The following is a 72,089-nucleotide window of genomic DNA, read 5'->3' on the forward strand; positions in this document are numbered from 1 at the left end:
AGCCCCATAATATGCAGCTTCAGAAGGAATGGCCACTGTGCCATAAACCTTCCCTTGCCCTCACTAGCCCACCTCGTTTGATGGTCCAGTACATCCATCTGTGAATCTTTGTTGCGACCACGGGAGATTTTTTTTTTTTTTTTTTAAAAAATACATTTGATCAGCACACTCTATCAGATATAGTTTAGACTAATTTAACTTTCTGTTCTCTTCACATTTTCATGACAGGGAACAATTCAGCAGGTCATGGAGTTGAACCTGAGCACAATGAAGGAGCTGTTGCTTCTTCTCTTGTGCTCGCCCTCTGCCCTTTCCACGCCTCCCTCATTTACCAGCTGCTTTCATTACCATCTGAGAGAAAAAGGGCTAGTCCATCATTTTTCCTCCTTCCCGCCTCTGTCCAGCTTCACTCCTACAGCTCTAGAGGTAGTGAACATAACAGGCTTTACTGAGAACAGGACTTTCCATGTCCCATGAAAGAGAATGTGCCCATGGACACTGCATGGCCCAATGGGAGGAATGGAAGATCTGTGGTTTCCAAACTGTGGCTTGGAAGAGTGGTGGTTAGAGTCCTGGACTAGGACCAGGGGTCAGATCCCCACTCAGACTTGAAGCTCACTGGGTGACCTTGGGCAAGTCACAGGAAAGAAGTATGTATATACCCCTTTGAACGCCTTGCAGGAAAGGTGGGATATAACTGTAATAAGTAAATAAATAATAATAATAATAATAATTTTTATTTATACCCTGCCCTCCCCGGCCAGAGCCGGGCTCAGCGTGGCTAACACCAGTAAAATTACAGTAAAAACATAATAGGTGGGGAAAAAACACAATTTAAAATACAGGTTAAAATGCAATTTAAAATATAGCCTCATTTTAAAAGTAGCTCATAGATCAAAACCGTAAGGAGAGGGAAACATAAGGGTCAGACTGAGTCCAAACCAAAGACCAGGCGGAACAGCTCTGTCTTGCAGGCCCTGCAGAAAGATGTCAAATCCCGCAGGGCCCTAGTCTCTTGTGACAGAGCGTTCCACCAAGTCGGGGCCAGTACTGAAAAGGCCCTGGCCCTAGCTGAGACCAATCTAACCACCTTGCGATTTGGGACCTCCAAAATGTTGTCATTTGTGGACCTTAAGGTTGTCTGCGGGGCATATCAGGAGAGGTGGCCCCGTAGGTACATGGGTCCTAGGCCACATAGGGCTTTAAAGATAAATTAATCAGTGTGTGGTTGTGGGCCTATGCTTTATTTGTTGAGGGAAATGTTGTTCTGACAGGGAGGTGCTTGCTTTGTCAGCTGCTGCCAGTGCTCCAAGACTTGGAAATGTTGTGCTATACCGACTGACCCCTGTCATATAAGAATGCTCAGTTTGATAGTCTTCAGAAATATAGTTAGCATGAGGGAGCCAGCGTTATTAATCACTGCCTTCATTTTGGTGGGGTTTCCTTGAATATACCTAGTTAATAATTAATGTCACTCACTTGATATTTCCAAAGAGACACGATGAAAAGGTTTTAATGACTTTCCTTTTAAATGGCCCGCTGAGGTCTCCGGAGCTATTATAATAATTAATGCCTCGCTGGGAAGCCAAACATGTTTCAGCTTACCTTCTTATAACATGCCCTTCAGATAAATAATGTTTACAATAGCGGCGATTAATCAAAATGATAACTGCACATCTCTGTTTGTGAGGCAGAGGCTCACAGAACGGGGACTTTTTGCTTTGTCTCGCCGCAGATAAGAGAAACCTGCGGATAAGGCAAGGAGTGAGAATCACTAGCTGTAGAAACTCACTTCTCCGAAGCCAGCAACACCATTGCAAGCAGAGTGATGTATTTCTGCCTCTGGGGCGAATGTTCTGCCATTATAGTGATATAGGATCCACTCTGGCGCGATGCTCATAGAAATGGAGGGAGGTACTTTAGCTTTCCAAATAGGGCCTGCTTTTCTCCCCCCCCCCCTCTGGCAAGATTTAACGGCGCCTCACATCATTTTGCTGATACAATTGTCCCACGCGAAGCGTACCCTACCCTAGCATTAATTAGGTATGTGTCACACAGAGAAGTGACTCTCTTGACCCATTTGTCACAGCCGAATGGTAGAAAGTCTTCCTTCTTTAGCATTGGCAATATAATCCCTGAACTGTTCTGGAACAGCAGCTTTCCCCTCAACTGATTTACGCAGTGGTAGAGGCACATTTGAGCGCCCCACCATTCCTTGGCATAAGCATTTTAGGGGCAGGAAGAGGGAATTTGTTTGAACATCAAGTGAGAAACCAAGCTGTGCTCTCCAAAGACGCAGGTTAACCAGATAACCAGACTGACCCTAAGAAAAGGTTCCAGATCAATTGTAATGTTATCTTATGAATAGAAAGTGTCACATGTAATTTCTAACATCACAGTTCTCTGGATGACATTTGAGCTGAATTCTGTGAATACAATGGGTTTCCTTTTTTTTGGGGGGGGGGGTTGACTGAAATAGTTGTCAGTAAAGGTTTGGGGTTTTTTTAATGAAATGTTTTGCTGAACTATCCTCTTCCCCAGTCACCTTATTTGTTTTCTGTTCATTTCTTTTTCAAAACCTTGCCCAGTATTTTGCTGCAATCGATGGGCCACAGTGCAAAGGCAAAGGCATTCCATGCTTATTGGGCATGGAACTAAGTCTAATCATCTTTATATCTGCTCTGTTGTTGTTTTTTCTTGCTACCTGAAAATCAAATAACAATGATAATTTTAAAATTATTTTTCATCTCAATGCATTTCCAGGGCTTTTTTTTTTTAGGCAGAACTCAGCTCTGGCACATTTCACATGGGTGTCATCACCATTATAAGAGAACAAGGAAGGCGTTCGTGATGGGTTCTGGCACCTCTTTTTCTAGAAAAATAGCACTGTGCCTTTCTAAATGTATTTTGTATTGAAATGTGCATGTTCAAAGGCAGGTTGTTAAGGGTGAGTTGTGGATTTCTGTATGGGAGAACTGTATTGGAAAATTTGGAGAAGCTGAGTTCCAAGGAAAATTATATTCTGATCTGCATATTAGTTCAGGAGGTTTGGGACCCAGTCAAGTCACCTCAGAGTCACGTTCCCTAAGCATCCCCATATAATGCAAGTTTAACTCTACAATGAAAGTACAGGGGGATAGAAGCAGACTCTTCTTCATTTTCCAGATGTCACCTTAGCCTCCAAGAGTAAATTTTAATCTATGCTCTTTGCTTTCAACAACATAGATGGCCTTCAGGGCAGAGCTGTTATATTTGCATCCATATACCTCTTGCCTCCAATGAAGGTTAATTCCTTTAGGATTCAACACCTATCATTTTAGACATACATAGAAGCTGACTGCAAGGCATGACCTGACACTTTTAACAGAATTCCTTGCATCACCAGGTACCAATTTTTCTTCAAGAACAAAATGCAGGTAGTTTTCTCACTACCTCAGCAATGTCCAAAGAGATTCTTAATCATGGATTGATATTCTTCAGTGTCATTCTTCCTGGGAATTATTAAAGCTCATTATATTCAGAATAAGAGACCACCTGTTAAAAGATGTTCTCTGAATTTGAAATATCATCTGCTCTGTTTCTGGTCTCTTTCTCCCTGCCCCCCCTTTCATTTTTTAAATACCAAGCATCAGAAAAGATAAAGTGTTTTCATTCTGGTTCTTTTTCAGGCAGAAATCAGGACTACTGAGAAAGGAGGGAAGTATAATAAGAAGTCACTTGTGCAGTTAAATTATTTTCCAGGATTGCTTTGCATGATTTGTTGAGGAACCTCTGAACAAAGCAGAACTGCAATTGGATCGACAGAGGGAGTCCCCCCAACCCCAAGCGACCCTCGAGTGGAATAATGACTCGAGACAACATGATATGGGATTAAAATTTGCCACAACTTTATTAAGTTTCAGATGTAGGGAGACCTTGGCTCAGGCATTGGGCATTTATCCTTCCCATTCCCCAGCCGGGGATCTGGGAGACATCAGGGTTATCCAGAATGTGTGGGGATTGGGCTGGCTCTGGAGAACATATGTTCAAGCAGAGAGCTCGCCCCCCATTTTGCCGCCATTGCAGGGGAGAGCAATGACAACCTCTCGGCGTATGGCCAATGCCTCCCCTCAAGACCCCTTTAAAGGGGAACCCTGGGATCACCGCCGTAAGGGGGGCATGGGTCACCGCCTCACGCCCCCCCCATTTAGGAAGATAGACTAAATATTCCGCCCAAGGCCTGAAACACCAGGAGCCGCACTGGGATCCGGGGGGCTGCGCGCAACCACACAAAAGGCGCCCCCCATTTGATGTGAGGAGTGGTCATTCTGTGCCAATTTATTTGGAAATAAGGCCCGCTGTGGTCAATGGAACTTATATCTGGGGAAATGTGTCCCTCAAAGGACTCATTCAGCATAGTGCACAATGAGAAAGACCTGTAAATATTACAGCAGTGTTGTGGGGATAAACTCCTGCAATACTGTATGAATGCTATCACTTTATGAGTTGTCTTTATGTACCTCAGACTTTACACATCACTTAAAAACCCCAGGGTTTCCTGTGGATGATGCTGATCTTTATTTACCCCCGAAAAGGGGGGGGGGAGGGACAGCTTATTTGTAGAATAAATCTAATTTAAAATATGTTCGCTCTTCAGAGTGTTCATCCTGCCCACATGGTATTAAATCTTTATAGTCAGTTGGAATCTTTCTAGATCTTTTAAGAGAGAAACTGTGATAGCGTGGCAGCTAAGCAAATGAGCTACAGATCAGAAATACCCTGGTTTAAATAAATTTCACCCCACCTTGATTTCACTAGGTAGCCTTAGGTCAGCCACTCTCCCTCAGTGTTGCTTCTGCAATATGGGGGTAATACAACTGGCTTACATTACAGAGCTGCTGTTAAGGATTACAGCAGGCATGTATAAAGTTGTCTAGTGGCTTCCTGAAAAGACCCAGACTTGCTCACTTTCTGCAGGGCTACTGTGTTGGGCATCTTTGATAGTTCTCAGCAAAATCCTGTGTATGCCTAAGGAACTGTACACCACCTAGTTGGTAATGTTGATGGTGAAGGGGCCTCATTTTCCTTCATTTGCCACCAAAGGGCCATAGGACCATTTTGCACAGAAGCGTGAAGAGGAAGAATACAAAATAGCTTGGGCAGCTTCCATCACCAGTCTACAGATGGTCTAGTGTAAATTCACTACCAGTGTATTATTATTGCATTGACATGCAACACTGGATCTGGAGGGAACACTAGTTTTCTAATTTTGTTGTATAGTTTTTTGATACTTTTAAAAAGATTTTTTTTTTGGGGGGGTAAACTTTCTGTGAGGTTCAGTAGAAAGGAGTATAAAAATCTTAAATAATATTGCAGGCTGCATTCCTAACCCTATTTAACTGAGAAAAAGCCCCTCCGAATTCAATGTGACTTACTCCTGAGTAGAAATGTTTAGCATTGCACTGTAATTGGCTTCCTAGCTAGTGCTCAGAAATATTACACACAGGAAAATGGTTCAACAATTTACAGCTGTACTTTTACACCAGGAGTGACCTGTTGTTTCGACAGATTTTTTATGGCATGCAGAGTTTTCAGTAAGAAAAATATTTAAAGGAATTAACTAAGTAAAGCGGGTTGAACTATGCAAATACTGTAGGGAGAAGAAATGATTGTGTGTTCATCAGAAACACCAATATTTGGTATCTATTTGCTACATAATGATTATATACAAAGCCTTTTTTTAAAACAGGAAATGAGATTCAACTTCTCGATCAAGCTTCTCCTTTGACCGGGTCACTGAATTTCACAGCTCGAAAAGTGACTGTGTTTAAAAGGCATCATAAATTAATGAGCCATAATGAGTATTTCTTCAGTGCAATCTTTTAAAAGGCATTGCACTCACCACATTGCCTTTGAACTACCGGAGACCCATGATAGGATGATATGCAGTTCAAACAGCTAAAATTGCGCTGACTGCTTTGTAACTCAATTCCAGATTTCTCAAGGACAAAGATAACCAGGATCACACAAAGCAAAGTTTGCAGGTTGAGGAAAGACTTTTCTAATTAATAATCCTGGTAGTATAAAATCAGCTGAACTTCTTGCATTAGTAAATCTTGGGCAGAGTGTGCATGGCTATGGCTTACCAACCAATTGCCCTGAGTATTGAAAAGCATTTTTGGGGGTGAGTGGGGTGAGAAGTGGGGTGTCTTCCAATAGGAACCAAATCCAGAACTTGAACACACAAAAAGTTATTATTTTATGGTATATGAAAACAAAACTGAGGGGTGGTTTAACGGTGGCTTACAGGTAGAGACAGAATCTGCCAAAAGTAAAAGCATCCAGGACTTGTAAATTGGTAAATTGCCTGCCATGGATGGAGCCACGCTCTCCTTGGTGCAGGTGTTCGGTTAAGGTTGCTCCTGAATCCAGCTCTGTCACTGGACGTGCAGGTATCCTCAGTAGCTAGGAATGTCTTTTACCAGCTGGTGACACAGCTATATTCATTCCTGAATAGGGATAGTTTGACCCAGTGCTTTTTATCTGGGGGGACGCAGGGGTACGCATGCCCCCTAAACATTTTGCGAATCTAAGTTTGGCTTCATTGAGGGGCAGTATTTCAATATGAGTAGAAAAAAGAGAGTACCTCTGAACTATTTTTTTTAAGAAAAAAGCACTGGTTTGACCACAATTGTCCATGCACTGTTAACCTCACAGTTGGATTACTGCAATGTGCTCTATGCAGGCTACCCTTGGGGTTGGTCTGGAGGCCGCAGCTGGTGCATAATATGGTGACTAGGGTGCTTGTGGGGACAAACTACCACTAGCACATGACACCCTGTTTGTGGGACTTGCGCAGGCTGCCAATCCACAACTGGGCAAAGTTCAAGGAGTTGGTACTAACATATATGGTCTTATATAGCTTGGGGCAGGTTACTTGAGAGACTTCCTTATCCCTTATACGCCCAGTATGTCACTGCACTCTTTGGGAGAGTTTCCTCCAAAGATATCAGAAAACCACCCCAGAATAACTTAGAGCAACGGGGCTGCCCCTGTTAGGTGGGATAGCAGTCCTGTTGAAATCTGATAGGCGCCCTCTATCTGCACTTTCTGGAAACCATTGTTTCAGCCAAGTGATGCCCATCTTGCTCACCTCCCCTGTAATGTCAGGCAGGGACAGTTAAAGATGGGGCTTGGTGAAAAGGGGGTTGGCAGAGTCTGCTGATCAGCTGGTCATTGGGGCTTGCAAACCCTGGCACATGAGCCACGGTGCGTCTTGCAAAGCCCTAAACCTTTGCCCGCATGGTTTGTTTTCAACCCACGAGGCCAAAAAACAGATCACCAGATGCTATTGTGACACCAGGTGATGAACAAACCCGGTCCATAGTGTTGGGGAGACAAGGATCTGACCTGCCAGCCAGATCCAGTTCCCTTCCCCTGGTTTATTGAATGCTCTTCTTAAGCATGTTTGGCAGAAACCAACACTTGTATCGTTTGCTTTATCATTTAGGTAAAGGCTAAGGCAGGGATGGGGAATCTGTGGCCCTCCAGGTATTGCTAGATTACAACACCCATCTTCTTTTATTCTTGGTCATGCTGCCGGGGCTCATAAGAATTGTAGTCCAATACCATTTGGTTCCCCATCTCTGTGCTAAGACCTTTTTATTCTTCCAGTGTGATTTGATGGCTGTTACTTTTATGGGTCAGTTTTCATTTTTTTTTATTTTGGACTACTTTTTATCTTGGTACTATTGCTTTACATTGGTTCTGATTTGTATGATTTTATACACATTTTTTAATTGTAACCCACTTTGCATTTCCTAAATAAACAAGCAGTGCACAACACACTGTTTAAATTATTTCCAAAGAAATAAATTTATTAACATACATACAGTGGTACTTTAGTTTGCGAACGTCTTGGTTTGCATACGTTTTGGATTACAGTCATACCTCTGGTTGTGAACATGATCCGTGCAGGAGGCATGTTCACAATCCACAGCATTCGTAGCCTGGAGCGCTGCATCTGCACACGCAAGTGACACAATTCAGCACTTCTGTGCATCACATCATTTTGTGCTTTTGGGCATGTGCGAGCGCCGAAACCCAGAAGTAAACCCGTTCTGGTACTTCCAGGTTCGGCACGGTCTGCAACCTGAAAACGCGCAACCCGCAGCATTCGTAACCCAAGGTATGACCGTACAAACACGTCAAACCCGGAAGTGCATGTCCCGGTTTGCAACCTTTTTTTGGATTACAACACCTTTTTTTTATTACAAACAATTTTTTTTGGAGGCCCCATTGGCGAAAGCGTGCCTTGGGTTACAACCTGTCTTGGTTTACAAATGGACCTCCAGAACAGATTATGGTTGTAAACCAAGGTACCACTGTACTTTTCAAGATTCGTGAAGATTCCTTACCAGCCCTGAAAATTTTTACTCTCTCTGTGTTGTTTAAATCATGCTGTTGTTTTTTTCCAAGTGAACCTGTTGACAGCAGTAATTTTCACTTGACTCTTGCTTTGAAAATGCCTGAATAGCACAAAGGCATTGTGACACACAACATAACTCAATTCTATGAGACCCTGACGGTATCAACAGTATTCACAGAAATACAACATTACTTAGGCTGAAAGAGAGGGGGGTGGAAGAGAGAGAGAGATGGTGAGACAGAGAGAGAGAAAGAAAGAGAGGGAGGGGGGAATATGAAACTGCTTCTTTCTCCAGTGGGAATATTAGATTTTAAAAATCAGTTCAAATAATGCTGGTTTTGTGTTCTATCCCCCCCCCCAATTGACAATGCAATCATTCTAGTTCCCTGAGATAATGCTGGTGTAGAAAAAAAAATAGCGGGGAGAACTAGTCCCAAATGTCATTTCCTAGATAATGAAATCTGTCCTTTCCCCATTTTGTAACACAATTGATTTGCCAAAAACACACACCAAGTATATGGTCTTGTGAAATATACCACCCTCTGCAGTGATGTAATGAAGCCAGAATGAGGGCCTGATCACAGTTAGAAGGCCAGCCAAAACTAAGACCTCGAGTTATCAAGACTGATTGACTATTTATACATTTGTTTGTCTGTTTAATAAAAAATAATTATAGGCTGCTAGCTCCTCAAATATATCAAGGCAGTGTACCGTAAAATCATTAAAACATGATGCAGATTTAAAAATCTTAGGACTGCAGAATAATGAAATACTGAACAAATGACTCTAAGTGAATCAAATCCAACACTGATGTATCTTCAGCTTCTTCTGAACCAAGCACCATGGCTAAGTTCTGCATCCATACTTAAAAGCAAGATGCTTCTGGATGCTAGGAGTCACAAGTGGGGAGAGTGCTATTGCATTCAGGTTCTGTTTGCAGGCTTCCCATGGGCCTCTGGCTGGCCAATGTGAAAGCTAGATGCTAGGCTAGTCACTAGATGGGTTATTTATTGGCCTGACCCAGCAGCCTCTTATATTCCTATGTTACGCACATATGGACTTTCTTTTCTCTGGGGGTAAGTCCAGGTGTCCTCATCTTTCCTCTCAGGTAATTCATTGATGATACAGTATTTGTCTGGCAATAGCCACCATGTTAGCATTCCTGAATTATCCTCCATGAATTTGTTTAATCCTCAACCAACCAAGTTGGCGGCCATCACGATCCCCTGTGGAGCTGAAATCTATAATTGTCTTCCTAGAGATTTGAGCTGGGAGCCATGGATTTTGGCTCTCTGTTGCAATAGTTAAGCTGTGCCTCCTGTATATTTGTCAATATATACAGTATATAAACATTTCAGAATGCCAATGAATCTCCAGTGACCTCCTTTCAAAGGAAAGGAAGCCTGGCAAAACACTGAACTGCTAGATCTTCTCACCACTCAGAGAAACTGGGGGTGAGCATAACAATACTTTCAGCCATAATCTCCTATCTTGCCCCGTTCTCATCCTACCCTTATGTTAACTTCATTTGTTTTTAAATTACTTTGCTGCTGTTATCTTTCAAATATTAGAGCACATCTACTGCCTCCAGACGACTGATATTTGTTTAATTTAAAACAGCTGGATTCAGTACATCAAGTGATTCTGGAGACTATATTGGCTTGATAATATTTTACCTTTTCTTTTTTATCAGCCAGCAATTTTGACCATTGCATTATCGCACTAGCACAGGAAGGCTCGTTATTATTCCCGATTGAATTATAGCAAAGTTTTCGTCTCTCTCTCTCTCTCTCTCTTGAATGAGCCTCCACATAGTAATGTAACCACATCTCAGGAAATGTTAATTTTCCTTTGCTTTTCAGGATGTGCTTTAATATTTTTCAATGTATGGGTGTGCATTCATAGAAGATAGTGCCACCACAGGAAAATAATGGGGAAAGCTTCAGAGTTTCTTTGTCATCGGCACATTGTACTCATCAGTGTGGGCAATCATATCAAGTTATATACCTGCAGGTTACCCTGACTGAAAGAACTTCTTGCTCAAGTTTGGTATGAGGGGGCTTGTTGTGGATTGGTGTGACTAACCCACAGACCAGGAGCCAGATAAGGTCTCCCTAAGCAGTTTTCTTCTGGGCCACCCATACCCCATTCATTTCGGTAAATAATAGTAATAATAAGAATATTTAAAAGTAGATTTAGTGGGCTAACCAGTTTAATACACTGATGAAGATAGTGTAATTGGGTGAAGCTGGGCCAAATCAACCTGCCTCATTGTAGGCCCAACACACAAGTGAATTGAAGGAAATCTCTTCCTGCAGCTCAGTGGAAAAAACAGGCTCAGATCTCATTACTTAGAAAGTAAAATGAAATATTGGAGCAGGTAGAAGGGTCTTGACTCTTTGCTTTGTTCAAAGGCTAAATTTCACAGCCAAACTGGCCAAGGAAGATTTCAATGTTAATTAGGAAGAACCTACTGAACTTGGGTACAAAAAACATGAATCATTATGTTACATTGAAGAAAAATCTTATTTAACTTCAGTTTTGTTTCCTGGGGTGGGGGAGTAGTCCTTCCCTCCCCACTCATATTTTCTAAGCCCTTTATTTGTAAAGCTTGGTAACTTGATATCATATATAAAAAAGAAAAACCCTGTATATATTTTTAAATATCAATCACACGTAGGCCCTCAGACTGCAGAAAACATCAATCATTAATTTTACCAACATACAGAGCTGAATTGCCTTTGGAGGCCATGTAAATTTCAAGTGGGTGGAATTCATGCTGCAGTATCAGACAGATTCTCAAAGTAGAAAACCCTGTCAGAAGTCAAGAATTTTGTTAAACTAGTTAGATGGATTTAAAAAAAAAATCAACCAAACATACATACATAAATACATAAAATTTAGAAAAGTCATAATAAGAAATGTAAGGATGTACATCAGATCTGTGGAATAATGAGATGAATTGAGGTGATTTGGGGTAGTCTTTAGTGATTTGCGGGGCGTGTGCTGTTTATATTTACATTTATATTTATATAACCTGCCTTTCTCCTAGAACCAGGACTCAAGGCTGCCTACACAAATTGGACTCAGTTAATAAGCCTATAAGAATAGATATCAGTTTGTTCCTAATTGATAAACATACAGTTACAAGGCCAATATTGTGGCTGCTGCACATCCCTGATAATAAGCAGTTGTATATATCTTTTCAGAGTGTTTGGTGTTTTGCCTAGATTATCTTGCTGTGAGGTTATAAGGTAGGCAGTACTACTGACCCCATCTTTCAGGTAGAGGTTTGGAGAATTGAAGATGTATGGTTTTCCAGAAACCATCTATTGAGTTCATAGCAGCAAGATTAAATTAGGCACACCTGGTCTGTAGTTTAGGGCAAAACATGGACGAGCTCTTCCAATGCCCTCTTGGATTAGCTCAGAAATCAACTCCATTCCTCCAAAAACCACAAAAATGGTTCCATAATTCCTATGGAGGTATGAACAAGACCTCTGCTGGAACAAAAAAACAAAAAATAATAATGGAGGGAGCAGACAGGCAAATTCATGTAGCATGCTAATCAATGAAAGTTCATGTGATTAACTGATAAAAATTATTTGATCATATTACCGCCCTAATTTTTAGCTCTTATAATTTAGCACATTTCAAGTATTCCAAGTGTTTCACATACAGTGGCACCTTGGTTCTCAAATTTAATTCATTCCGGGAGTCCATTCGACTCCCGAAACCACTTGAAAACCAAGCAGAAGCCATGTCGGACGTTTGGCTTCCGAAAAGCCAGAACACTTTGCAAACCAGAACACTTCCGGGTTTACAGTGTTTGGGAGCAGATTTGTTTGACAACTAAGCCATTCGAGGACCAAGGTACCACTATACATAGTTTCAGTAACTATATAAGCCTTCCATGGTAGGCCAGTTTTATTATTTCTCCATCACAAAAAGCAGACTGGGTGTAAGAATACAGAGGTTAGCTGAAGTGAGATTTGAAGGACTTCTTTCATCACACTTTTAGCCCTCATACGATGACTCTTACATGAGTGATTTGCCTTCCCAGTAATGGGAACAGCATTGCATACATAGCTATAAAGATGGTTTGGTATCAGATTGTAACAGTGGCGTAGCGTGGGGGGTGCAGGGGGGGCCGGCCGCACCGGGCGCAACATCTGGGGGTTAGGGTTAGGGGGCGCAAATCCACGGGTTAGGGGGCACAAATTACTTGCCTTGCCCCGGGTGCTGACAACCCACGCTACGCCACTGGATTGTAACCTTGGCTTTCCTTCCTTCAGTTTCTGTTTCTCTCAGCTTCTCATGACAAGCACTGTGGTATTATTTCTTGCCTTAGGGCAAGACATGCTGGTTGTTAAGCATGCAAATAGCTCTGAGGTGAAGGCAGAGATTGGGGATAATGTCTGATGTTACTAAGGCACCAATTCTGTTCATGTTAATCACTTAAATAAGATAAACATGGTGTCCAGCTGTGGGCGTCCTGCATACTTAAAGTCACACCTCCACTGTCACTGTGTGAATCATAACTTCTGCAGCAATTAGTTTCCTCTCATTATGCCGAGTGGCCCCATGTGATGAGAGCAAAGCTGCCAAATTCTACAGATAAATCAGTTTAAAATGGGTTTATCCTGCATCCCTATCTGAAAATGGACAGAAATTTGGTTCAGTCTGCAATCAAAGGAGAATTTACCTTTGTTTCATTTTCTTAAACAATTCCAGGACGGAAACGCAGCCATCCTTCAAAACTGGTACTCATCTGAATTTGGCAATGCTGTTCTTCAGTCAAGTAGTGTGTAAAAATGTGCATATACTTGGGCAAAGTATGCACCTAAATTGATAAATTAGTGAAAATAACATACAAAGATCCAAAAATTGCTTTTGTCGAAAATGTGTATATTAGGTAAAATTTCATACTAAAACATACTTTCAGGAGGACTTTTTTTAAATTAAAAAAATCAAACTGATGAGGAAATCTGGAGAACTAACTTTAAGACTGGAAAAATTAGAAACTGGGAGAAACAAAAACTCACAGATTCACCCACTCCTACTTATGACGTAAGGAAACCATAGCTGTGAAATATGCCGTAGTCACTGAAGAAACGAGCAATTCCTTTCTGAGAAACACTTAACTGGCAGCTCACGCTGCACAGATAAGGGATGTGAGAGGAGGACAAGGCAAAAAGTTAAACAACACAAGCAATAAAATGGAAATATCCATAAATGTAGAAAATTTCCATTTAAATGTTATAGGGAACAGCGAGGCAAGGGGAAGAATAGCTGCAGTCTTGACATACTTTGGGGACGTACGTGAATTTCTAGAGAATTATAACAAAATCTGTGTTTGGCTCCCCTCAAAAACATTTTTTTTTCTAAATAATTCCTTCTATTGTCAAGGATGTCAAAGAGATACAGATGAGTTTTTGCCTGAGATGGGCTTTGAGATTAGAAATTATCTAGATTCAACCGTATGTGAAGTTTCAGCTCCTTTCCACCTAGATGAGTCTCCTAAAAGCAACCTGGATCTTGAATTAAGTCCCCATGGTAAGATGTGTACTTCCTTTGAGAAGCACAAGTGGTTTTGTGACATCCACAGCACCAATTACTTATCATTTAAGGACCTTCGGGACTTAACTGTGGGGGGGGGGTGCTGTGGAACCCAGCAACTATTATTTCTTGGCAGTCCAGAATATATTACTTGTAGAGTTATTTTATTTTATTTTATTTTGGAGAGGAAACTTTACATGCAGTTGGATCTATGCCTGATTAATTGCCCTGGTTTCTGCAGTTCAACATCACACAGATGGGCAATGAAATTAGCTGGAGAAATATGTAGCAATTCCCCCTGGATGTCTTGCAGTAGTTAAGCCAGTAAGGATAAGCATTTAATATATTATACTATAAAGCACAGTGGTGTTTGTTACTACCGTGTTTTCTTTCTTTCAAATTCAAAAATTGGAAAAGATACTTCCTTAGAGATCAAGAAGGAAGAGTCAGTATTTTAATTGGGGATTTGACCCCTTGGTAACTTTTCAAAACTAACTGATATTTTGATAGGAAAACGTCCTCTCAGATTTTCTTTTTTTCTTTAGAAATCATATGCTTATACATTAGAAGAAACCCAATTATCCATTTCTCTGCTTGCTGATGATTTTGCAATAACTAAGTTTCTCTTTCTAACAAATTAACATCAGCTTCCCTAGCCTATTCGCTCCCTGTCTACTGCACCCAATTATCTGGGCTCTTGATTATCCAAGCATATTTGGTTTTACTCACACAGATCTGTTAATTGGAATTTCCCTGTATTTCTGTAGTGTTTGAGTTCTTTCTTTTTCGAACCTTTTGTATGCTGACCACATGCATAAAAAGGTATGTTCAATAGGTTCAAGTGGTAAAGCTTTCATGCATATTCTGCCATTTCAGGTTGTATGTGAGGACACTGTAGGTGATATCACCAAGTGATAGCCCCTTCTTTCATCTTCTTTCTGCACTGTGCCTCGGCATGCCTTCTAAATTTGCTTTGGAAAGTTGAGGGAATCTCCAGAACAGATTTTGGGAGGCATCAGAAGCTTCCAGGGTTGGAGAGGATGAGGGAAACCCCATTACACCTGCTCTATCATGGTTGAATATCACCTTATTTTAGGGTATTCAACATGGTGCCATTCAAAGGCTGCTGGGCTACAACTTCCATCAGCTCTGACCATTGACCATGTTGTCTGGGGAAGATGAGAGCTGTTGTCCAGCAACATCTGCAGAGCACCACATTGGCTATCTCTGCCCTATATATTTGGAATATTCTACATAGAATGCAGGAAGCCGCCCCCCCTCCACTCCCCAATACATCTTGATTATTAGAGCTACACCAAATTTTCATGTGGTTTCTAGGTTTGTTTTGCAGTGAAAGGTGACCTTTTGCCAAGGGAGGAGGGGAGGCATTGTGATTTTGCAGGAAAAGGCAGTGTTTTCTAGGGCACTGCTACTCTTGCAGAGAAAAATGTACTCCCAGAAATGTCATCTTTCATCGAGAAAAATGTACCTCCCAAAAAATCGGGGCAGCCCTAATCAGCAGAAGCAAGTCGTGTGTTGTAAGAAGTCTATGCATGTAAAAGACTAGCGAAGTAATAAGGCTGTGCTGGAAGACTCCTTTGCTAGTATTCCACAGACAGGCTTTTAAATGAACATTTTCTACATTACTACCCTTCTTCAGAAACTAGATTGTATATTGTCAGAGGGATGTATGAAGGGACCTCCCCTCCACACACATCATCATCCCTCCTGGTTCATACCTGGAACCTTGGGTGTTTGGGTGGGAGGTCGGAAGGATGAATCTGCCCAGGTTAGTCCACATGATTGGAATCACAATGTGTGAAGGTATAGAGCTTGCAAGTGAGTACCATGGAAGTGTTATGGATGGGGTTGGTTGGGTCGTGAGGAGAAATGGGAGGAGCTCAGGGGGTTGGAGATTGATGACTCTGGGGAGCATCCTAGTAGGCTTGGGGAGGTGAAATGCGGATCCCAAGAGGTGTCTGAGCCTGGGGAGGAAACTACTAGCTTGTGGAACAGATCTTGTGGATCTAAAGGTCAAGATCAAGGTCAAGGACAGTTAAATCCAGGCAAAGGCAACTATGAGGTTGTGGTGCTCATCTCGCTTTCAGACCGGGGAAGCCAGCGTTTGTCCACAGACATGCTGGCCACATGACCAAACCGCTTCTGGTGCAATGGAACACCATGATGGTGAGTGCATGGAACAGAGTGCATGGAAACACTGTTTACCTTCGCACCACAGCAGTACCTATTTATCTACTTGCACTGGTGTGCTTTCGAACTGCTAGGTTGGCAGGAGCTGGGACAGAGCAACGGGAGCTCACCCTGTTGTGGGGATTTGAACTGCCAACCTTCCAATCAGCAAGCCTTAGAGGCTCAGTGGTTTAGACCACAGTGCCACCCGCGTCCTTGCTTGTGGATTTAGGAGTGGGTTGGCAAAGGAATGTTCTGACCCTGTGACATTGGGCACCCCTAGTCAGATACCTCCTGTTGTGGAGCTGCCCCTGGCATCTCCTCCTGTCAGTGAAGAGCCTCTTCCTTTGGGGGAGGTGACTGAGAGTAAATCAGATTCCAGCACTAGCACCGCTTCCATCTCCAAGGACACAGAGACACCAGCGCTGGTGCAAAGAAACTTCACAGACCCAACCTACTCAAAGGAGTTCCTGCTTGTTTGCCCAGTTCTGAGACTTTGGCCACTTACTGTGCTAAGAGCTGTGCTCACCCCACTCTTTGAAAGAAGGGTTCAGGGGGCATGTTGCTTGTTGGATCAATGTCTTAACGTGTCATTCATCCATCTATCTGCATCTTGTAACCTTTGCCTTGCCTATGCATTGATCTGATTTATGCAATGAAGCCTTTGGAAGAAATTGAGCTGGGAGTTTGACTTCTTTGTCTGGCAGTGAGGCTCAGGACATTGGTGGCACCTCCCTTCAACACATGCTTTGAATGAGTATAAAGCTAATTTAGGCATGTGATTTTGAACTGTAGGCTGCATCATAGGCCACTTATGAAGTGGAGATGGATTCTTAAACATCTTCAGCTGCAAGATTGACTTGTGCGGATGGTCTCAGGTCTTAAAGCTTTAACGTGTGAAGCACCACTGAGAAGATCTTTCAGATCCACATGTTATGAACTGGGCTGCATCATTATTTTCCAAGTAGATCTGTGGCTTCATTTAAGGCATATTTAATCAATTCCCACTTGGCCTACTGCAGTCAATAAGTATGTGAGATTTGACAGTCAAGATCATTAGGACGATGGTTTGTTTATCATGTTGACTAGGTGCTTAGATTATCAAAGTGATAAGCATCTCTGAACCACTCTAGGCAGCAGAGACAGTAATCGGATAATGAGGTTTAATCAAAAACAGGTGGCAGCTGGATAATATTGGTGATGGCAAAACTTTATAAAGTTAAAGTCTAACTCACCAAGCTGTGTTGAGCTACCTTAAAAATAATAACGGTAGGATTCCAGTAATAACAATTCTATATCCATGACTCCAGAGACAAAGAACAGGATGAAATAAAGGATAAGATTCTGTTGGTTTGAGGGGATGCATTCAGTTTTTCTCTCCATGCAACCAAGACCTCAGAATAGATAAATACCTCATGGGCAAAGACATGGGGACTAACAGCCGGGAGAAAATATCAGACTATGTTAGATCATATGAGCCCAAGCAGAGACCTAGATAGCATCGTCTGTACTTAGAAATCTGTCACAAACAATTGGTGTCTTGGCTCCCCTGAGGCTGTGTTCCAGGAAAACACAAACTTCTGAAACTTCTGGAAAGGTATTGCAACATAAAGCTGGTGTAAGGGGTGTGTGTGTGTGTGTGTGTGTGTGTGTGAGAGAGAGAGAGAGAGAGAGAGAGAGAGAGAGAGGTGGATATTGAAGAGAAATATATATTTGAGAACAAGAAAGTAACTGAGGTTGCTTCACACATTATTTTCTTATCAACTGAAGCTCCATGGCAGCCTTTTTTATTAGGACCACATTCACACCATACATCTAAAGCACTTTGAACAGTCATGGCTTAGCCCAAAGAATTCTGAAAGCTGCAGTTTGTTAGGGGTGCTGAGAGGAGGCGTAGATCCCCTTCCCAGAGCTGCAGTTCCCAGAGTTCCCTGTGAATAGAAAAATTACTCTAGAAAATTGCTGACTTGAACACCTACACATGACATACACCCTAATGCCAGCTGAACTAGATAGCCTGAACTAGAGGGGCTTCTATCTCCACCACTAGCCAAGCCTCTGTCTCGACTGCCTCATGCTGTACAAGGTAGCTCAGCCTCAAGAATCTGTGGGCTGGAATATAGCTGCTGCCATGATGGAGTAAGTAACCCCAGAGTGGGGTATGAATTTGCTCAAGATTCCCCAGGCAGTGGACTACTGTGAGGCTCCTGCTCTAAGTTCTGTTGGTGCAGACAAGAGCAAGTAGGTTTCCCTCTGTGAAAGGCCTTTGCCATGAGTCTCTGGGATCTGGGGCTGGAGCCCGTCACCATTGTGCTGCTCTTCTTGGAGCACTTCCCATCGCCGAGCTTGAGCACTTGCTCAGCACCCAGCCTTAGCACCTAAGCACCTATTGTTCCCTTAGCCAGACCTCAATCACCATAGCTAAGCACTAGGAAGAGCTTGGGTCACCACAGCAGCAAGAGGAGGAAGAAGAGGAGAGTGAGCTGTTGCCATGGCTCAGACTAGCCATTCTTGATGTTGCATATCACTTGCTCTCTGACAGCCTTTGCATCTGAGTGATCCACCTGGGAAGGAAGAGTGTCTGAGGAGCACCACCTTGATATTTAATGGTATGGCAGCATAATACTATTTCTATAAATAAAATAAACAAACTACCTTTTTGGGGGTTGAATCCCTAAGCATACCGAAGAAGAAGAAGAAGAAGAAGAAGAAGAAGAAGAAGAAGGGGAGGAGGAGTTGGAGTTTGGATTTGATATCCCGCCTTTCACTCCCTTTAAGGAGTCTCAAAGCGGCTAACAATCTCCTTTCCCTTCCTCCCCCACAACAAACACTCTGTGAGGTGAGTGACACTAAAAGACTTCAGAGAACTGTGACTAGCCCAAGGTCACTCAGCAGCTGCATGTGGAGGAGCGGGGAAGTGAACCCGGTTCACCAGATTACGAGTCCATCGCTCTTAATCACTACACCATTAATCTTGGTAAGATGCTTTTGAGTAAAAATCATGAAAGGGAAGGGGCTTTTATGAAACTTGTTGAAGGTAGGTTTGTTTGGGAATCTGTCTTAATTCTTTTCTCATCTTTCAAGACCCATTCTTTCTCACACACCTTTTGGGGTAGAGAGGAGAGGGGAGGGTCAAGACAGATCATTTCAATTTTTTAGTTGCAGACCTGTGGAAAAATCAAAAGCTTCTGGAACACAGTGTACGACGAGCTTAAAAAAATGTTTAACTTTATGAAAAATACAGAAGCTCTTCTACTAGGGATAACGGACACAGAGAAGATCAGAAAATATTCCTCTATGCCACAGGAGCGGCAAGGATCTTAATTGCTAAAAACTGGAAAAAAGAAACTGTGCCAACAAAAATAAAAAAGGAATAGCAAGATAAACTGTTAGAGTATATTGAACTGGCTAGATTAACAGAGGCAATTAGAGATCACATTAGACAAGTGTTTCAAAAAGCATGGGGGAAATGCAGAGAATACTTCACAAAACAGTGCCCTAAAATACATACCTGGATTTGTTTCGATTAACGTCTGCAGGAGACTTTGTGGATATTTAAGTTATAATTAGGAAAAGAAACTTAATAATTATTCATAAAGGAAACAGATTATAAGAAGTAAATAAGGAAGCCAGATACAGGATAAAGGAAGTCTTTTATTTGGTTGTTTGTATTGTTATATGTTATGTTCACTGTATGTTATGTTCACGTTTAATGAGGGTGGATTTGTGTATTGGGGGGTTTGTGTTATGTTGTAAATAAAATTCCAATTTTTTTAAATAAAAAAAATAGTGGCATTTGAGTAAACCTGGTTAGATGTTATAACAATTCATTTTACACCATCAAGGGATTAAATGTCAACAGTGAAGATTTCCGGAGAGAGATTGGCTCACTAAGCACCCTTTGAAAGGGGCTTCTGTGCCATCGATTTCATCACAGTCCTCTCAAAATCATCGCTGCATCTAGCAACCAGTCCACAGCTTAGTTTCTGCCTGAGAGTGAAATGGCAGAAGAAGCAACAGTAACATCCACTGTTTTAGCAGTCTGTCAAATCACTCCTGTCAAAGAGCTTATTTCCCTCAACCTGAAAATACCATGACTCCCCCAGCTTCTTTTAGTTAAAGGGCAGACTTCCAGTGAATTTCGTTGCACAAAGGTGACACTTCCTTTCACTTAACAGATAAGACAGGTATTTTTTTTTAACCTAGTTATTTTCATCTTGATTTTATTTTAAGTGCAATGAATAACTGTGAGATTTCTACCTCATCCGGAGCATTGTTAGTTGACAGGTCTTAAGCACTCTATGTTTCTATGGCGTCCTCTGCAACTTTAAAACCTGACACAATAACTAACATATGACACATTCCTTATTATAGGTGTCAGACTGCTGCAGAGTAGAGCTTGTGCTGCCTACTTTGAAAATGCCACCCAGTCTGAAATTCTAGTCTAGAAGCAAATTGCACTTGGCTCATTATTAACCATGTAAATGTACACTTTCGCTAGCTGAACACCATGTCTTCTGCGTCACCTTGTGCACATAGAAAGGTGCGTTGGAAAGTGTTGCATTATTTGTGCTTGTCATGGCGTTCCTTCTCACTTTGTCATGGGTACTTCATTCTCTGCATCTCTGAATGGTCACCTGGGTGGGAACCAGAGGAACACAAGAATTAACCAGTTGATCAGGCCAAAGGTCTATCTAGTCCAACATCCTGTTTGCAGGTTAGACCTCAGCTATGGTCTTAGCTATGGTGGCAGGAGTGTGTGTGAAACTATTCTAAATTTCACACGATGCCCACACAGGTAAGATGCATAAATGCTCCAGGAACTGCCCATACATCATAACAAGCAAACCCTTCCTGGGGAATTATACAGAGAAAAAAGATAGATTACTCCCCTCGCCACCACACACGTAAGTTCAAGGGACCAGCTATTTTCCCTCATACAATTCCCTAGGAAAGGATTGCACAAAATGGCCAATTCTTGGAGCATTTTAATATATATCTATTTTTCTCATATGGTGCATTTAGAACAGCTTGTTCCCCCCATCCCCCAAGAAATACATAAACAGGCAGTTCTTGGATCACCTCACAATCACTCTCAGTTGTTGGATTGTGTGCAGAAAGATTTAGTATTGTGGGATGTCAGATCATTGACCTATCTATAAAAAAAAAAGGTAAGGTAAACGACCCCGGATGGTTAAGTCCAGTCAAAGGCGATTTTGGGGTTGTGGCGCTTATCTCGCTTTTAGGCCAAGGGAGCCAGTGTTTGTCCACAGACACCTTTCGGGGTCATGTGGCCAGCATGACTAAACCGCTTCTGGCACAACAGAACACTGTGACAGAAACCAGAGTGCATGGAAACACTATTTACCTTCGCACCACAGTGGTACCTATTTATCTACTTGCACTGGCGTGCTTTCAAACTGCTAGGTTGGCAGGAGCTGGGACAGAGCAATGGGAGCTCACCCCGTTGCAGGGATTCGAACCGCTGACCTTCCGATCAGCAAGCCCAAGTGGTTCAGTGGTTTAGACCACAGTGCCACTCGCATCCCTGTCTAGTTCAGTATTGTCTACTCTATACTGGCTAACAGCAGCTCTCCAGGATTCTCTCCCAGTCCTGCCTGGAGTTGCTGGGAATTGAACATGGGAGCTACTGCAGGCAAAACAATTGAGCGATGCCCCTCCCCAAAGTTCATAGCTATGAGGGCCATTCCACACATCTGTATTCTGATCTGTGCACTCACATCCAGGTGAGGCAAATAAGGCGAGTCTGTTCACAAATGCAAAGTGAATGAAAGCCTCTCCCATTCCTAACTTCAATAAGTAAATTCATAAATAGAGATCTGTGACTAATCTTGGGTAGTAATGTGCCTTGTGCCCACAACTGTTTCTTCCCCTTAAAAATATTTTATGAAGAGCTTTGTAAAAGGCTTTTTTGAAAATTCACCGTGAATTATGTATGCATTCACTTCCCATTATTCTCTGTTGTCGGCTTAACTTTCCTATTCCTTGTAGAAAATGGTTTATCTCCTGCCCAGAATCTTTGGGCAAAACTGATTTGATCTTATCAAAATTCATAATGGTTATAATTAAGGTGCACATTATAGGAATAGACATTAAAACCGTGTGTGGTCGATACTTGACTTAATCTCCTCTACAGGAGTCAAAGAAAACACTAGTAAACAAATGCAGAAGTGTCACATCAGGTAAGATTATATGCTTTGTTTTTGCTTAAAGCAAGAACAATATCTACCCCCCCCCCAGTGAGTCATAATTTGGATTGAAGAAAAAGCGTAAATAAAGTATTAATAAGTGAAAAATCCTATGTGGGATTAGAGACAAATCTCTCAAGTTGTTGAAGCCCATTGCTATAGTTCCAAACGTGTTCTGAGATGCAAAATCTTTTAAACAACTCCATGGCAGAATGATAAAATATGCTGCAGCCATAATGTGAATGTTAAAACATAAAGAATGTTTTAATCAGAAAATGAAAGTTAAGGGAAATGAAAGGGACAGGATGGGAGATGAATAAAATGCATGCATAACAGTTGAAGATGGTTTACTTCATTGATGGCCTGTTCCAAAAGATCAACTGCAGAACAACCAGGTATAATTTTGGGCGCTGCATAAAGAATTCTCACTGCACAGATCACTGCAAATTCTGAGTCAAACTGACCTGAGTGTCATCTCCCAGACAAATGTATGGATTGGAATTCAGAACTTGGCTATCTTCTGTTTTCGAACTTTCCAGATGTTCTGGTTCAATTGTCAGCTAAGAAGAAGGATAAAGATGCACGTAAAATGCATATTTTAAGTGAATATACATTTAGAATAGTGTACTTGGATAGAAAATACATTTACTTTGTGGTCTTATGGTCCCTAGGAGAGTATTTCAGTGGTCATAAGATAAAACAGACCTCCCTCTCAGTGAGCAGAGAATTTTTTTTGTTATATTAAGTTCCCTCCCTGCCACTCTACCCCCAACTCTCTCTGTCTCCCTTCCAGCAGGCTGCCAGGGAAGGGGCAGGTTTCTCTTGACAGAGGTCTGAAGTGATGCTCATTACACTTGCTCATTACAAAGGATAGCCCTGATGATTACCTAGAATTTGCACCTCAGCTGCATGCTGGAAGGTTCTTAAAGGGCCAAACCTTCCATTATGATGCCTTTCTGAATCTGCTGCTATCAGGAGAAGGGATGTTGGGGAGAGAATTTGCAGGTAATTGGAGAAGATAGCTCAGGCTCTATGCTTGAGAGGTCCAAGCTGCTTGTTAAGCATAATTGGTTTAATTGCTTCTGAGATGGGAATGCCTGTGTGAATTGGTGAAAGGGTTTAACTGGAAGATTCCATTGAAGCTAAAGAACAACAAGAATATCTCTCTCTCTCTCTCTCTCTCTCTCTCTCTCTCTCTCTCAGCTTTAACTGGTTAATAATTATCTGATGTTGTTCTCTAGCAGCTAACATGTGAGTGTTTAACCTTAGATCATGTGAAAAGTATTGAATTGCTAATTCGCCATCTTAGAAGTGTGGTGGCTAGTTTCTTTGTTCTCAAGCTCTTTGAGAGTGAGGATATAAATGAAGATCTCCAGCCAAGCAGCCTAAGACAAGATGCAGGCTGAAATGCAGGCAATGGACCCTCAGAAAGACACACAGAGAGAGCTATGTTTGTCAGCCCTGATTTCTAAGGTGCTGAGCCTGTGCAAGACAGCCCGAGACATTTTATAGACATTTTGGATGTATCTTTGATGTTTCTGTTTTGTTTTGAAGAAACAAAGTTCTGCCAGTAAAAGTTTGAATAATATCTAATCAGCCTGGGCAATGTTTTTATTCCAAAATGACTCAGCTTTTATGCTTCAAACTGTGCAATATTAATATTGGCAATACTGCTGACTTCAGAGGCATCCATCCTCTTCCTCTTGAAAGGCTAAGAATGTAAGATGAGCCTCTTGGATCAGACCAGTTGCCCATCTAGTCCAGTATCCCATTCTCACAGTGGCCAACCTGTAGGAAGTCTGTAAGCTGGATATGATCACAAGAGCCCTGTGTCCACCTGTGACTCCCAGCAGCTGGTACCCAGAGGCATAATGCAGAGTATCTTATTGCACAGTGGGTAGGCTTGAAAAATAAAGGATTTCTGAGACAGGCACCTGCTTTTCAAGATTACCATATCGTGTGTTTTGGGTCATCTGAGGCTTGCCTACTTCCCAACAAGGCAATGCCTTTTACAACTTGGCTGAGAGTCGGCTTTTCATTACAGAGCTGAGGTTTCGGTAGTCCTGAGGGCACATATCTATACACTGATTGACTAGACTTCAGAATTTCTACCTAAGGCTGAACCCTTCCCCTCTCCAAGATTCTGTACAAAAATAATAAAGCTTCTTTGCTCCAGCACAAAACATTGCTCTGGGATTTCTCACTATACATATAAATTGGATGGTAAATTTTAAAAGAGGTTGATACCAGCAGGGTAAGTGTTGCAGCTGAAAAAAGCACCTGGGAAATGTTTGCATGTAGGGGTTGTCACCATTTCCAGAGGCATGGCTGTGTTTGTTTCATCTTGCATCTGATGAAGTGGGCTGTAGTCCATAAAAGCTTATGCCATAATCAAACTGGGAGTCATAATAAAAAGGTTTGCCTTAGATTATCGACAAGTGTAGGAAGTTGCCTTATTACAAATCAGGCCATTGGTTTATCTAGCTCAGTATTATCTAGACTATAGGGATGTGGGTGGCACTGTGGTCTAAACCACTGAGCCTTGGGCTTGCAGCAGTTCGAATCCCCGTGACAGGGTGAGCTCCCATTGCCTGGTCCCAGCTCCTGCCAACCTAGCAGTTCGAAAGCACAAAGTGCAAGTAGATAAATAGGTAGTGCTCCGGCAGGAAGGTAAACGGCTTTTCCGTGCACTGCTCTGGTTCACCAGAAGCAGCTTAGTCATGCTGGCCACATGACCCAGAAGCTGTACGCTGGCTCCCTCGGCCAGTAAAGCAAGATGAGCGCCGCAACCCCAGAGTCGTCTGCGACTGGACCTAATGGTCAGGGGTCCCTTTACCTTGATTATCTAGACTGGGTACATGCATGCACACAGATCTACAATTTCTAGATACCTGAGATGACTGTTGCTGTAGAACAGCTGGTCATGGAAATGATCAGTGCTCAGGTCCCGTTAAGTATAATGGTTTGACACAAAAATGAAAAATGGCTAAAGACATATTGCAGAAAGTTTGACATGGGGTTTTTCCAGGGGGCTATATTAAAGCCAAGGAGAGCTCTTGTTGAGTTAATGATTAACTAACTGATGGTTGTTTCTCTGGTAGCTAACATGTCAGTGTTGCAACTTTAGATCATGTGGGAGGTATTAGGTTGCAAAATCTCCATTTGGAAGGGAATTGCTTTTGAGTCTTTTCTCCCAATATAATGGAGTGAAGACGTAAAATGAAGCTCTCCCATATTTTGTCAGATGCTGAGCCTGTGCTGAACAGCACAAGACATTGTATGGACGTTTTGGATGAATCATTTACTGTATTCTGGGTTAGTTTAAAGAGTTCTGCCAGTAAAAGTTTGAATAGTACTTTTGTGGGTCTGGACAATGATTTATCCCCAAAGGAGTCAGTTCTTGTGCATCCAGTCACTTCAAGCTGTGCAATATTAATATCTACAACAGCTCCTGCTTGTAGACTTCCTATAGGCACCTGGCTGGCTGCTGTGAAATCAGGATCCTGGACTAGGTGGGTCATTGGCCTGATTCAACAGGTTCTTTTTACATTCTTATGGCTTAATCTTAAGTGGTCCCTATGACCTACTGTGACATAGGAGCCAACTCCTAGGGGTCGCGGAGGCTTCAGCCTCCACAAGAAAATATTTGCAGGGGGCGGGCCCCCACAAAGTTCATGGGCATTCCCATTCACATGGTGTGTGTGCACTGTGTCATGTGATCAATTATGTGGGCAGGGGTTACCTGGGCCCCAACAATATTTTATTCAAGTTGGCACCCCTGTGCTGTGAGATGTGGCTGTTTGCCATGCATGCCCCAATTCTGAATTGACCATAAGCAACTGGTTGGCCACTGTGATAACTGAATGCTGGACTAGATGGGATGCTGGTCTGATTCAGACGTTTACACTCACTGGCAACATCTCTCCAGAGTTTCACATAACAATCTTTCCTAGCCCTACCTGGAGATGCAGGGACTGAACCTGGGAACCTCTGCATTCAAAGTAGATGCTTTGAGACTAAGCTAGAGGCCCTGAACTGCTGCAATGCTCCATTGTTTCAGTATGATGCTACATGGAGTCTAGAAGCCGAGGAGGGTAGCTGAGGATATTTGGGCACTGTGCTGATCAAAGCCACTAAAAGCATGGAGAATATATTTCAATGTTAGCAATAATAATTCTTGTATAATAAAACTGGAATACCATCAGGTTGTGGACAAAGGGTTATGTGCATAGTTAATGAATTAACATTTCAGCCTGTACGCTGAAAGACACGGTTTCTACCTTGTAAGCCTGAAACACCTTGGAGTCATTATTGTCCCTGTTGACATGCTTTTGTAATAGCATAATTTGCATTTTCAAGGAAAACCAAATGTTCCATATAGTCTTAAAGATGTAATTTAATTCATATCGTTTTCAGGAGGTACAAGCAATGCTTAATGGAACAATATGTGTGAGCATAAAAATAAAACTTTCATTAGAGAGAGAGAGAGAGAGAGAGAGAGAGAGAGAGAGAGAGAGAACACAAGAGTTTAGCTCTGGAGTGCTTTAAGATTCCATTATTTAGATACCTAACCTTCATGTAAAGCATATATATATATATATATATATATATATATATATATATATATATGCAGGTTTTGGTGTCTTCGGGTGTCTTCCCGTGTAAGAGTCGGGGTGTCTGTGCGACGTTTCGACGAGGTCTCACTCGTCATCTTCAGGCTGGTGCTTTCGGCTTCTTGTTACTGGAACAGAGCTCTGTTCCAGTAACAAGAAGCCGAAAGCACCAGCCTGAAGATGACGAGTGAGACCTCGTCGAAACGTCGCACAGACACCCCGACTCTTACACGGGAAGACACCCGAAGACACCAAAACCTGCATTCCTGTACCCGTGAAAATCTACGAAAGCATATATATATATATATATATATATATATATATATATATATATATGGATCCTGAACTCCCATATATAATATACAATAGGAGAGAAAGCAGAAAAACCATAGCAATCCCTCAGCAACATTGCAATATTCTTTAGAAAACAGGGTATCTTGGGCTGCATGGTTGTAACAAAGGTGTCAAATCTCTTGAAAATTGTAACCCTGTGCCATTGACTTTAAGTAGTCCACACATTACATATATTGGGGGTTATCAGGCTACAGGCTTGTCAGATCTGCTGCTAGTCAGAGCAGACAGCACTGAGCTACATGGACCAATGGTCTGAGTCAGTATAAGGCACCTTGTCGTGTTCCATAGCATCTCCAGTTTCTACTGTGTGTCTGAAAGCCAGGTCTCATTTATAAATGCTCACTGTGCAATTCACATACAAATTTGTCTCTTAATGCATCATTAAGCCCCCTCCTTGAAGTCACAGTGTTAGGAAAGCCTTTTCTAATCCTGCTGCAAATGAGGAAGCAGATTCACCTTCAAGCGCGTGCCTCTTGTAAAATCAGAAACCTAATCAGGGGTTTTGGTGATATGCGCTGCTGAAGTATTTGCAACTTTCTTTTGGAAAGCTTTGCTCGCAGGAGTCTGTGGAGCAATTAAAATATTACACAAGACTGTAAGATATTCCTCCCATAATACTAAGCAATGCTGCTACCCCTTCCCTGCCCAGGAGATTCTCATTTATGTAAATAAACTTCTGCCGGCTTTCTAAGTATTTAGGTTTTTCTTCCACAGCCCTTATCAAATGTTAACATGGTCTGCCACATCACAATGCTTCATAGTACTTTGGGAGTTATGGTGAACTGTGGTCTACTCAGATTAGACCCAATGAAAATAATGGGTGTAAAGTAGTCATGTCTGCTCATTCCAACAGGTAGAATTAACACCTAAAGCAATCCAGAGTCCTGTTGCATGCAAGATTCTGAATCGTACTTTTGTCACCAATCATAAGAAATTTGGCTTGGCTTGCACCTTTTATTTTATTATTTATTAAATTTGTATACTGGCCTATACCTGCAGGTCTCAGTTCTCAAGATAGAATCGTAATCTAAAACCACAAAATACATAATCAAAATATGAATGTGAATAATTTGAATGTGAATCTAACAAATCTGCACTTCCTGAAATGACAGAGGACTGAAAATGCAGTTAAAATGAGGTCAGAATTATTTGAAATTCACACTTGTCTATATTTAGGAGGGGCGCGGGTGGCGCTCTGGGTAAAACCACAGAGCCTAGCACTTGCCGATCGCATGGTCGGTGGTTCGAATCCCCGCGGCGGGGTGCGCTCCCTTTGCTTGGTCCCAGCGCCTGCCAACCTAGCAGTTCGAAAGCACCCTCGGGTGCAAGTAGATAAATAGGGACCGCTTACTAGCGGGAAGGTAAACGACATTTCCGTGTGCTGTGCTGCTTCGCCAGAGCAGCTTCATCACACTGGCCACGTGACCCGGAAGTGTCTGCAGACAGGTCTGGCTCCCAGCCTCTAGAGTGAGATGAGCGCACAACCCTAGAGTCTGACAAGACTGGCCCGTACGGACAGGGGTACCTTTACCTTTACCTTATATTTTACAATGCAGTTTTCCAACCAAATAACATGTAAAAAAAATGCATATGTTACGGGCAACGTATTTAAAAATGCATGTGTAAGTAACATACACAAATGCACAATATTAGGGGAAATTGCTTGCAAAAAATGTGCATGTTAGGAGAGATGCTGTGGCGTTTGCCCGTTCTTTTGGAAATGTCTGTACAGGGGGAGAGAATGGGTTAATAGGTATACCAATAGAAAAGCCCAGAGGCGGAGCCTACCTGTTTTTAAAAGGCTTAGCCAGAGGTTTAGACAGTAGGGAAAAAGGAGTTGGCAGACAGTTGGAAATAGATAGACAGTTAGTGCTGTTGGTTCTTGTGTGAGGGGAGGTAGAAGAGTTAGAGACAGGATAAAATAAGACTAAGAGGGTAAAGGGTAACAGTGTTTTGAATGCATTTAAAGTTTATTTGTGTTTGCAATAAACTACAATCTTCATTGTTAACTTGAGAACCCGACTGAGATTAAGTGTTTTACCAGGGAGAACATGGTTGGTGGCAGTGGATTAGTGGTGAACGGGTCAATAGTCCATGAAATGACCGGGGGCTCTGTATGAATGCCACAAATGCACACTAAAATGTGTCTGCATTTCAAGAGAAGCCTCCATTGGTGTCTATGGAGACTTTCCTGAAATAGAAAGAGCAGCTGCAGATAGGAGGTTGCTTACAAGATCCGAAAGTAATGTCCTATGTCCCTCCTGTTTTGTCCCATGTCCCTCATCCCTCTTCTGCTTCTTGAGATCCATTAACTGGAGATACTAACTGGAAACACTGTGGGAAAGGACATATCATATCTGCTTTGCATGCAGAAGGTATCACATTCAATACCCGGCATTTCCTGATACCTTGAAAAGTTGTGACCACTCAATGTAGGTGATACTGAGCTAGACAGACCAATAGTCCAACTCATTATATAAAACACTTTCCAAATGATTGAACTTGAGACCATGTGCTCTTCCAGTGAGCTATAGCTCCATCAACCATTATAAGAGTATGCAAGCAGGAAGATCAGATCTCGTGTTCTCATTGTGCTAGGCTGTCCTTCTTATTTTCCATTCTTAAAATGGAAGCATTCCTTGTTCATATTACAGACAATTAATGTAATTTGTTTCTCCTGTAAAAAAGCAAAAACTTGGAGACATTTGTATTTCAATGGGGGAAAGGTTGGGCTGTTTTGTAATTGGATCGTTTAATGGTCTGGGCCAAAAGTGGGCCAGGTACTGTACTTGACATTAAATAAGACCTATTAAAATAAGTACACCTGAACCAGGACTCTGGTGAGATGAGTCATTTCAAGATCCCTCATCAGCACTTTTCCAAAGCTGAGACTTTGCATGAGCTAGAATATAAGCTCTTTGAGTCAGCATAATGTGTCAGTTATATGTGAGTTCCCATAAATCTGTTCAAAGAGTAAGAGAATGGGAAGGCTACATCCTTGTGACATACTCTGCAGTTGCAAGGAGGTCTAATGTCAACATGCAGAAGGAAGGGTGGCAGTGATGGATTAACCTTTTCTGTTTCCCTTGCCTGAAAAGCGGAAACATCCCCCCTCCACCAGCTTCTTCCATCTGTGCACAGATGTGTAAAATAGAAAGCTGTTTTTGGTCTTAGGTCCTTGGATCTGAACTTGATGCAGAAAGCCAAGCGGACTTTGTAGAAGTCTCTTGAAGTTGACACAGAGATAGTAGCACCTTAGAGACCAACTAAGTTTGTTCTTGGCATAAGCTTTCGTATGCATGCACACTTCTTCAGGTATCTGAAGAAGTGTGCATGCTCACGAAAGCTTATGCCAAGAACAAACTTAGTTGGTCTTTAAGGTGCTACTGGATAATTTTTTTATTTTATATAAAAAAATTGGCCGACTGTGTCAGACCAACATGGCTACCTACCTGAATCTAGAGATAAAAGCAATTCAATATCTCAGAGGATAAAACCAGAGATGATGTGGGGCTATGGCAGGGACACGTGCTATTGTAGAAAATGATTCTTATTGTGGTGAGAGAGTTGTAGTTGCAAGGCCAACTCTTAGGTCAGATATAGAAGCCTGGAGTGCTACACTTGCTCACACCCCACCCACAGCCTAAGGCTCCCCAACTCTGGCATGGGAGGTGCAATGAGCCTGTATTTTTTCATTCAGTGGGCATTTTTATATCTTATGCAACATGCTGACAGGATGTAGGGGGTTGTATCCAAATTTTGCCCTATGCACAGCAGGTCCATTTCATAGACTTATAAATTCCAATGGGTCTACTCTGGATACAATCCCTGGTCATGAACTTGCTGCATTGAAATATCATGCAGATTCGTTTCTACCTACGGAACGGTGTGTTATATAACCCTAGAAATTGCTACACAACTCCATCTGTCCTAAGAAGAACATCCTACATTGGGAGGGAGAGGTAGGATTTCTCTGGAGACGCAGAATTATGGCTATCACAACATAATGTGCAAACAAGCCTAAGGTATGTTAGAGACTTCTTTGCATTTTTGAAATTACTGTGGTAATTTACCTTCATTTCCCCAGAGTGTAATTGAAGAATTCCCAGGGGTCTCCGTGCTGGGAATGGTACGCCATATGTTTACCCTTAGGAGGTCATGCAAAACTCTATTCTAGCTCTTAATTGATAGAATTACTTTATCACTATCTCCCAGAGCCATTAAGAATAGTTACAATCCATCTCAAAATGGGAAGCAGAATTATTTTCACTACATTAAGGCTAGAAAGAAGAAGAAAATCAAGGGAAAGTACCAGAAAAACCATGAGGAAAGTTACACATTTCTCTAGGAGGCAGAGGCGCCATCTTCTTAGGGGGATTGAGGGGACCCATGTGTGACACCCTGCACTACCCCCATGACATCATGGGCACACCACTATGACATCACGCATGTGGTGCTGTGCGCCTCTGTGCAATGTCATGAGGTGTGTGTGGCATTGCATGACACTCTGACATGGCATATGTGATGCTGTGAGGAGCCAGGGGGCAGAGCCAAACACCCCCTGAATATTGAGGGGACTTGGCCCCCTCAAAAATACTTTGGGGGGGCTGACACTGCCTCAGCCCCTAGGAGTTGATGTGTCTGCTAGGAGGTGAGGTTGTAGATGGGACCAAGAATGAATACAGCCCCCAACACACTTTGAGGTTCCTCAGAATGCCAGGTCACTCTTTGGAGCAGATCCCCATAATTCCAAAACAAACAGAAAAAGGAGAAGAAATGTTTTCCCATATAGTGCGCAACAGTCCCTACAAGCAAAGTCCACTTCCTTCATAATCCATACTGTCATTCTTTCACCACAAGCAACCATTGTAAATGAGCTTACTCTTAACAGTGATGAACCAGTGCTGGCTTTTGTCCTAACTTAATTATAACTCTGAGCCCCGGGACTTCAGATGCAATGCTAGCAAAGGGGTGGTATTTCTTGCTGAGCTTTCCATTCCCTTCTTCTTTTTGCTGGGCGTATGCTAGACTGTGGCTTTCTGCAACATTGTAATTAATGCATCAATTATTAGGGGTCGCAAGCTGTTCCCTCCCACCTTCCCATGTTGGAAGCCTATTGCAAAACCGCTGAGGACACTTGGAGGAAAAATGGGACGATGGACGTGTGAGCGAACAGAGACTTTAATCTCAGTGGTTTGGAAAAGCAGCTGCATTTCGGAGCCTAGATTTGTTGTTGTGATTTTAAATCCTTAACCATCTCAGTAGCTGTCAAATGGAGTCATGTTTCGGGGGGGGGGATGTAAATACAGATGAGTGATGAAACTCTGGTTCCGAATTTCTCATTAATTCCCCAAGTGTTTTAACAACCAATCCCTTTTCAAAGGGAACTCTGGGAATTGTAGCTCTCGGGAGGAGAATAGGGTTTCCTAACAACTCTCAGCACATTTAGCAAACTACAGCTCTGAGAATTATTTGGGGGCAGCCATGACTGTTTAAAATGGTATCATAGTGCTTTAAATATAAATGCAGCACAGTACTCCAGCCTTGAGGCTATCAGTGCATGGACTTGACTGCCCACTCTATCCCTATCCATAAACAATCCCAGGTGGCAAACCCAACAAAACTGATAGATTTTATTGACATCCCAGCACCTCTGAAAATATACAGGAAGGATTACAAGTAGCACACAGTCAATTTATAGCTTGTGTATTTCTGTAGCTATTGGCACTATCCCTATATCAAACAACTGGTTGCAAAATATAAAAATTCAGGTTTCATAAAATGTTCCGGAGGATTTTTTTTTAAAATTCAAATGCTAGTATAAGTCTGAAACATGGAACATCATATCTGATACAGATCAAAAGCAGAATAGAAACAGATGGTTTGGAAAACGTGCATTTCCTCCTGCTAATTCAAATATTTATGTCTCCTCTTGGGAAGCTTCTGTTGATTGTGTCTGGCATCTAAAGCAAAAATTTCAAAAGGGGAGGGGAATTCATCTTCTCCCCAGAGACAGTTCACCAACACTGTCCTTTTAGACAAAACAACCAAGTCTCTGCCATTAACATCTTAATTAATCTCCAGGCACAACTTCCTCAGCAGAGATGCATGTCGCATGAACAAGACCAAATTCACTCCAAAGGACAAGCAGATTTTCGAAGAGATCTACCTAAATGGCAGGATGAGCATGGATAGACCCGCCAGTCCTTTGTTTTTTCATCAAACAGAGAACCTTTCAGCACAGCATATGGCTTATATTCTCAGGATGCTTATCCAGCATAAAAACAGCAACAACAACACTTCAAGTGACCTTTCTGTTCATGCAACACTAGATTCCATTATTTCTCAACACAGTTTCATATAGGCACCTTCCTTTTCTTTATTTATTACAAACACCTTCAATCCCCAGCTTCAAAACCATGCCCTTACCAAAAACCACCAGAGAAATCCTTTAGAACCAGGCAATTAGAAAACCTGGCTTTTGATTGCTGCTCGCAGCCCAGCCCTGACACAATCTGAATAGGGATGGAGGAGAAATTTGGTCCACTGTTCTTCAGCCTAAGAACTGCTGGATCATTCAGGCCAATTGCCCATCAAGTCCAGGATCCTGTTCTCACAGTGGCCAACCAAATGCCTGCAGGAAACCCACAAGCAGGAGCGCTTTCCACTCCTGTAGTTTATGCCTTCTTTTTTTGCCAAGGTGGCATCAGGGGAACTAGAATGACACCAAAGTATTATGGTTTATGGGTTCAACTTTATTGGTTACAGATGTGAGCAGTTTGGCTTAGGCATTGGGGTGAAGCCAGGCTATGTCTTGACTCCTGTCCATCTGCAGGGAGTCCACTTAAGGGTAAACCACTGTGGTTTTTGTACAGAGCCCCCGGTCGTCTCACCGACTATTGACCCATATACCACTAATCCGCTGCCACCAACCAGGTCCTCCCTGGTAAATCACTTAGTCTCAGTCAGGTTCTTAAGTTAACAAAGAAGAGTGTAGTTTATTGCAAACACAAATAAACTTTAACTGCATTCAAAACGTTGTTATTCTTTACCTTCTTAGTCTTATTTTATCCTGTCTCTAACTCTTCTACCTCCCCTCACACAAGAACCAAGAGCACTAACTCTCCATCTATTTCCAACTGTCTGCCAACTGCTTTCCCAACTGCCTTTCCCAAGCAACCAACCAATTAAAACCTCAGGCAAGGCATTTTATAAACACGTTTTATAAACTGGCTTTTCTATTGGCCTACATATTAACTCTCTCTCTCCCCCTGTACAGACATTTTAAAAAAGAACAGGCAAATGCCACATCCACCAATAGGTGGCACCCTATGACTTACATCAAATAGGGGCACCCCAAGGGGTCCCTGTAGGGGCTGTGACATGGCCCTAGCCCATGTTCAGGCATCGGACAGGATTCACACCCCAGATCCCTTTAACAGGATACTCTTACTGGGGAAGGGCAGGCAAAGGCTACAAATTCCCCTCCATCCAAACGAAGGCTTATCTAATGCCTAACCTCACAAAAGTTGTGATGATTGCTACTAGCTGGGCAAAAACCAAACAGCCAGTGCCAATTTGCCAAGTGGAAAAATTCCTACCCGGCCCCAACTATATGGTGACCGACAATTGTCTGTAGCAAGGCCATATCTGAGCAAAGCATGAAAAGAGGGCGGGTGGGTTGGGTGATCCGGGGATGGGGCGAGTGAGTGGGTGTCGGCCAGCCGCACTGTGGTTAAATCTCCCGCAGCCACACACACTCTGGAAGCGGATTGGCTGGGGGCCGTCCCACAAGGGGCAGATCCCTCAGCAATGATGATGCGGCCGGCATGATGTAGGAAAGAGGCGGCAACCTTCCACCCTTAGGTTGGTATGCTGTTGGGACCTGGCTGCCTGGCCACAATGCTGCCCACTGGGAAAAGGTGAGCGGACCTAGCAGACTAGCAAATCAGCTCAATGCAACACTCCCAAACTTGCTGGAGGAATGCAATGTCTTCTTATGTACACCGTATCTTTGTTTTGCAAAAAAAGTGAGCATCAGAACCCACAGGATGCCCACAAAATGGATGAATCAAAAAGCAATGTAAAGTGTGTATTTCTGTAAAAAGTGCATACAACATGTGGGCAAATTAAATGTGGCGTTTTTGTGGATTCTTTTGAAATAATCCACAAAAAAGTAGAACAGAATGGACCCACGGTTGATCGACTGAAATGGGACAGAATAAGCTGATCAGTGCATCCCAAGTCTGCAGGAAGTGAACCAGGAGTAGAGATGGAAGGAAAAAAAATCAATTCTTGATAGACTCATGCAGGGTTTCTGGCCGTTCCAACCCATCTGTTCTCATCTTGCATTGACTAACTCTTGCATTGAGTGTCCTCTTGTTTTGAGCCTCCTGTGTATTGTCAGGGTTTTTTTTTAAGTCCACTAATGATGTGTAAAATTGTACACCTAAAAGCACATATATTCAACATATGCTGCATATAAAAGAGTCAAGCCCTATGAAGTACTATCTTTCTGCAACATAATTTTATATGTATCAATATGCAAATGTTTTTATACTGCTATGTGCCTTTTTGTACGTATGCTGGTTACTTTAGGACACCTGGAATGTATATACATATAATTTTATACATATAAAATGTTTACAATATGTGAATTATTTGTATTTTTAGGAGAACCAGTAAAAAAATAATATCTCACTTCTTGTCAAGCTCAGTGAGTGAGACAGGAATGGGGCGGGGGGGAATCAACATGGGTAAACTGAGGCCTATTTTTTTCAGAAAATTCCACCCTTAGCTAAGTCAGGAAGCAGAGGCTGTGGGACAAGTCAGCAGACAAGCTTAAGAATAACTAATACAGGAACACACCAGAGATCAGGAAGATCTTGTTGCTCATCCAGACTTCCATTTTTGCTGCATTTATAGCCACAGGTCTGCAATTTAAAGTGTCGTATCTGGCCACCTTTACTGCTGAATTGGGGCCAAAACAAAACACTTGGTCATGATGCTTTAAAATGCGGACTTGTGCTTAGAAGTTGCAGGGCAAAAGGTAGGTGTGGTTGAACCCCAATATCAGAACAGGAGACCATTTTATAGTCCCCTTTTCTGGGCTGCTGCCTGCAGGTCAATGGTTCACCACAAGGGGCACTAACACCTGCAGCATCTGTCATGGAACCACAGAATTGTACTGCTGGTAGGGCCCCCGAGGGTCATCTAGTCCAACCCCCTGCAATGCACAGAGCGCAACACACAGTCCCACATCCAAATGAAAACCATACCGGACCCTGCTTTGCTTTGCTAGCTGTTTTATTGCTGCATCTTTAATATGCCACATATTGCAATAGAAGATTTATTCTGCCTGCCGACGTTTCAGCAAATGTTCAGAATGGAGGGACCCTGTTCTACCTGGTTATTCTCATTTATTCACAACACTGCCAAACATTCAAAGGTTGTGGAAAAAGGCCCCCCATATCATGTTTATTGGATTTTCTCTTGAAAATGTATTCCATTATGAAAGTTGGTGGGTTGGGTGAAGGGGCAGAAACTGAAGATAACAAGGAAAAAACAGACAGTCTTCTGTAAAGGAAAAAGCACCATAGATCAATGTGTCATTTTAAACCATCAAAATATGTGATAGAAACAACAACAATTTTATGTTCCTTCTGCATCTTGCCTTTCATCTAGTTGACAGTGAAGGACTTTGTTTTAAATTACAGAATGCGGATATCAGTAAGGGATCTCAGTGAAAACTCTCTCTGCTGACATTGATCTTGGAGGTAGAGTAAGAACAAATGACCTACACTGATTCTCTTCTGTCCATTAAGACTTGAACACAAGGAGTGTTGCTTTCATATTGGTGGAAGTCACAGCAGATGGAAGAAGTGAGACTACCAAAGAAATGCTATATTAGGAGCAGATTGCTAAAATCTACAGAGAATAACTGGGCCAGGAAATGTGAAACCAATATGCTAAATTATGGATTTCTTCCAGACAAACGGAGGGTTTTTGGCACTAATATAGCTAGGTAGAGGATAAAGCACAGTATAAGAGACACTGATGTTCACTCAACTCTGATATAGAATCATGCAATTTTCTCAGGGCTGTTGCTTTCTAAAATTATATCATGTCCTTCTTTGCATGATCTAATATTTGACTCTTCAAATCATGTCTGGACCATTCTCTGTTTCCAGTTTATGCCACTGGATGACCTGGAAGAGGTCTCATGGCAATCTATATTTGAGCATCATGGCGTTCTTGAGCCAATTACAGTGAGAAAAAATGCTTCCTGTCCTCAATTTAGGAGATAGTTGAGTGAAAAAGCCGCTTGCCACCAAGACAGCAGGGAGCACACCCACCACAGGAATTATGACCAGCTTTTGACATTGTTTGTCCTCTAGAGGCCTCACCACAATTGCAATGTCATCACCTGTGAATGGTTTGGTAACATTCAAGAGGGCACGTATTATGGTTTAACCATTCAACAGCCAGGCCATTAGCAGCATAGCTGGATCACTTGTAGTTCTGCACAACACCTTTCTGATTGACTGGGCCTGCATAGAGAAGAGGCCAAGCCACACACTGCTACCAACAATCTACCCAAACTGTTGTTCCAAGCACAGTGATGGGCCTCTTCTAAAGATGAAGAAACCATGCTTCTTATCAGAGTGAATCTAGAGGCAGATTAAGTCAAGTAATTACAGGAGTCTATCTTGGAGAGTTGTGGGACGTGCGTGGCGCTGTGGGTTAAACCACAGAGCCTAGGACTTGCCAATCAGAAGGTCGGCGGTTCGAATCCCTGTGACGGTGTGAGCTCCCGTTGCTCGGTCCCAGCTCCTGCCAACCTAGCAGTTCGAAAGCACATCAAAGTGCAAGTAGATAAATAGGTACCGCTCCGGCGGGGAGGTCAACGGCATTTCCGTGCGCTGCTCTGGTTCGCCAGAAGCGGCTTAGTCCTGTTGGCCACATGACCCAGAAGCTGTACACCAGCTCCCTCGGCCAATAAAGTGAGATGAGTGCCGCAACCGCAGAGTCGGTCACGACTGGACCTAATGGTCAGAGGTCCCTTTACCTTTACCTTTATCTTGGAGAGTTAAAGAGATGATATAACAGTGGTGGGTAACCTGGTTCCCTATTAGAGTTAAGAGCTGCTTGCTAGGAAGGATGGTGGTATGCACCTGGACACTTGGGAGTGTCATCATTGACGCTTACCAGGAGGAGGTTGGAAGAGGTGAAGTGGTGGGGAGGTCAGCGCTGTGCTGGTGCACCATGGGAAATACCAGAATGGCTCAGCCCCTGCACCCACACTGCGGCAACCTTTCTGCTGCCTCGCTCCTCCTCCTGGTAAGCAGCAGTCATTCCATTCCAGAAGGCCAAGTGCATTGATAGCTACTCCTGATCAGAGTCCCACTCTCACTGGCCCCTTCCAGCATGGCCAATGGTCAGGGATAACAGGAATCTTAGTCCCAGAACATTTGGAGGGCCACAAGCTCCCCCTGACCATGTTTCCCACTTGCAATTCAGACACAATATTCTGCTGAGGATTGTGACCCTATTTTTACTGTGTGTGTCTGTGTTTAATGGAAAAAGCCATGGGGTGGGAAGCAGACTGAGCTGTCTTAAAGTCTTGCTGCAAACCTGCATTTCATTTTTTGAAAAGCTGTGCTCACTATTACCATTACATTTAGCATCCATTAATATTTTCTGATGTTATTTAGCGCTCCTTTTTCTGGTATTAGTTGCTATCTGCATGCATCTCAAAAATGTCAGTATCCTATTTGCTCAGCAGTTGAGATTTAATACCAGGCTTTCCAAATACTCTTTACATTGTAATTCTTCCCCCCTCCATGCAAGTACTTTTAACATTCTTCCCAAAAGGTTTATGGGAAAGACTTTATGTCTCATTCTGAGTGAGGATCCTCATATCTTTCTCCTCTGTTTTGCCATTTTGAGAAAAATAGGGATGCAATTTGATGTTACCATTTGGGATACCATTCATCAATATAAAGGAAAGCAAATAAAGGCTAATAAAATGCTAGGACAGGAGAAGAAACCAAAGTGAATTGCATCATTATGGGATGGCTGGGGCTGAACTGGCTGTGTACTGTAACCCCATTCAATTATATTATGGCTGTGAAACAGAGAGTTGCATAATAACTGTAAATTAAGTTTGAGATGAATTTGGGACACATCTTAAAAACACTCCTTCTGAAATGCATCCCCCTGCCACTTATTTTAGTTTAATAGTTGGGAGGGCTGATGAACAGGGCAAAAAAAGAGAGAAATCTTCTGTTTAGAGTGGTGGCAGGAGAAAAGATTAAGTCTGAATCGTAGATTCACTCAATGATTCTGTCTTCTACACAACTGAATTTATTCACGCCACCATGCATGTTCATTTGCATGGAATATGTTTAGAGTTCAATCCTATTCTTTCTTGCTTACCTGGGTATAAGCCATTGATGCCATGATGCACATCTTCTTCTGGTTTGTAGCAGGAGAGATCAGGCAGGTATCTTCATGCCTTGCTCATTTAAGGGAATAATCCTATGCAGCGGGCATAAAGCAAGTTGGTGTTAAATTAAGCCAGTATAAAGTAACCCGGTCCGTATAGTTAAAGCTATGGTTTTCCCAGTAGTGATGTATGGAAGTGAGAGCTGGACCATAAAGAAGGCTGATCGCCAAAGAATTGATGCTTTTGAATTATGGTGTTGGAGGAGACTCTTGAGAGTCCCATGGACTGCAAGAAGATCAAACCTATCCATTCTGAAGGAAATCAGCCCTGAGTGCTCACTGGAAGGACAGATCCTGAAGCTGAGGCTCCAATACTTTGGCCACCTCATGAGAAGAGAAGACTCCCTGGAAAAGACTCTGATGTTGGGAAAGATTGAGGGCACAAGGAGAAGGGGACAACAGAGGACGAGATGGTTGGATAGTGTTCTCGAAGCTACCAGCATGAGTTTGACCAAACTGCAGGAGGCAGTGGAAGACAGGAGTGCCTGGCATGCTCTGGTCCATGGGGTCACGAAGAGTCGGACACGACTAAATGACTAAACAACAACAAAGTAACCCGTTTCAGTACCAGGGCTGCTGCTGCTCTTCCTAAGCCTGGCAGAGGGAAAGCAAGCCATTATAATAATGTTCTACCTTGGCAGGTCACTTGACCAAGATGACTGAGTTTAGGATTCAGCTTAAGTCTCCCTTTCTGGTCCACTGTGAGAACAGGATGCTGGACTATGTGAGCCATTGCATCTTGAGTCCTACAAGGCTAGAGTTTGAGGAAGGGACAAAGTGGAGACATTTTTCAAGAGGTCTTGCACCTCAAAACTGCCACAAAAGGAGGCCTTCAAGGCAGCATTTTTTTGGTGTAGCAAACACTGTGCTGAGATTGAGGTCCATGCCGCTGTTAGCAGTTAATGGTAGCCCAGTCTTTTCTGTGCCCTCGGGGAAGATGTTTTAATGCGAGCCTAGACATTGATGTATTATAGCAAACACCCATTTCCAGTTAAATGTGAAAAGGATAGTAGCCCTAAGCAAGAGCAGAGCATATTTTCAGACAGAGGATTAGAGCATCCATGTAAGACAGGTTTTTCATTCCCGAATGTAATTACAATGTGTCATTGATTTTTCTAATTGGAATCCCCCCTCTAAGACTGGAAACCACAAAGCCTTGGGCAAATCTCCTGTGAGTGCACAGTAGGGCTTCTCTGCCCCTCCCTTCTCACACAGCTCTCATGCTACCAGAGAGAAAAGCTGCTATGAAAAATCAGGGGATGAGGTCTTTAACTGTAGTTAGAAGGAGGAAATACTAGAGGGGCACAACATTCTTTGAATTCCATCCTCAGATTTTTGAGAACCCTAGGCAAACATCCTAGGACCCCTGAAGCATTTAATATTACCACTTAACAGGGAAAATGCACATGATGACAATGACTGGAGCATATAGAGAAGAAGGGATTGTATAGCAAGATACCTTTTTCTTCAATGATTTATTGTGACATTTATATCCCATCTCAAAGAGCTCAAGGCGGTGTACATGGTTGCCATTCTCTCCATATTAACCTCACCACAATCCTGTGAGGTACAGTAGGTCTGGCAGGAAGGTAGTGACTGGCTCAAGGGCACTCAATGAGCTTCACAGCTGAGTGGAGTTAGGAACCCTGGTGTCCCAGGTTCTAGTCTAGCACTCAAAGCACTATACCAAACTGGCTCTCTATGGAACATGGATGGGTAACCTAAGGCCCAGGGGCACATGCATATCTTAAGGAGGGGTGCACAGGTGCAGATGCTCCAGGCACAAAATTGTTAGGGGGCACAAAATTTCAACACCCAGTGCTGCCTCAATACAGCTGCACACTTCTGTAGCTGGACTCTGTTGAAAACAGCTTCTCCCTGTGAACCAGGAAGTGACCGTTGCAGACAACAGAATGACTCTTCTTTTCTTATCTTGGTGGCTGTGCTCTTCTGGATGACACAGATGACATTAGGCAGTTGAATGTGCATGCATATTCCTTCTGTTACCCTCCCTCACACCACCCCTCCCGGATGCTGGCAATCCATGCTACGCCACTGGAGGCAAGTGGGGTCTGCCTGAGGACAGATGAAGCATGGTGGGGCCATACCACATTCCCCCTAATAGACTAATATCTGCTGGAGAGTTCCAGTGGCTGTGGTGACAGACAAGCTACATCCTCTGTGTATGTACTACCAGCAAGGTCTGAGATGCAGGTGCTTCCTAAGCTTTCTTCAGGAACCCACCTGCATATGAGTGGGTTAAATGTGGGGCACTGGACGTTACACTGTGGAGCTTGCAGGCAGTCCGCCCGCCGCCTCCCCCTCAGGAGAGACGCGTGGCTCAGGCACGTTGCAGGCCCTGTGGTGTGACTTCCAGTGCCCCCCGCCTCACCTAGCTATGCCTCTGGATTAGGCTGATTCATGGAGGAGAGGACTGTTGAAGGCAACTAGCCATAAAGGCTGTGCTCTGCCTACAAAGTTGGAGGCAGCAGTTCTTCGGGTTTCTGGAAATCAGTCGAGGGGAGAGTGCCCCTGCAGTGGTGTAGGAAGGGGCGTGCAGTGGGTGCAGGAGTTATTTTTTCAAAAACACATATTTTTGCCATTTTGTCACCCCCCCCCTTAGTGATGACACCTGGGGAGGTCTGCACCCACCGCAGCCTACGCCACTGCCTCAAGGAACCAGGTGACAGAAAACAAAAGTAAACAAAGGTTTGTATACGTCATCTTCCGTTACCTGAGTACTGCAGTTTGCAGTACCAACATCTGTAAAGGCAGTGGCTTTGAAGTACCCCTAGATGCATTAAACCTCTTTGGTTTCCTAAGCATTGGGATTCATTGCCTTTTCAAATGTTATTTCTCCTTTGAAAAGATAGTGAGGGATTTATTTATTAAATGGGTCATATAGGCTACATGACAGTGCTTGAAACCACATCAAACGTAATCTACCATTGAGCTGGTTTGAAAACAGTTTTATACCTTTTGTTGATAAAAGATCAAGCTGTATGTTCAAAAAGTGAGTGTGTGTGTGTGTATATATATATATATATATATGTGTGTGTGTGTGTGTGTGTGTGTGTGTGTGTGTGTGTGTATATATATATATGCAGGTTTTGGTGTCTTCGGGTGTCTTCCCGTGTAAGAGTCGGGGTGTCTGTGCGACGTTTCGACGAGGTCTCACTCGTCATCTTCAGGCTGGTGCTTTCGGCTTCTTGTTACTGGAACAGAGCAGAGTCTGGTGTTTGAGTTCCTATAAATACTGTTGAGGGGTGTGGTGTATAGCCTCCAACGTTCTGGGCAGAGAGGAAGTTCCTAGATTAGTGTGCCTTTTCTTCTTTTGTTCCTTAATTACTTGAGGGATATCTTGGGTGATTTCATGAGTGATATTCTGAATATCACTGGGTGGGTCATTAAGTGTTAATGACCCACCCAGTGATATTCAGAATATCACTCATGAAATCACCCAAGATATCCCTCAAGTAATTAAGGAACAAAAGAAGAAAAGGCACACTAATCTAGGAACTTCCTCTCTGCCCAGAACGTTGGAGGCTATACACCACACCCCTCAACAGTATTTATAGGAACTCAAACACCAGACTCTGCTCTGTTCCAGTAACAAGAAGCCGAAAGCACCAGCCTGAAGATGACGAGTGAGACCTCGTCGAAACGTCGCACAGACACCCCGACTCTTACACGGGAAGACACCCGAAGACACCAAAACCTGCATTCCTGTACCCATGAAAATCTACGAAAGCAATATATATATATATATATATATATATATATATATATATATATATATATATGGTATAAAGTACAAATCTTCACTGCCGCCAAGTGCTCTTCCACTGCAAGCCTGATCCATATGGAAAAGATGCTTAGATGAAAATCAAATCCTCACAACCCACGCAAATGGTATCTTAACAAACCCCAGAAGAATATGGCACAGGAAGCTCAGAGTCCTTTTAATGATTTCGCATGCAGCAGCCAAGCACACTATTGTGGGTCTCTTGATAATACCAAGTGCCAAGAAATGTGCATGGAAAGTTACAGTCCGTTCTACCAAATCCTCTTCCAGACACTCTCACACAAACATTAGTTATAAAGAAACCAGGGTATCTTTTATAAATGAATGCCCTTAAGGTTCAGAGAAAAGAAGCATGAAAAAGGAGTTTAAAAATTATTGACTGTTTCCAACTCTGAGCCGACACTGTCTGCTGGTGGGATTTACACCAAACTGGCACAGTTTCTAATTCCAACTTGGCCATAAAAGTGATACGGATTCTAGTTCCAACTTGGCCATATGGGGTTGACTATAGTTAGTTACTCCACTCTTAGCCCCTACATGTAAAATGAGAATGATACTCACTTATGGCAAAGATTTGCTGAAGAGATGAAAAGCATGAGTATGCCAATGAACTAAAGCATAAAGATGATTCTCTGAAATTAGACTCAGCTAGTCATGATTTAGTCCCACTGAAATCAATGGGAAAACTTTAGCCATTAGTTTCAGTGGGACTAAGGTGCATGCAAACTCAGCCTGGATGAGTGCTGTGCTGAAAATTTATTGCCTGCTTTCAAAAAACCCCAACAACAATGGCAACAACAACAACAAATGCCATTCCTCACCCATTTATAAGAAAAGAATTTCAAAAATTATGAAATGGGAGTGAAAAATACGGTGAAATTCACATGGGTGGGATACATAGATTTTGTCGTGCTTCTTGTACCTTCAAGGTGGTCTGTAATCTGAAATAGTTTGTTGCTATTTAGACAACCAGCTCTCACATTTACACATACTCATACCAATACACACACCACAAAGCAAAACTAAGCAGTAGTGTATGTACATATGGTATGCATGACCATGAAATACTGTTTATAAGCATTGCCTCCCAAAAGCAGGGCAATGAATTTATTTTAATCTGCGTGATCTTTGGATGCAGTCAATAGCTTTCACTTCTCCACGGTCTATTTAACAATTTTGATATTTCTGCATGACATTTAATAATCTGTACCCAATAGAAAGAGGATTACTATGACATGCTGTTAGGGGCTCCAGATAATGGATCCTTAGATCTGAGTATAGTGGGCAGTCTATCAAGTCTCTTCCCTAAAGCAGCCCATTTGGCAATATCTAATTACCCTGTTCTGAGCCCTATCATGCCCCTTTACCTGTGCCAGCTGCATACAGTTTAACCTACATTTAGTCAAAAGCCATTGCAGCTCACATAAATGGAAAGGTGGAGACGGGCACATTCCCTGGGGGAATGTCAAAACCTTTGTACATTGGATTGGATCTTCATCCCACAGCAAGAGTCATCATGGTCTGATGATGATGATGATTAAAATTTGTATACTGCCCTTCATCCACAGATCTCAGGGCTGTTCACAACAAAATATCATAATCAGTATCACAAGATATTGCACAATCATCTGGAAATTATCTGCCCGGGCATAACCATAGCTCATTGCTATTTGATGGGTTGGAAAAAGGAAATAACTCATAACCTCCAACATCCTGGGAGGGCAAATTGGCCTGGCGACGCCACCTCCTCCAACACCCCCATCTCACCATCGGCCACCTTTATTCATCACTGCCACCTATTGCTTACTGTCATGTGCATGTGTGCACTTAGACATACACCACACACGTCTACTTCCAGAGGTGGCACAAAAAACACATGTCTTTTGGTTTTCCACTCTTTTGGTTTCCGGGCAAGTGCAGAGCTGGCTTCCAGAAGCATGTCAGTGGCTGCAGCTGTGAAGTAGTTCAAGCTGTGAGTGGGAACTGCCCTTCTGAGGGGAGGGGGGTGGGAATCAGAGGGCATATTTTCTCTAAACTCATTCCTCTGCTCTCCACCCCTATAATTTTGATGAATTCCCACTCATTTTATATTGGCCGCCACCATACTTGGAATAAGACAGAGTGTGTCACAGAAAAGTCTGCATTCTAAGGGCAACTGATGTTTATTTCAAAGGAGAGGAAAACACAAGGAAAGCACGTTAGCTGGCATCCATTTAAATTTTTTAATTAACTTAATTCTTTTGTCTTGCCCAGTCAGTCTGAATATAGAGGTGAAGGTGCAAGACTGCTAATTCACTGAAGATTCTACTCCTAGAGGAGGAAGCCATATAACCTTTCCTTAATGGATCAGGAGGAAAGCTTCTAAAATTGAAAAGTGATCCAAAGGGCAGGCTTTGGCTCTTGTAGAATTCAAAGCAAGTTGATATATGCACATAATTATTTCATGAAAGCTTCTTTAAACAGGACACACATATCTCAAAGCAAGAATTCCAAAGACAATAATTTCAGGTAACTTGGAATTTCACAATCCAGTGATAAATTTGAATAAGGGCAATTTTAGAAGTTTTCCTACTGCTGTGTAGGGATGGAGGAATGGTGGGAGCCACCCCCTCCCCCTCCCCCTGATCCTAATCCTGATCCTGAATCTTCCCAAGAGCAAGAGGGCAGTATAGATATGGAACAGTGGTTTGCAGAGGGGCATAATTCAGAAGGCAGAAGCTGGGAAATACTGGATGGGGAACAGCTAGGAGAAGAAACACTGGAAGAGAGAGGGTTAACAGATTAACAGTCGTTGGACAGCAATCCTCTGCTCTCCCCAAGGTCGTAAAGAGCTCCGAAAGTCTCAGAACAGAAAGTGCAGAGGGTACTAGCTCAGATTACAAGACGTAGGAGTGATGTGGATTAATAGGGATGGAATGGGGTGTGAGCCTTAACTGGGAGCACTGCCATTGAAGGAGACATGTTCTTTGTTCTCTCACTGTGATTATTAAAGATTCTAACTGGTAAGACGTTCCTTTCATATGATCCTTTGTTTACTGTCATGGGGGAGGAAGCTGATTCCCCAAAGCCTGATATATATCAGTGAAAATCACACACAAAAATATATGAGAATAATTTTTCATGAGGACTTTTGTAAGAATACCATATTTCACCACATAATCATTTTTATGCCGATTTTTCTTTTCAAAAAAAGGAGGCTGTGATCATGATGCTGTGAATTATGTGAAAGGTAGGTGGAAGCCGGTGAGGTCTCTGGAGGCCGGCATGTGGGGAGCAAAGGGGGAAGGGGTTGGGCTGGTAGGCAGCTTGGTAGTGCTACTGCTCTCTCGCTCTCTCGCTGCCACTGCCACCTGTCCACGTACTGAAAATGTGCACACTGAGAATTATACCCTGTGACGATTCTGTGGTAAAAGCTTTGGGACCAATTTTAGGGCCAGGAAAAAGGGGTGTGGCAATTATGTGGTGGTGATGATTATGCAATGAAATATGGTCATCATCATCATCACAAACAGATAAAGAAATGTGGAGAACTGAACTTAAAACTGGAAAACTGAGAAATTTACAACATGGTGAACTTTACAGGGGACGACACAGTTCCTTCAACTATTTCTAGGATGAATGCAAACTACAAATGCTGGAGCCGTTATATGAGATGATTTCTAGTGACCTGCTCCCAACAGGACACATGCACTGAGTTCTGCTTCAAAGCTCACTGAATTGCCATCAGTAGCAGCTATCCATAGAGAGCATTATTGAACAACTCTTACCTTCCTTCCATTTTAAACTTGCTTTCAGGTCCATAGAAATATGGAGGTGCCTAATCTCAAATCTGGCTCCATCACCTCCTGGTCCCATCACCTCCTGACAAATAGAAGGGGAAGAAATGGAGGCAGTGAGAGATTTTACTTTCTTGGGCTCCATGATCACTGCAGGTGGTGACAGCAGCCACGAAATTAAAAGATGCCTGCTTCTTGGGAGAAAAACAATGACAAACCTAGGCAGCATCTTAAAAAGCAGAGACATCACCTTGCCAACAAAGGTCCGTATAGTAAAAGCCATGGTTTTCCCAGTAGTGAGGTATGGAAGTGAGAGCTGGACCATAAAGAAGGCTGATCGCCGAAGAATTGATGCTTTTGAATTATGGTGCTGGAGGAGACTCTTGAGAGTCCCATGGACTGCAAGAAGATCAAACCTATCCATTCTTAAGGAAATCAGCCCTGAGTGCTCACTGGAAGGACAGATAGTGAAGCTGAGACTCCAATACTTTGGCCACCTCATGAGAAGAGAAGACTCCCTGGAAAAGACCCTGATGTTGGGAAAGATGGAGAGCACAAGGAGAAGGGGACGACAGAGGACGAGATGGTTGGATAGTGTTCTTGAAGCTACCAGCATGAGTTTGACTAAACTGCGGGAGGAAGTGGAAGACAGGAGTGCCTGGCGTGCTCTGGTTCATGGGGTCACAAAGAGTCGGACATGACTAAACAACTAAACAACAACAACAACAACCACCTCAAATCAGGCTTTTGAAAACAAAAGGTGGCGTTTGCATAGACGTTCAGCAAAACATCAAAAACCCCAAGCAAAATGGTTTGCATTAATGTCAAGTGGGGAGAGAGATATGTTTCCAGATCATCATGGACAGTTCTTCTCTCTTATATGCAGACTTCTTGTAGGCATCTGGTTGACCATTGTGGGAACAGGATGCTAGATTAGATGGTCCTTTGGCCTGATCCAGAAGGTTCTTCATATGTTCTTGCATTCTTACGACTGACTGTATTTGAATAATACTATGTCCCTTGAATTTTTGGGTGGGAGATGGGGAGTGATATGCCATTTTCTACTCTGCTTCTGGCAGCAAAATGTTTTGTGCTGGCCCTGGGAACAACTGCCGTAGGGGAGCAGGTAAGAATGTGATTCCTATCTGTAGGCTGAAGTGGTTCAATCTATTTTGTCATCTCATCTTTCTGTGGCATGAGTAGACCAAACCTCTGGCTTCTCCACCTTCTCTCTGAGCTCCATCTGCACTACTATGGTACTATTTTAGTCTCCTGCCGAAGTTCACTTACTCAGCAATCTTTACCCTGTCACACTAAGGAACTAGATGGTACGTCTTAGACATAATGTGTCAGCAGAAGACTTTTGGAAAAAGAACTTCAACACAAAGGGACCAAAAGTTCAAAAATAAAATATGCCTGGCATTTTACACACATTTCTAAATGCATAATTTAATAGCTTAACACTTTTAAAATGTGGAAGGAGTATATTGTCATGGTGATAGATTTCATTTTATTGTGTCAATAATGGATGAATTCAGGGTCCCTAACATTTGCTTTTGCCTTGAGAAATTCCAGAAAGCAGACTGACAGGAAATTATATCTGCGAATTTGAGGAAAAGATCCTGTTGTGTAGGGATTTTCCAAACTTTTTCTTCTGAGAAATGGTGGAGTTTTTCGATTAGAGACCTTCAGTAAGAAGGGAATAATGGCAGTCAATGTCTCAGGAAGATTGCTATTTCATTGGTATTCTTATTATTTCTTCAACCTCTAATTGCACCATGGACTTGCAATTTTCATTCTAAATTTATTTGAAATTACTATATAACATATGAAACGAGAATACAATGAAGTTTGTTAAATCAATTCCTGATGTCTTTCCAGGAACACCAGGCTGAGCCGAAAGGGAAAGTGGCAAGCAGATTTGGGATTCAATATATTCCCAGTCCAACTGAAATGTCTTACTTGAGATGCTGCAAAACACCATCATTCAGAACAATTAGATTCCCTACCGCATTTGCTATGAGAATAACCGAGAGTACTTTATCATTACATAAAAGGGAACAGTGGTGTGTGTGTGTGTGTTGTGTTGGAAAGGAGCAACTGAGAAGCTATATTACAACACAGCCCTTCTATATCCCTAATCAAGTTATCACACAAGAAAATTTTTAATATACTACAGAATTGTCAGTGCACTAGTCATAACAGATACCACAGCAGATATAGCAATAATAAAAGGACTCCTATCTCCCAACAAAAATGATATTACTTTCTCTTGGACTGCATCCAATATCAAGCTTTACTTTGGCTGCAGTGAGACTCTGAAGTCATTTCCTTTGGTGTAGTTCCACTGAAGTCGGTATGGCTTTACCAATGTAAGAGGTTTGTACGAAATTGAAATATTCTCCCATTGTCTTTTAAGGCCCATGCTAATGTTAACAATGTATCATTTATGCATCTCTTTTATTTTGATCTTACCCTTTCTTCCAAATGAGCCCAGATCAGCAAACAACAAACCATAACTAACTAACCAAATAACTAAATATTCTGAGCAATTAGTAACAGCTAAAAATTGATACTTGTTCTCACAGCTAATAATTTCAAGATTTCCCAGAACAGGATATTTCAGCCATTAAATGCCAGGGTGAACAGAAACTTTTTAAAATTCTTGAATGTTAATACTAGTGAAGGCATTCCATAAATGTGGAACCACCTGCCATGGGTCAATGCCAAGCAGACAGCTATTATATTATAATAATATACAACATAATAGATATACAACATATAGATATATATATAATAATGCAATATAGTTCCTGGTTTATTTTGGCAACATAATGCATTTGGCATACTTTGTAAGATGGGCAAATCATTCATGGATGCCAGCTTGTGCCCTTACATGGAACAACGTGCCAAAACATGTTTCACATAGTTGACTAGGGTCACTTTAATTTTAACACAACAAGATCTGCAGCATTCGTGTTGTTGTTTAGTCGTTTAGACGTGTCCGACTCTTCATGACCACATGGACCAGAGCACGCCAGGCACTCCTGTCTTCCACTGCCTCCCGCAGTTTGGTCAGACTCATATTTGTGGCTTCGAGAACACTGTCCAACCATCTTGTCCTCTGTCGTCCCCTTCTTCTTGTGCCCTCCATCTTTCCCAACATCAGGGTCTTTTCCAGGGACTCTTCTCTTCTCATGAGGTGGCCAAAGTATTGGAGCCTCAGCTTCACGATGGGTTAGTAAATGCATTTTATAGACATTATATGGCTGGAGGACTGCATTGCAAAATTCAAAGAAGTGAAGATTTCGTATTTTAATTTTTTATTAGATTTTTTCCAAAGTTTCACATATTGAGGTCAAATCAAAAAATTACATTATTTTATATATTAACTCCCTGCCCCCACCTCCAGAGTGTTCAAACTCTTTCTACCACATTATATATCAAACATCTATTACAAAAATCCCTGAATTTTTCTTCTGTTGCTCCTATCTTGAATCCTGCCTGCAATTTCATTTGGCTGTGATACTTTTTCAAATAGTCCAAAAAAAAGACCTCCATTCTTCTAGTAAAATGTCATCATTTCGACCTCTTAATATTGCTGTCAGCTTCGCTATTTCCGCATAGTCCATTACTTTTAAAAGCCATTCCTCTTCTTTCCATTTCTGTGCATATAACATTGTAGCTGCTATTGTCACGTACATAAATAATTTGGTTATATTTTTCGGAACATCTGTCCCTATTATCCCCATAAGAAAAGCTTTGGGCCTTTTGTGAATAACCCATTTAAACACCTTCATTTCATTATGTGGATTATTATTTTGGAACACATATTATTTTGGAAATGTGAATTAGGTAAGCTCACCTTCAAATGCAAACTTAATGAGATTTCTCCCTCTCTCAAGAGCAGGAGAGCAGTGTTGTGCAGTTTCAAAGTGCACGTGCATCTGACATGGGGACAAATAGAAGAAGACACCTTCACCCTGGTATGGCTCCCCTTTATCACATACACAGCCCAACAAGACAACAAAAATCCGCCAACAGCATACAAATCAATATGGCTAACCTGATCCAAAACACCCACCCACCCCACTCACACATGAAAACAAAGACCACCACAGCCAACCACAAATAAATAACCACACCATAGGCCAACCCCAACCTCTCTCACCACCAAAGGAACACAAGTGAACAACAAAGAACCTGCACAAGCAACACTATGACCAAACCCTACATATAGTAAGTAAAATAGAAATACCGCCACCCAACCTCACCCCCACCCATCTTTCCCCCTGTGCTGGTCCTGGGGGCTAACTGAGAGGCCAAGTCCAGTCCGAGGTCAATGGTGCGTTATGGAGGCTGACTGTCAAAGCTGTAGCTGGGTCCAAGGCAGGGAGTCGGGTGGGGTCAGGAACTCTGGCAGAAGAGCAGGACAGGGTGCAGCCAGGAACAGGCTAGCAACAACATTGCTCCCGCAACCTGGGACTGGGGCTGACTGGCTTTTATCTGCCCCGAGGCATAGGGCGGCCCCGGTCCACAGGTGACTCGCCTCTCCTGGCCTGGAGGCGAGCACTCCTCCTGCAGGAACTTAGTTCCCTCCGCCTCTCTGCCCTGAGCCTCTGTAGCTCAGGAGAGGCTGGAGGGTTACCAGACCCAGAGGCAACCTCAGCCTCCTCTGACGGGGCTGAGAGTGGAGCACCTGCAGGCAATGGGTCCTCCATCACATCAGGAGCCAGAGCAGACTCAGCTGGTGCCTGCACCTGAGGATCCAGCACAGGTGAGGACCCTTCAGGCTCAGGCCCCAGCCCCAGCTCAGCTGGTTCTGGAGGCGGGGACTCCTGTGCAGGCTGGGATTCCTCAGGTTCAACCTCTGAGTCCGAATCCCAGACACACCTCTTTCCTCCTTTTCTTCCTAATGTCTCAACAAATGAAACTGATTTGTAAAAATGTTACTTGAGAGCAGTACATGTGAAAAGGATCTAGGAGTCTTGGTTGACCACAAACTTGACATGAGCCAACAGTGTGACGCGGCAGCTAAAAAAGCCAATGCAATTCTGGGCCTCATCAATAGGAGTATAGCATCTAGATCAAGGGAAGTAATAGTGCCACTGTATTCTGCTCTGGTCAGACCTCACCTGGAGTACTGTGTCCAGTTCTGGGCACCACAATTCAAGAAGGACACTGACAAACTGGAACGTGTCCAGAGGAGGGCAACCAAAATGGTCGAAGGCCTGGAAACGATGCCTTATGAGGAATGGCTAAGGGAGCTGGCCATGTTTAGCCTGGAGAAGAGGAGGTTAAGGGGTGATATGATAGCCATGTTCAAATATATAAAAGGATGTCACATAGAGGAGGGAGAAAGGTTGTTTTCTGCTGCTCCAGAGAAGCAGACACGGAGCAATGGATCCAAACTACAAGAAAGAAGATTCCACCTAAACATTAGGAAGAACTTCCTGACAGTAAGAGCTGTTTGACAGTGGAATTTGCTGCCAAGGAGTGTGGTGGAGTCTCCTACTTTGGAGGTCTTTAAGCAGAGGCTTGACAACCATATGTCAGGAGTGCTCTGATGGTGTTTCCTGCTTGGCAGGGGCTTGGGCTCGATGGCCCTTGTGGTCTATTCCAACTTCATGATTCTATGATTCTACATGGGGGGGGGGAATACGAGAGAGACATTACACACACTTTTGTAAATCAAGAAAATCTTTAATAATAATAATAATAAGAAGAAATCAAAGTGCATGTGCATGTTAACAATAAAAAGGGGAGGTATATTTGTTCTTTCTGGTAATCTTGATGGCAATTAGCTCTTTCTCTCACCTCCACCCTGCCATCTGCATGCCATTGAGCACATCCCAAATATTGCAGAATCCCGAATACAACACTTGCGTGGGGTCATTTTCTGCTTTGCAGCTTGCATTTAAGAACATAACTGCATTGGCAGGATGGGGGAGCACTGCGTTCAGAATACATTTCCAGCATAACAACCGTTTGTATGTATGCAAAGGTTTGTGTTGTGTTGTTTTTTTTTAAATGTGTCATATGGATGATTTTGGGTAGATTACTGCAGTTTAGAGAAGCAGATTAGTGTGCTTTTTCCACAGGAGGACTGGAATAGCTGTCTTGCAACTGTAGCCCAGCTGGAAACCTGCCTGATTCAATATTTTCTAAATTCACCCCAAGCAGCTGCAAATTTAATTTATCTTTTTTTTTGGGGGGGGGATGACTTTTATTATCTCAAGCTGAGGAGATGAGAGCAAGCCTGGAAATGAGTTCACATTTTAAAAGAATTTGGTCTCAGGGGAATTCCACTGAGGACATATTAAGCGTACTGTCATTGAAGCTTGGTGTTGCTGTTTGTTACTGTTCACTTTGTTGTAGGGTGATCACGTACATTGAGTCAATTAACATCAAGAGCAGGAAAGGAGAAGCACACAATAAGAGGCAGTCCTTGCCTGAAAGGATTATTCAATACCATGTTTCTGTACAGTTGTGGTTTTCCCAGGATGTGTATGTGTGCTTCCAGGGCATTGGATCCAACAGAGCAGAAATCTCACAACACCAAGATACACAGACTTAATGCCTGCACCAGCCTGCCCTTTTCTACTAGCCATGGCGGCTGTGTTCTGCATCTACTGTGTTCTGCCGGAGGAAGCATGCCTTTGAATACCAGTGGCTGGAAGTCACAAGCAGGAAGGGAGCTCAGGTCCTTCCTTCTGGTTTCTCAAGGCCTTGGGTTGGCCACTGTGAGAACATGATGCTAGACTAGATGGGCCATTGGTCTGTTCCAGCAGGCTCTTCCTATGTTTGTAACATAGTAGGTGTTCATTAATGTCATCATCATCATCAAACCTTTTATTGGCATCACATACAAAGATCCATAGCAAATCAATACAGAATTACCGCCTTCCCAGTGACACAAAACATTTGTCAAATGAAAGAGGCAAAGCAGTCTAACATTACATCTCTAGGTCTCCAGGGAGATCAGACGTTTGCAATGTGTTTCGACGACAAAAAAACAGATAAAGATCTTTAGCCACTAACTTGGTGAGCTCCTGATTTCCCCCCAATAACAGAAAATGTATGACCTCTAACTCTGGTTTCCATTTGGGGATGCAGAGTAGATCTAGGAACTGCTGGTGGAGATCAACATATAGTTTACATTTAAGAACCATATGTGTAAGAGTTTCCACCTGATAGTCTTCACATGGGCAAATTCTTTCTCCTGTTCATTAATGTCTATGAGAGTAGAGCAGATCATCTCATATAGTGGTTTTCAAAAGAAAAGAAAAGAAAAGAAAAGAAAAGAAAAGAAAAGAAAAGAAAAGAAAAGAAAAGAAAAGAAAAGAAAAGAAAAGAAAAGAATCTAATTAGTGCGGCAAAGGGGGGTGTTGAGCTTGGAACTTAACAGGTTAAGTTCTTCCCATGATGCCACAATTAGGGAACGCTTTCTGCATTTCTCATGCCTAGGGAGGAAAACAACCAAGTCGGCTATGAAGCCCATTTGAATTGCAGAAGACTCCAGGGTGTTGTTTGGGGTTCACAGCTGTCCATGGAGGTGGAGGTTAATTCTGCATCCAGGGCAGCTGTCTACCAGCTCCATTATATTCAGGTAAAGGTAACTTTGTGATGGAACTCCCACCTCAAAAATTATCCTGCAAATCAACTCAGTCCCCCCCCCCCCATTGCGGTTGTAAATTTGATTGCTATAATACAGGTGAACAGCATTACATCTCTGCCAAGATGGAGATAAGGAAATGAGCAGTCAGTCAGAGACTCCTTGCTTTGTTCTGAAATGTAGCGGAAACCTTCTGAATTGACAAATGGAATGATAGCTCACCAGGAGAAAATGAGCCATGAGCTCACACACACCAGGTCTTTGTAGTAGGCAGAGAGCAATCTGAAAGCATAAAGTGATGCTGGGAGACTCTGTGATTAGGGTTTGCCTCATTTTTCAGCACAGACATTGATGAGAAAATATCTATCTGGAGGGCTTCCCTTTGCAAGCCAATAGAGGTAAGGGACTGTTTGATTTGGCAAGGTAACAAATTCTGCTCATGGAACAACTCAAGAAATTAAATTGCAATAGATCACCCTGAAAAAGAAGTGTTCATCTGAGATGTTTCAGGAAACTTTACAGACTCCCCAATGTGTGTGTGTGTTTCTGTGTGCACACAAACAATCGCACACACTCACGAGCCTCACTACTTGCCAGAGATTATTATATAAGAAATAACATAGAATTGCATATGGTATGGAAAAGTACAGAAACGGAGAGGCATCAGGCTTCGGGGGCATGGAGATCACCCTGTTTCACCTCATTCATCAACCCCAGATCTTTTATTGGCCAGCATATCTTCCTTTAATGCACATTAGCCACCTAACATGGTTCAGTGGAATAGTTCTCACATTCCAGGTAGGCTTGAGTCTACGAAGTTGGGAGATTCAAATCCCACACAGTTCCCCTTTGTACTTTAGGTCAGGCACACTGCTTAGTAGAGCAGCACATTCATTATACACGGTCCCAAATACAAATAGTCTACACTGATTGGCAGGAACTCTCCAGGGTTTCAGACAGAAGAGATTCCCCAGCCCTACGCAGGATTGGACTTGATACCTTCTGCATACAAGGCAAATGCTCTATAGCCCTTCCCCTAATCAGAAGGGAAGGTTTTCCATTTTAGTTTGTAAGATAAAGGATAATGCTTTTCTTGGGAGCTTTCATATATTCCAACAGAGAGACAATGTCTTCTGGTTGTTATGTAATAATACTGCATAAGGCTCTTTTCTTCCTGGTGCATTTTCACCACATTGAACTCCCTGCTACCATACCCCTTTCTCTCTCCCTCCAGGAAGCAGCAGTAACTTGGTTGTTGGAAAGTCAGGTGAGAACTGCCACCCCACCAAACCATCCTCTATTGATTCTGTCTGTCAGAGCAGCCTATAATTGTGAAACTCTTCTCTCACAGTATGGTTTACCCTTGGAATTTCATAGCACACTTGATAAGATGACTCAGAAGAGGAAAATTAATGAGACAGTTTTTGAGAAGGCTCACAACTTTGGACTGAAGTGATTTCTAATTCCCAGTTTTCCTTGCAATATCATTTCATTAACTCTGGCCATATTGAACAGCCATGCTTAAACTTATCTTACATTCCAACCCAACACATCTCTTTTAAAAGGCTGCACTTCAAAGCTACGCTGTCTGCGTTTCTTTAGCAAATAATAAATAAAACGTGAGCAAAGTTTGTGTAGCTATAGCAGGGAGGAAACAGAGGATATTGTACCTTATTTATTAATCTGCCCATTATATGGTGAGCCAAGAACTGCTGTTGTTTTTAATGGTGAGGCAATAACTGTTTTTTAAAAAAATAAATAAGTAGTTAAGAGTTCATTCTGAGTTTTAAATTGTGTTTTGCTTTGAAGATCAAGATAAATGTGTCACCAACAGGACATCTTTACTTGTTGTGACATAAAATTCTTTATAAATGTGTTAGTCTTATACTAATGATAATTTGATTTAATTGCTATGCTTTAAGCTTAGAAAAAGGTGGAAGCTCATTTTCTATCTTTATGTCCAAATTAACCTTCATATTTAACAGAATGTTTCGTTGGTGCTTTGTGATGCAGTGTAATGATTGATTTCATCTTCCATTGTTGATGAACCATGATTATAAAAAAATTAACAAGCTTAAATTTGAACTTAGGAATGTGCTACAGTGAACATAATATTAGAAAAGCTTAAGAGCAATGGCCTGCTGGATCAGGCCAGTGACCCATCTACTCCAGCATCCTATTCTATAGTGGCCAAGCAGATGCCTGTGCAAAACCAGCCAGCAGGATCTGAGTATAAGAGCACTCTGCTCTCCTGTGGTTTCCAGTAACTAGTATGTGGCAGCATTGCTGCTTCCAGCTGTGGGAGCAGAGTCCTGGTTGGCAGCCATTGATAGCATACTCCTCCATGAATTTATCCAATTCTGTTTTAAAGCCATCTAAGTTGGTGGTCATCCCTGCCTCTCGGAGTGTGTTCTGTAGCTTAATGATGCACTGCATGAAGAAGTACCGTCTTCATCTGTCCTGACAAACCCTATATCAGTGGTAAATTTCATGCGGGCATTTTCAGTTGGGACAACCTTTCCTAATCCAAGTGCCCTCCAATTGTTCCAGGCTGCATTTCCCATCAGCCCCAACCAGAATTACCAATGGTTAGGGACGGTGGGAGTTCTAATCAAAATATTTGGAGAGCACCAAGCCGTGGAAAGATCAGATGATGTAAAAAGCCTTGCTTTCAAACATTCCTATCCTTCATCACTGGACCCAAGGTAGCACACTTTTGGTGGGGAGGGTCAGATTGCTTCTGGAATCTGATTTCATTGGTCTATTTAATGGATATTTTATATAATCTTATCATATGGCAATATGGTGTTGAAGCCCCCACTGAGTCCCATTGCTGAGGAACATTTGCCTGAGAGTAGAATCCACCTACAAAGTTTAGACAGTCCAGAGGTCAGGGAACCCAGATGACCACAGACCCAAGGGTCCAGTTCAGCAGTCAGGGAATCCACTGTCAGGAGCTCGTCCTACACTCGAGTAGGACCCTGGCAGAGATACATGCCCAACTGGCATGTTCTCTCCCTCCTGGTCAATTGTTCTGGAGCGTCAAAAGTTTCTTCAGCCCAAACATCACAGCAACCGATGCCAACAGACATCGGCACACTTAGGGATCCGTAGAGGCTTCACAGCTTTTGTAATGCAACTCAGCATTTTGGCTAATCTACTTTATTTACATATAAACACACACGGAGCACTGCAACATGGCTCCCTCTCTCTAGCATCAGACAGCAAAAGGAAAGAACAAAGGACAATAGTCCCACTTCATGGAACACAGTAACACAAACATCCTGTCTCCATCACTTCCCACTTTGTGGAGTCAAAACATATACCGTCATGTGATAGACAAAAATTCCATGACTGCAGCCACGGAGCAGGAATTCTAACATCCACATGATCACAGAGCCAAGGGCCCAAATGGTGAACAGGAAGCACCCAGATAGGGCCAGGAACCACAGGCATTGTTTCCAGCATCTGACAGCTGCTGAGAGTTCAGTTTAAGAAAGCTGAAATCAGCTCGTTCTCATCAGTGCCTTTTCCTCCTGTCCCTGAAGGCTGATCACCTGCAGGTGGAGTCATTCTGCCTTCTCCCCCTTCAGGCTGCCATTCAGCAGGTGAAACGGATTCTGGCCCATGACACTTGCACCTGGCTTAGAATGCAATGGCTTTCTAGTATAAATGTGGGGGGAGGGGAGTGTCCACTACTACTTTGCAAGGCAACAGATGCGGGATATCAGTGTCAAATATCAGTTTGTATGGTTATGAGTTTGGTGCAGGGCAGACTCTCTACAATCTCTAGAGTCAGTAAAAAAGCTAGAATTTGAGCAAACTGATGAATGTTGTTGCATTCAGTTTAGGATTGCAAGCCCAGGCAGCTTCACATAGCTGGCTGGGGATAAGCCGAGCCATTAACATGACAAAACCTTGGGCCTGGGTAGACAGACGTTGCCAAGGGGTATGTGTGAGAGGTGACAGGTGTGCTGGGAACAAGAAAGGAGAACCAAGACAGAACCATCTTTGGCTGGAGGAGACTGAAGCTGTGAGGGGGACACTGAGGGACACTCTTGAGGTATAATGTTCTGCACCCCCTCCATGGAAGACTTTAGATGGAAAATAAACCAAATATCTTAAAATGCTGAAGCCTCTGCTGTTTCTGAACCCACAAAGGAAACACAACCCTGGAACCCCTGGAATCTTGCTACTACTTGGCAGAGATAGGGGGGTGGTGCCCAACCTTTGCAACGTATTTTCTTTGGCAAAGAGAGCCCATTTGTATTCTGTGCCTTCTGCAAATACTGTTTCCTTTATCAAACCACTTCTCTTATCTTCTGTGATCCCATAACTTTCTTTCTAATGCTTCTCATTTCATATGCATCAGCTTCTTTCTCCAGTCATGTAAACAGTCTATTTTCTCTATAAATCCAGTGGCTTTATTATTTATTTAAATGCATTGTATTTAATTGGCTGGAGGGAGTCAGGAGGACGGTGGATTTCAAACAGTTGTTGGGCTGTAATACGAATGTTTCCTCTGGGAATGAGGGGGAAGGTATTGCTCTTGTGTAATTTATGGCTAGAAAGTTCTTTTTTTTCTGAAGCGCTCTTGTAGTTTTCTCCACTGGGGAATTCCCATTTTAAAAAATGTATTTTAAGGCTTCTGATATTTCCCCGTCTTGTTTTTATGTGTTGTTCAGCGCAGGGTTTGCCTCCTCTTGAGGATTTTGCTGGGCTGATGTTGGGAAATAAAATTTTCAAAGCAGATTTGGTTTCTCTCAAAGTCTGAGGTATGTGAGGGGTTTTCTTTGTAGAATGAAATAAAAGTTGAACTGAAGTTATGAGGATCCCCTCATACAGGTTTGATATATTTGCATATCTGTGATGCATTTGAAGTTCTGCATTTCTTTTTCTTAATAATGCCCTGCCTGCTTTTCTGTTTGCTTTGCGCTCGCACGCTCTCTCTCTCTCTCTCTCTCTCTCTCTCTCTCTCTCTCTCTCTCTCTGTGTTTTCATCAGAGGTGGGGAGCCCCAGGTCCAGAGAATGAATGTAGCCCTCCAAATCTCTCTATCATGTACTCTGGAAGCTCCCCTAGGCACAAAACATCTCCTCAGAACAAATACATGTTATATGTGTTTGTGTTGTTATATTGTAAACTGCCCTGTGATCCTTGGGTGAAGGGCAATATAGAAATGTAATAAAGAAAATTTATTGTTTATTTAATAATCAATAACAACAAGAATAAAGTTCTCAATGAGTCTGCTGCAGTCCTTCCTTTTGCCTGGCTGAAATGTATCCTTGAAGGGCACTAATGAGGCCAAAAACAAGGGAATTGGTGAGGTTGAGAACAAGGCTCATGGAGCAAACTTCCCAATTGTACCTGGAATCTGGCTTGGCAATCTGAACTGTTTACCCCAAAACTCAGAAATTTACTTTAGACCAGATTCTTACCAGACTCCTTTGTCCTTGCCTCCTTTTTAATGAGCTGCAGCTATGAGCCTGGCAGAAGAAATGCTACAAGTATAGTCTTCCTGGTAATACTGGATATTCCCCTTGCTTTTCTGGCTCCTGATTAACAATTGGAACGTGTCCAGAGGAGGGCAACCAAAATGGTCAAAGGCCTGGAAACGATGCCTTATGAGGAACGGCTAAGGGAGCTGGGCATGTTTAGCCTGGAGAAGAGGAGGTTAAGGGGTGATATGATAGCCATGTTCAAATATATAAAAGGATGTCACATAGAGGAGGGAGAAAAGTTGTTTTCTGCTGCTCCAGAGAAGCGGACACGGAGCAATGGATCCAAACTACAAGAAAGAAGATTCCACCTAAACATTAGGAAGAACTTCCTGACAGTAAGAGCTGTTCGACAGTGGAATTTGCTGCCAAGGAGTGTGGTGGAGTCTCCTACTTTGGAGGTTTTTAAGCAGAGGCTTGACAACCATATGTCAGGAGTGCTCTGATGGTGTTTCCTGCTTGGCAGGGGGTTGGACTCGATGGCCCTTGTGGTCTCTTCCAACTCTATGATTCTATGATTCTATGAATTGTGGCAACATACCAGGGGCGAGATGAGGAGGGAGAGCAGAAAGAGGCCTTTCTTCTGTCCAGCCACAAGGAAGGTAATTGCCTGAATGGAGAGACAGGGGTTGGATAGAGGCAGAGAGAAAACTGGGTAGCTGACTTATTCCACATCAGACCATTGCTCCATCTAGCCCAGTATTGTCTACACTGACTAAAAACAGCTCTCCAGAGTTTCTTGTAGGACCTTTCCCAACCCAGCTGGAGACATCAAGAACTGAATGTGGGACCTTCAGCATTCAAGGCAGATAGATGCTCTGCCATTCCATTGTGGTCCTTTGCATTAAGGGGAGGGCGGCATAACTTTCCCTCTGGCTCAAATTAAAATCCAAGCTGAATATGAGGAATAGAGTGTCATACTTGGCTTTGTAATTTGGATTTCTGAGCCAGGAAATATGACTCGACAACACTAAAATGAGATCGAACAAATTAGCTGCTGCAAAACCCTTTATTGTGGTTCCACAGCATATTTGCTTATGACTGTTTTTCATGAAATCTTTTCAAGTTATTGGTATACTCTTGTGAATTAGTAATGCCTGTATCCTTGGAAATGCATCCTTATCTGTTTTGTAGAGAAAAGCAGTGTATGGCAAGATACTGGAACACATTTTTGTTGCCTAGCCTCCCCCTCCTCTCCCCCACCCCCTTCCCTATGTATTCCATCCTTTCTGCACTGTGTATGTGTGTGTCACTGATAGGAAAGAGACTTTGGTCTCAGCCAAGCTATTGCTGTTTTCATTTTCCTCTACACAGCAGGAGAATGTCTTATATGAGAGATGAAAACACATGTGAAACTGGTCCAAAAAGACAATGGCAACTTTTTCTTAAAGTTTTACTCTTAAAACAAACAAACTTCCATACAGTTACACACACACACACACACACACAAACACACAGAGAGACCATTGTGTGCAATGCATTAATAGCAGTAAATTGTGGTGTCCTGCTCTTGATCATTATTTTCTTAGGTCAGAGTTGGAACATCTTCCAGACATTAAATGACTATAACTCCCCTTATCCCTGAACATTTTTAATCCCAATTTTTTTTATTGGTTTTCATTTAATACAAGTACAACATATAAATACAGTGACTTGTCTGGTGGTACATTAAATTTCATATGCTGCTGCTGCTTCTTCTTTGATGATCACTTGTAGCTGAGCAAGATTGTCTTCCACACGGTTTTAAAAGTGAGTCCGTAAGTGACCGTGGAGGCCAATTCTGGATCCACACGTTTCTGGATCCACACGTTCTTCCACAGTGGGGACATAGGTTTCCAGGTGGGAGTTGATCATGGTGAGAGTTTGCCAAGCATGCCTTCCTCTTAGCATGTTTCTCCCGTGCGTCTTGAGTTCAAGTGTCTTCAAAACCCATGACACCTTTGGTAAAGGCTGTTCTCCAACTGGAGCACTCACAGGCCAGTGTTTCCCGGTTGTCGGTGTTTATACTACATTTTTAAAGATTTGCCTTACAGAGTCTTTAAACGTCTTCTGTTGACCACCAGCATTATACTTACCATTTTTAAGTGAGGAATAGAGTATTTGCTTTGAGAGCCAGTGTGATGTAGTGGTTAAGAGCAGTGGACTCATAATCTGGTGAACTGGGTTAGATTCCCTGCTCCTCCACATGTAGCTACTGGGTGACCTTAGGCCAGTCACACTTCTCTGAAGTCTCTCAGCCCCACTCACTTCACAGAGTGTTTGTTGTGGGGGAGGAAGGGAAAGGAGAATGTTAGCCGCTTTGAGACTGCTTAGGGTAGTGATAAAGCGGGATATCAAATCCAAACTCTTTGGAACATGATAATCAGGCATACAAACAACATGACCAGTCCAACGAAGTTGTTGTTGAGAATCATTGCTTCATATGCAGCACACAGTAGACAACTAATACATTTATTTATGCTTTGTCAATTCAAGTATCCCTGAACATTGACCATGACAGCTGGGGTTGATGGGAGCTGGAGTCTGACAACATCTGTAGGGCCATAAGTTCCCCACCCTGCCTTATGAGAAGAAGAATGTAAAAGTACTACAAACGGATGTAGAGGCTGCAATCTTATAATCCTGGGGAACATGTTCCAATGTCATAGGTTTCCTGGCTTCCAGTTGTTGAACAGGAATGCAGAGAAGGATTCTTTCCAATGGCTTTAATGTTTAGATTGGTGTGATAGATATGCAAATCTCTAGTTTAAGGCACAGCAGGCAATGCACATATCCAATGCATGAATATTCACAAACAGGTGATCTACCTACTCAAAGCTGAGATGCTGATCCAACACTGATACGCACTTATATAAAGGAACGGGGAGGGCTCATTATAGTGTATCCTGTTTTTCTGCTGCTTAGCAAGCAACCTAGTATTCTGTCTTGAAGGCAGGTTCTACTTCATCTCTTCACACCTCCTTTGGCGCCTCTGGGACAGACAGGAGGGGAGAGAGAGAGGTGCCTCTATCCCTCTGGGCTGTTGTTTTTATTCTGAGAATTCTGTTTCTTGAGATATTTTCTTGAAGGCGTTTCTCAGTGTTTTATTCCAATGCCTAATAAATAAATAAATAATCTTCATTTGTATCATTGACCGGAAACTCTTCAGATCAATTTTTCTTCAATAAGAAATGAGGTTGCAGTTTTTGATTATTAAACTGTAATCAATGCTTGGTGTTTCGCTAACGGAGAGTCTAAATTTTAATTAATTATTTTTTTCTAAAGCCTTTTGATGATTAAAAACAACAGACTAAAGCGAGAAAAGGTATTAATTAAAAATAGTGATGGTTACCTTAATCGGGATAGTGAAGCTTTCTATCATTAAAAGGCGATTCTGCTGTGGTTAATTTGTTCAGAACCATTCTCTGGGTGAAGTAATTACATCCAATCAAGGTCTGTCAATACAATTTGTTATCAATTGTCACTTTACATCAAGTATAATCAGTTCAGCTGCATGGAAACAGTCATTTGGACTGTTAACTTGTGTGTATTTTCCCCTCTAAAATAGGCAGGGAGACAGGAAAATTAATGTCTCATTTAATCTATGTCCAGTTTGTCATAAGCATTTTTAAAACTTTTTTTCAACTGGGCTAGAACATTTTAATAAAGGATGATCCTAAGGTATCTTCACACTCCATTTTTATTATACAGAAATAATTTATAAATTACAACTGTGATAGCAAGCGTGAACACTTTCCTTCATTCTCTGCCATGGAATTGCAGCTGCATTCTGCAGAGGTCCCAGGCAGGAATCTACTTGGTTAATGATCTAACATCTTTGGCACCAATGCTTTCACTTTGTCCAAAATTACTCACATCTGTCATAGTATATTTTGGCTTCAGGCAAAGTAAGAGAGAACTAGCATGCGTGCCTGGTGTGTTGGCATTCCTGAACAAAGCAGGGTTCATTTCCTTTTTTCTCTGCGGATGTGCAAAGAGAAGCTTCGGGTTGCATGTGCAAGCTTTTCCTATAGCATACCCAGGGACGTGGGTGGCACTGTGGTCTAAAGCCACTCCCGAACTAAGGAGGGGGGGTTGCGGGCTCACGCCCCCATCCACATTGTTGCGGGGCTGGCACCAGCCCCGTGTGATTCAGCGTTGCCCGTTAGTATTCATCTTCCACAGCACCAGCCAATCGGATGGCGGAAGGGGCGGGCCTATCTAAGGGCACTTAAGGTCAGGGCAGCCCTGGCTCGCCCCTTTTCCTTCTTTGCAGCAACCGCGGTTTCCCACCCACCCGCCCTTTAGGTGTGCATTTGGACTTTGCTATGGGCTTCGGCTGGTCGCCGCAAGGGGCCTGGTAGGAGTTTTTCCATTTGGCTAATTGGATGAATTTTGAAGCCACTTGGTTTTTTCGCCTACCTCGTAGCAAAACGTCACAACTCATTGGTTTTGGCAGTTAGGCATTGGCAGGGGTATTGTTATGCAAATGAGGTCAGGGGGGGAGGAGCGCCATCACCTCCCCCAATTCTTGAAGGGTAGTTCGTTAAAGGACTCCGGGGGGCGTCGCCTCGTCCGAAACCTACGGAGGCTAGGGCCTAAAGCGCCCCCCCCCGAGCAGTAACCCCTTGGGGAGCGCCTAGGGATGTGCATCTTGGGGGCTCCCCCTGTTGGTGCTTTAACCCTTCCTGGTTAGACCGGATAGTCTGTTAGGGCCAATGCCTAAGGCCATACCGCTCTTACCTGTAATCAATAAAGTTGTGGCCATTTTCCGCCCATTAACCTTAATACTGGTGTCCAGTGTCTTTATTTACTCCATCTGTGGGAGGGGGGCGGGAATCGCCACGCGAACCAATGAGCCCCTTGTGATGGGGTGAGCTCCCATTGCTCTGTCACAGCTCCCGCCAACCTAGCAGTTCGCAGTGCAAGTAGATAAATAGGAACCGCTGTGGTGGGAAGGTAAACAGCGTTTCCATGCGCTCTGGTACTCATCACAGTCCTCTGAGTGCACCAGTAGTGGTTTAGTCATGCTGGCCACATGACCTGGAAAACTGTCTGTAGACAAACGCCGGCTCCCTCGGCCTGAAAGCGAGATGAGTGCTGCAACCCCATAGTCACCTTTGACTGGACTTAACCATCCAGGGCTCCTTTACCTTTACCTTATAGAATATCCATTGCTTCTAGATACCTTTTGTGTTGAGCAGGAAGGTGTGGAGGGGAACTGTTAATTGCATTTAACTTGCAAACTTTCCCTTGGGTTTACTTGTCGATCCCACAGATACAGATGTAGGCACATTAAGCTAATTGAGGAAAGCTGCATTGAGGAATTTTTAAAACAAGCAGTGATAAAAAAATTCATGAAATTAATGATGAAGGTGGTGGTGGTGGTGGTGATGATGATGATGATAAAACAGCTGCTGCCACTGTCCCCTCCCCAACTTCCCTGTGCTGGGAAGATCCTTCCTGTCCACCATTGCCACCACTGTCCAGCCCTGACAGAGGGTGCAATACTTGCCTTGTCCCGAGCACTGACAACCCACGCTATGCCACTGACTGCAGTGTCCCCTAGGTTTGGCACCCAGTGTGGCAGAACCAGTTGCTATATCAGGGATGGGAAATCATTTTCAGTCTGAGGGCTACATTCCCTTCATGACAACCTTTGGAACGGTGGGTAGGGTCATGTCTTGGAAGTAGAGACAGAAGAAAAGGTGGGTGTAAATGGCTGTAAATGTTACCTTTGTACAGTAGGGTACTTTGTACACACTCTTATCTCTATTCTCTATTCAGGCAAACAAACGTAATTAGGAGTGTTCAGGGACTCATTCAGGTCAGGCAAAAGCTCTCAAGGTGGGTGTGAAACAAGGCCAATGATGAGAGTAGCCTAGGAAGAGAAGGCATTCATGGGAAGGGTGTTTGGCCTTAAGAGAGTAACAAGGGCTAGGTCAGAGCTCCTTTTTGGTCCAAAATCAGGAAGCCAGCAAAGATTGCCAAACTACCCTAGGGTGATATTTTCCAACCATATTATCCTGCCAAGAAATAAAAGGGTCTCACCAAATGTCATGTACAGTGGTACCTTGGTTGTTGAACTTAATCTGTTCTGGGAGTCTGTTCGATTCCCGGAACCATTCGAAAACCAAGGCACGGCTTCTGATTGGCTGCAGGAGTTTACTGCACTTTATTGGAAGCCATGGGGAAGCTGCATCAGACGTTCGGCTTCCAAAAAAACGTTCACAAACCAGAACACTCAATTCTGGGTTTGCAGAATTTGGGAGCCGATTTATTTGGGAGCCAAGCCGTTCAACAACCAAGGTATCACTGTAAAAGCTTTTAAAAAATTTGTTTTAAACCATAGGTTGCCATCTCAAAAATCTCAGCATTATCCACCCAACAGTATGCCTCAAAGGATAATTTTAAATATATTCCAGCTGCAATAGGTAAGTATAAACACTGTGACTTCATTTTCATACAGAAATCAGCTTTGTAACCTTGATGTCAAGGGATGGTTAGCTGCTTGTGCTTAAAATTGTGCCCCTTCAGAGTTTGTGCGACCCCACAAACCTCTGTGTGTGACAGAGCTCCTCAGACATGTCTGCTCTAGTCACTAGTAGAGTCTGACAGTGGCTGTCTGCGGAAGCGCTTCCAGCAAAGAAGTTCCTTAACGGAAACACGTCTCCTGGACTCACGACGTGGCAGCTTCCGGCGCAGCATGGGTCTCCCTGCAGTTGCTTCTGACACCTCCCCGCTATTTTCGCTCGAAGTGTCTCTCACCCCTTTCTCTCCCCTGCTGCTTCCTGCCTGGGCTGCTGCGTCTCTCTCAGCATTACTGAGATCCTCCTCCAGAGACCCCGCGCTCCCCCTGCTGGTCCCTGCTTTGGCTGTTGACTCTCTCCCAGTCTCTGGGAGCCTTACCACTTCCCTTTCCTCCGATGTCAGTTCCCTGACATCCACCTCCCCTCCAGGGCCCCCCTCTCCCCCGCCCCTACTTTCTCCTCTGGGCGGTGAGGAGCTGAAACCCCTAAAAGAATCCTCTTCATCTTCAGACGTCTCGAACAATTCCCTCCATCGGTCTTCGTTCCGACTCGCTGAATCCTCCTCCACCTCGGAATCAGCGAACCCCTCCAACTCTTCTTCGTCGTCGGTGGTGGCGAAGTATTCCCTCCGGAACCTCGCCACTGGCTGGGGTTTTCTAGGGAATCTCTGATGAAAAGTTTCAATCAAAACCTCGTCATCTACCTCCTCTGCCCTGACCCAGGTGTTTTCCGACTCCGGCTCCCCTTCCCACATTACCAAATACTCTACTTGCTCTCCCCTCCACCTGGAATCGAGAATCTCCGCTACATGGTAGCTGTGTTCTTTTTCTTCCATAGCTGGTCCCCTATTGACCCTCCCCTCTCTGTCCCCTATATACGGTGACAGCAATGATCTGTGGAACACTGGGTGCAACTTCATGTGGTTCGGTAACCGGAGTCTGAAAGCCACTGGGTTGACCTGTTGCGTGACTTCAAATGGGCCCAGTCTTTTGGGTCTTAACTTCTTACAACCTCCTTTAAATGGTAACCCTTGGGTGGACAGCCACACCTGGTCCCCCACCCTAATGCTTTCCCCTTCCCTTCTGGTTTTGTCTGCCTGCCTCTTATATTCCTCCTTCGCCCTGTTTAAATTAAGTTGGAGCTGGCGATGGATCGCTTCCATTTCTTCAACGAACTGTTCTGCGGCAGGAACGCTCCAGTTCTCCCCCTCCCCCCCTGGGAAGGCTCGGGGATGACACCCGTGATTGGCCAAAAAAGGGCTCATCCCCGTGGACACGTTCTCTGCATTGTTATAGGCAAATTCTGCCAACGCCAGCTTCTCCACCCAATCATTCTCTCTGTCATTCACATAACACCTCAAATATTGCTGGAGGACACCATTAGCTCTTTCCGCCTGCCCATTGGTTTCTGGATGACGGGCAGTGGAAAAATTTACCTCTACATGCAATAAGCTCATGAGCTTCCTCCAGAACCTGGAAGTAAATTGTTTCCCTCGGTCCGAAACCACCCTCAAGGGGGCACCATGCAACCTAAACACATTTTCCACAAACAATTTAGCGGTTTCTTCTGCTGTGACCGCATGTGAGCAGGCTATAAAGTGGGCCATCTTGGTTAACAGGTCTACCACAACCATAATGGCTGTCTTCCCTTTGGACCTGGGCAGATCCGTCATGAAATCTATTGCCACTGCCTCCCATGGTCTTTCCGGCGTGGGTAGTGGTTCTAATAAACCTGCCGGTGCCCGCCTCTCCCCCTTGGCTCGTTGACATCGGTCACACCCTCTCACATATTCACGCACATCTTCCCTGACCTTGGGCCACCAGAATTCCCTGGTAACCAGCCACATGGTTTTGTGTTGCCCAAAATGCCCTGCTGTGGGGCTATCGTGCAGTTGCTTGAGTACCTTTTCCCTCAATTCCCCTTCAGGTATGTATAACGCTCCCTTGTAGTACAACGCCCCGTTTCTCTCCTCAAAACCCCCAGGTTTGTCTCCCTCCCTCCTGAGACCCCTGAGTTTGTCCTGGGCGTATTCATCCTGCACCGTTCCCTCTACCAGTTCCCTTTGCCCCACCAAAGCCGCCCCACACACCCAGCGGTCCTCGGGAATAACATGGGTCTCTTCGGGTGCACCCTCTCCCTCCAAATATTCAGGTTTGCGTGAGAGAGCGTCCGCCCTAACGTTCTCCGGGCCTGGTACGTAACAAATCTCAAAGTTAAATTTGGAGAACTCCTGGGCCCATCTCAACTGCCTTTGGTTGAGCACTCGCGCAGTTCTCCAATACTCTAGATTCTTATGGTCCGTGCACACTTGCACCTTCTGTTGTGCACCAATTAGTAGATGCCTCCATCTCCGGAAGGCCTCATAAATCGCAAGAAGTTCCCGGTCGTGCACCGTGTAGTTTCTCTCAGATTTGTTCAGCTTTCGCGAAAAGAAGGCACACGGTCGCCACTCTGACCCCTCCTTCCCCGGCTGCAGAAGAAGCACCGCCCCTATGGCTCTGTCCGAAGCGTCTGTTTCGACCCTCAGCTTTTTTTGTAAATCCACATGTAGAAGTTGTTCGTCAGAGGCGAAGGCCCTTTTCAGTTCCTCAAACGCTCGCTCCGCCTCCCCCGTCCAAACAAACTTCTTTTTGCTGCTGAGACAGTCCGTGATGGGCGCCGTCAGGTGGGCGAAGTTTCGGATGAACTTACGATAAAAGTTTCCAAACCCTAGGAACCTCTGCACATCCTTCTTGGTCTTGGGTGTTTTCCATTCCAGCACCGCTTGAACCTTGCCGGGGTCCATGGCCAACCCCTTGTCTGACAAGCGGTACCCCAGGAATTCCACCTCCTTGGTATGAAACTGACACTTTTCCAGTTTCACCCACAGTCTGTTGGCTTGCAGCCTGCTCAACACTTCTCTGACGTCTCTCACATGTTGCTCCTCATTCTCCGAATACACCAACACGTCATCTAAGAAGGCCACGCAATTCTTGTAGAGCAAAGGCCCCAGTACATGGTTCATAAAGGCTTGAAAACACGCGGAGCCTGTTTGTAATCCAAAAGGCATAACGAGGTATTCAAATGCCCCCAAAGGGGTGAACATGGTGGTCTTCCATTCATCCCCTTTCCTTATACGTATCAGGTTGTACGCCCCCCTTAGGTCCAGCTTTGTAAAAATCTTTCCTTTTCGCACCCTGGTCAAAATATCATCAATCCTGGGCATAGGAAAAGCCGCCGGCTCTGTCACTGCATTTAGGGCCCGAAAGTCACATACCAGCCTCGGCTTGTCCGTGTTTTTTTTATCCACAAAAAACACTGGGCTACCCCCCCGCTGCCTTGGACTCTCTGATGAAGCCTCTCTTCAGGTTCTTGTCAATGAACGCTCGCAACTCCTGCATCTCCCTGTCTGACATGGCATACAACTTGCCTACAGGAAGCTGTGCTCCAGGGAGTAAATTGATCTGGCAATCAAAGGGCCTATGCGGGGGTAGTTGGTCCGCTTCCTTCTCGCTGAACACGTCGCTGAGATCAGCATACTGTGGTGGCACCTTCCCCTTCTCCATCACTTCCGTCCCTGCTAGGGTGGCTTGGGCCCCTGCTGACCCCTTTTCCGCCCTGCAATGTTCTAAGCAGTGTGCGGAACCGAAGGAAACCACTCTTTGATGCCAGCCCACCAGCGGATCATGTAGGGCTAGCCAGCTCATTCCCAAAATAATGGGAGCGCCTCCCAAGGTGGCCACATTAAACGCTATCAGTTCTGTGTGCCTTGCCACCCTCATTATCATTGGGACGGTCTGCAAGCTGACGCCTCCTCCCAACAGTTCCCTGCCATCAATCGTGGTCACCTGCAGGGGGTTGCTTAAAGGGATAGTCTGTATCTGGTGTTCAGCAGCAAACTCCTTGCTCATGAAATTGCAGGAGCTGCCTGAGTCCAACAGCGCCTTTATTTTTAGGGGGTGTCCATTTTGCAGCTCTAGCGACACTTCAATCACTAGAGCAGGTCGAGGAGCTTCTGGCACTGGCACTTGGGGAAGGGGCACTTTCACTGCTCTTTGGCCTGGCTGCAGTGCCCTGCTGGCAACCAGGCGTTGGCTTTTACCTGCTCCGTTTCTCCCTGCTCTTCCCCCTCAACAGCTCCCACCATCCCTTGCCATTCCTTCCTCTGGGGGCAGACTCTGGCAAAGTGGCCTGGCTGTTGGCAGAGATAGCATTTCCGGGCTCCCTTTCCCTCCTTCTTCGCCCCCTCACTGGGCTTTGAAACTGCGCGCGCGCGGGCTGTTCCGATTTCCATCGGCTCTGCCGGCGGGAAAGCTGGCTCAGGAATGTCTGGAATGCGTAACTCCTTCCAACGTTCCCCTCTCCCTTCCCGCCTCTCCAAGGCTCTTGCCTCCTGGCGCGCTCCAATGGTCAGCGCAGATTTGGTCAGCTGATCCATAGACCCCGCCCTGGGGCTCCTGGCCAGCTCGTCTTTCACAGCTGAAGAAAGACCTTCTTCAAATAGCATCTGAATGGGTGCCGCCGATAAATCCCACCCCAATCTGTGAATCAGCATGGTAAATTCAGTCCAGTACTCACGGACAGATCTGCTTCCCTGCTTGCAAGCCATTAGCTGTCTGCGTACCACCCCTTCCTCAATATCGCTGGAAAACATGATATCCATTGCACGAAAGAATTTCATAGTGTCCTTTAGGATATCGTTGTGCGTTGCCATCAGGGGTCGAACCCAGTCCCGCGCCCCCTTCTCAAGATGCCCAATTACAAACGCAACTCGCGATTCCTCATCAGGGAACTCATCAAACTGCACATTCAGAGCATATTGCATCTCAGTCCTAAAGGCATGGTAATCCTTGGGGTCCCCCCCAAACTTCTGCACCAATCCTGGTACCTTTCTGGGGAACTGAGTGGTTCTCCCCTTTTTGTCAGCATCCTGAGCCCTTCTCTCCTCGAGCCTCGCCGTCTGCAGCGCAAGTTGGACCTCCAGAGCTTGATACCTTTCTTCCAAGCTTGGACCAGCTCCAACCCCTGCGTCTCCGGTTCCGACTGGGTTGCTCATGATGCTTTCTCCT

General features: G+C 43.5%; 2 long non-coding RNA genes across 2 annotated transcripts; one reads left to right on the plus strand and one right to left on the minus strand.

Moving 5' to 3' along the window:
- Nucleotides 1–20,670: 20,670 nt before the first annotated feature.
- Nucleotides 20,671–31,715, minus strand: LOC309539260. The gene is made up of 3 exons (XR_014222794.1): nucleotides 31,645–31,715; nucleotides 22,830–22,925; nucleotides 20,671–20,793 (listed from the first exon to the last, which is right to left on the minus strand). It is a non-coding gene; the product is annotated as an uncharacterized lncRNA (long non-coding RNA).
- Nucleotides 31,716–31,860: 145 nt separating this feature from the next.
- Nucleotides 31,861–33,699, plus strand: LOC309539871. Its single transcript, XR_014223015.1, has 2 exons — nucleotides 31,861–31,983; nucleotides 33,417–33,699. It is a non-coding gene; the product is annotated as an uncharacterized lncRNA (long non-coding RNA).
- The last annotated feature ends 38,390 nt before the right edge of the window (nucleotides 33,700–72,089 follow it).

Source organism: Podarcis vaucheri, assembly GCF_965113315.1.
Source record: "Podarcis vaucheri genome assembly, chromosome: 8".
In the NCBI taxonomy this organism is placed as follows: Eukaryota; Metazoa; Chordata; class Lepidosauria; order Squamata; family Lacertidae; genus Podarcis; species Podarcis vaucheri.